This window comes from Fistularia commersonii, chromosome 3 (assembly GCF_037954325.1).
Source record: "Fistularia commersonii isolate RoL2024-O1a breed Wild chromosome 3, RoL_Fcom_v1.0, whole genome shotgun sequence".
Classification (NCBI taxonomy): Eukaryota; Metazoa; Chordata; class Actinopteri; order Syngnathiformes; family Fistulariidae; genus Fistularia; species Fistularia commersonii.
In genome coordinates, this window is record NC_141286.1 from 22,951,786 (window position 1) to 23,023,111 (window position 71,326).

Consider the following 71,326-nt stretch of genomic DNA (forward strand, 5'->3'; position numbering starts at 1 on the left):
TTTTTTTTTTTTTTTTTTTCCCCCTCCCTTCCACAGGTGCACCTGCAGACGATTGGACGAGAGGAGGGTCAGCACGCAATCCTCAGGTGCGTCTGATCACCAGGAAGGAAGAGCGATGGGTCAGGCGGCTGAAGATCATCCCCAGCAGTCTGTAAGTCCTGAAAGATTTTTTTTTCACGCGCCGGTTTACAAAACACACAGATCGCAGATTGTGAAGTGAGAGTCGGTAAAAGTCTGCTGAGCTACATCCCCTGAAAGAAATCGTCTGATGGGACTAAATACTGACTTTCCAGGGGTCGGCAACCTGCGGCTTTCTGACCACTCCGATGTGTCTTCCTGTGGCTTTTGAAATAATTCACAAATGTTTCATTAAAATGTGTTTTTAAATTGTAATTTTAAATGAGAAGATTATGGCGATCTTGTAACAGGTAAATAAAACATGACAAAAAATGTTGTTGCTAGTAAAAGGATGACAGCGCAGAGAGAGAGAGCATTTTTGGTTTTGCTGCCAGTGGATAATTTAAGTTCTGCTTTTTTTTCCCCCCCCCATAAATAAAAGGACTAAAATAGACATTAAGTATTTTGCTTAAAAGTAACCTTCAACCCAGTTGTAAATGTTTTGTTGCATGCAGAAATGTAATTTTGTTTTGTCTGCAGTTCATTGATTTAAAAAAATGCACCACATTTTATTTATACATAGCATAAATGCAAAAAAAAAAAGAAAAATTATAGAATTTAAATTTCGTTAAATTTCTAGGGGGTTGTGTGGCTCCCAGTGTTTTCATTAATGTGGGGAAATGGGTCAAAATGGCTCTTTGAGTGGCTGCCAACCCCTGCTCTGCACCTTTTTATACCCTCAGATTTTATATTATTTTTGCATCGTCTGTTACGCTACTGCTGCAAAATAATAATAAGTAGATCTCACCTCATACCTGTACGTAGACGGACCCGCCTGATGTGGCCGCAGATTCACAGATTCGGTCTAAATGATGAATTTGTGAGAACGACTTTGCCGGAGTTTTGCTTCACAGTTTGTGCTCCGAGCTCTCGGGGCTGCAGGCTAATCTTTGCGGTTGCAAACCGAGGCCGGTGCTGTTTCGCGTCCGTCGAGCGTTTGGAAGACGGCGGCTGCCGGGTTGCTGCGGTGATACTGATAAGGATGCCGTTTGGGATGATTTTATGAAGCGAACTGCGTGGAGTTGCATCAGAAATCCCGAAGCGTTTGGAGCCCGATAACCAAAAAGTATTTCGGGAATTTCGGGAGCTTCGACATCCGGCTTCAGGCTTCAGAAACCGTCTCTCTAGTTGATGTGTGAATGAGTGAGTCGACGTTTGTCTCTCTATGTGACACGAATGGTTGAGTGAATTGTCTGTGGAGCTTCTCAGTCGTCCAGTTGGTGGTGAATTCTTGCCAAAATCTTCTTGTTGCGGCAACTGGACTTGAATTTCTTGACTTGAAGACGTCGCACCCCAGAGGCTTCTTTGCTTCCTCTGAGAAGGTGATCTGTTGTCTCTATATCAGGTTTGCCCAATACGTCGATCGCGATCTACCGGTCGATTGCAAAAAATAGTGTGTGTAGATGGCACGGCATTAAAAGGTAGACGTCAGCCTGATATCCTCACTATGACATTTGTTACTCGACTGACTGTCGGTCCGTCCCATCTGACCTTTTCCCACACAGGCGTCACTACGCATGTGCACATAACGGCGCGTTCGAGCGCGCTAGCAAGTTAGCCGTCAATGTCTTCTAAACTTATGGGTATAAAAATGAGTGGGGGAGCTGGACTAAGTAAAAAGATGAAAATGTATCATTTCCAATGGGAGGTGTTTTTTTTTTTTTTTTTTTACCATGTCATTTTCAAAGTGCGTTTTCCTCATCTGCCGGTCTGCCGTTGCTATACCGAAAAAAGGAAATATGGAGCGGCATTTTCAGACCGTTCATAAAACCCACGACACCGACTTCCCTCCGAAAAGTGAGCTGAGAAGGAGAAAGGAGAAGGAACTAAAATCCCAGCTGTCATTTTTCTGCACAGCTAACTTCAACTATGTTGCTGACTCCATTCAAATCATCAGAATAAGGTATTTACCAAAAAAGCATCCTGTTGTCGTGTGCCATAAGGGTCCATGCAGTTATGCAAGATCCACAAACATTTATTGTGCTAAGTCTACTCAGTAGATATATCAAAGAATATATATTCAGCATTTTTAGTGGAGGTAGATCATTTTCACATGGTCATTTGTAAAGTAGCTCTCAAGGCAAATAAACCCCTGCTCTATATCATGTGTGAATGAAAGTTGTATCACTCCATATGAGCGAGAGGGTGAATTGTTGTATTACTCTATATCGGAGGTGCCCAATACATTGATCATGATCTATCGCTCGATCCTGAAAGTCGTGTGGGTTGATCGTGCGGTATTAAAAAAATAGACATCAGCTCATCATCTGGTCCTTTTTGAAATTTGTCACTTAATTGGCGTGCAGGGCAGCGCCTACGACGGCGCTAAGTGCTGCAAAACTGTACCAAGCTAGCGTGTTATATAGTCGTCCTCCAATTGATTTCTTTTCAACTTGATAAAAGGTATTAAAATGAGCGGGGGAGTCGGACCAAGTAAGAAGCCAAAAACTTACCACCTCCGTCAGGAGTGTAGGAAGACTTTTTTTTTTATTAAGATGTCATTTTCGAAGCGAGTTCTGCCAGTCCACCGTCCCTATATCGAAGAACGGAAACGAGGAACGGCGTTTTCGGACCGTTTGTAAAAAACGACGACGCCAACTTCCCTCCGAAAGGCGAGCTGAGGAGGAGAAGGAACTAAAGTCACGGTTAAAGATCATGAAGTCCAAATGAGTGATGATGATATGTGTGTGTGTGTGTGTGTGTGTGTTTGCGTGTGTGTATGTATGTAGGTGTGTGCGTGTGTGTGTATATATGTGTGTATGTTTGTATGTATGAATGTGTATATGTGTGCATGTATTGTATGTGCATATATGTCTATGTATGTATGTATGTATATGTGTGTATGTATGTATAAATGTGTATGTGTGTATATATACGTGTGTGTGTACATGTATACCCGTGTGCGTATATCTGTGTATGTGTATATATATATATTATACTTAATGCGCTGGGGGGGGTTGGAGCGTAGGAGCGGAGTGATAAAGTGATCGTCCTTGGAAACAAACATTCCTGGTTCATTTCCCGGCTCCTCCTTTGTGGACGTGTTGAGCAAGACACCGAACCCCGAACTGCTCCCCTGATGCTGCAAGAGTCTCCAAGCTGCTCGTGGTTGATCTATGATGGGTTAAATACAGAGAGGAATTTCCAGCAAGGGATTGATAACGTACAATATAACAAAAAAAATGAAAATATGTATCGTTTCCCTTGCATAACAGCATGAACGTGTATGGCGCAATTACAATCGTGTACATTTTTGGCCATCGCCTCACTCCGATGAACGGTCTTCGGATTGAGGTCTCTAATTGGCTGTACCGTATGTCAATCAAGCGCGGGGATGGATGATAGGCTCGTAGCTTTATGTAACGACAAGCGATCTACCCACACGACCTGTACTGTAGTGTATTCCGTGGCTGGCGGTCGAGTCGTGTTTTTTTTTATTTTTTTTTTATGTTGTTTGGTAGTTTATTTTGAAAGACGGGGCTCCGCCATCGACTATGAATGAGTTTTGGAATACGATAACAAATCTGGACTCATCTGGAGTGAAATCTCCCCGATTGGATGGGAAACGGTCGACAGGTTTCCTCGGAAGATTTCAAAAACCATCGCAGGGTTTTCGCGGTCACACCCGGCTGAGGCTGTTACCGAAGCAAAGGGAAAGCGCCGCGTTGCTACGTCTGCAGCCAAGCAGAAAATGCCCTTCAAACTCAGGAGTATCTTGAGTACTTCGGTTTCTTGTAGTATTCCCCCATGTTGCCCTTCCTCGCCTCCCGTCTAAATACTTCAAGCTCCACGTCAGTTTTCTGTCACCTGGTCCTCCAGGTGTGTACTACTCCTCTCTTTTTGCACACCGCTACACACCCCGTTGTTGCAGTTCTCCGCTTTTCCCTTGTAGCCTTCGGAGTAGCTGCTCCCGCCTTGGGGGTTTGGCGCTTTTGTTTTGGCTTAGGTTCAACAGGAAGGGTTTTTCCCCGCTATCTGTGGACTCGGGGAGCGCGGCAGGTGTGCCGTCGCACGCGGGGATCCGCCTTTCTTAGAAAAGGCCAAACTTTTTTTCCCCTCGAAACTTCAATTTTTATTTTTTTTCACATAACATTTTTTCCTAACCCCTGGCCGTGCAACTTGAGAGTCCCTGATGTCGGCTTTCGAGTAAATTAAGAGGCGAGACCGCAAAGGGCGAAGGCGCGCTGCCGGTGGAGACGGGGCGATGAGTTGTGGTTCTTTGTTTTGCGAAAAAAAAAATGAAAAATAAAATTAAAAAATGAAACGCAGGCCTCATATCAATATATATCCATGCACAAAGGCTGCACGGCTTTCAGCTTCATCTGAATTCCCTTCGATTTCTGTCTGGGATACCCATATATATATATATATATATAAATATGTGTGTGTGTGTGTGTGTTTGTGCATTTCCTGTTCTGTAACCGGTGCGGCTCCGAGGCACGTCGCTATTCTTTTCTCTTTCATCTCGAGCAATTTACTTTCATCCTCCTGCATCCGGACCAACGACCTTGCTGTGTTCCACTTAACTAAGAGGTGTGTTTTATTTTTTATTCAATCTTTTTTTTTCTTTTTTTTTTTTTTTAGCATCCACTTTGTATGTCCCCTGAGAAGCAAGGCGAGGGACTGGCGCGTGCAAACACACACACACACACACACACACTACTGCCCGCCTATACGACAGCGGATGCATGGCTTTTTGTGCAGGAACAGCCTGTGCTGGTAATGAGGGCGAGCGCGAGCCGCCCGACGGACAAATGAATGAAAGCGGCGCCGGAGTCGGCGGCCATGTTTGATTTGGCTCCACTAATTCAAAGAGACCATCTGATAAATTGAGAGGATGGGATGTACATCAGAATAGCAAGAGGCGCCTCTTTGTTGTAACCCCCCCCCTCCTCACCATTCCTCACCAAATCACACCCAGCCCCCATTTAGAACACCCTGTGGGAAGTGTGTGTGTGTGTGTGTGTGTGTGTGTGTGAGGGAGCAGAACGAGTGAGTGAGCTCGGTTGCTAGGAGGAGCGAGCTTTCAGGAGGTCCCGCCTGAAAGCAAATGAAGGCGCGGTCGTATCGGCAGTCTGACGGCGTAGCATCCATCGGGCCGCATCCCCTTCCGCTTATCTGAGCTGTTGTCAGGATTTGACCTCTGACCCCGCCGTTTCGACCCGCGGGTCAAAAGTCGGGCGCCCCCGGGATTAGAGACGAGAAAGGTCGTCCCCCCCCCCTTGCGTCTGCGTGACCCTCCCCCATCTCGGCGTCTGCAGGTTGTTCATCTCCTTCTCTTTTGTTGGAATATCCAAAATAGTCGATTCCAAGTTCCCTTCGGTTGCTCTCGGGTTTATCCTCCTTCCGCTCGGCTGTAGCTCAGTTAGCGGTTCGATTCCCGGCGCCTCCTCCGACGGCCCCGTCGGCTTTGCATGTGTGAATCCAGCGACGTTCATCTCATTTGGGTTCCGGGTCACCGCTTTTTCAACTTTTTTTGTTTGTTTTTCTCTGATATTTTGCTTCGTTTTTAATATATCCCCCCTAACACCTTCCCCAGCTCCTCCTCATCACGTCGTCTCCCGCCGCAGCTGACACTTTTCTCCGATGGACTAATTTTTCCCCAGTTGCCCTTCGGGGACAAGTAACGTTTTTCTGATTCTGTTCATGTCGGCCGCCGTCTCTAAAATTGGATGGGAACCCGTACCCTGCTGGATCGCTGAGACAAAACGTCGACAAACCCAAGATTAGTCCTGGGGAAACATGGCGCCTGCTGTATGAATGAATGTTGCGGTTAAATGATCACCCCTTTCAGATTAGCTGGGCAGAAGAACCTGTGGTGGATCATTATCTTCTCACTAGAAACCAGCCGGAATAAAAACTTTGGTTATAACGCGTAGTTTATATCGGAAACGCTGGCAGAAGGCGAAGCGTGGATTAGAAAATTGGGGACTGAAATGGACATGGGGTCATAATCTCATGGCGACGCCACCATAAATGCCGCGACCTCCTTGTAAGAGTCCAGATAATCCTCCAGTTCAGAATTCTAGTCGTCACTGTTTTTGCCCTTGTTTCCGTTAGCTCAAGTTGCTAGCTAGTTATCGTGAACTCGATATTGTAACTGAATCGTGCGTCGGAAAAGAAAAAACTGAAAACTCTTGGCGAACCCGGCCTTTTTTTTTTTTTTTTTTTTTTTAGCGGACAACCCCCGCGGCCAGAGAGGCTGATCGCTTTGGACCGAGGCCAGCCCCGGGACGCCCTCTTGGCCGCTAATTTAGCGAGTTTCCATTCGGCCTAATCTGAAACACATGGGACGGGATTATCTGGCAAACAACCCCCCCATCTGCACGTCTCTCCTCGGCCGCTGACAGCTTATCTTATCACAGCTGTATTTATGTGTAACATTGTTTTCTGGATGTTTGTGCTGCGCGCACCTACACAAATGCATTAGTCTGCGTGCGTGTGTGTGTGTGTGTGTGTGTGTGCGCACACGCTCCTTCAGCTCATTAGCGGCTTCGGTCTTTTCTTGCCCTGAGCAGTAGTTAGTCCAGATGTTTGGTGAAGAAACATACTACTTTGGAAGATTTCCCACAGTCTCTCTCTGGTGTGGTTGACTGTGCCTCCCTCCCCCAAAAAACTTCAAAACAACCCCCCCGGTATAAAAATAGTCCTGGGCGCCGGCTCATTCCGATGACTTGTAACCCCTGGGATCAGGCTGAATCCTGGTTACGATCTCAGGAAACTGCATAAAGATCTGCCGCCGCCGTTTTTTTTTTAGTTTTCTTTTCTGTGCGGTAATGTTTTATTTCAACTATACATTCCGTGTTAAAAAAATCCCAACAGAAAAATATCATGAAACAAAAGACCGTCATATTATTTACACATTCACAGTACAACTTTTACAACTTTTACAACTCCGGAGGCCATATTTACAGCCGGCCCTGGCCACCGCCGTGTTGCTGCACAGTATTTTGAATCGCGCGACAAAACCCGGTTTGTCTGCAAATGAACAGAGCTTGGACTGAAATGTAAATAGAAAGGCTTCAATTCGAATGCAACGGGGAGACAGAGAGAGAGCCCAGTTCATATTGCAATGTACAAGGCATTTGAGCAGTGTGTGTGTGTGTGTGTCCAATGTGTGTCTGGTAGAAAACAAGAGGCCGATCACTGGCTGGATGACAGGCAGAGTCTTTACATACAATCATCACTTGTAAACAAGATGTGGCTTTGGGCTAAAACAAGCAACCGACGCTAAAATAAGATTGCAAATGTCACCCGTGAACAACGTCCCCCCCCCCGCCCGCCCGCCCGCCCCGTGTACCTGGCGTGGGCTAAAACAAGCAACCGACGCTAAAATAAGATTGCGAATGTCACCCGCGAACAAGCGACAAACAAACAAGCGGCCGACGTTGCAAATGTCACCCGCGAACAACGCACCCCTCCCCCCCCCAACACCGTTGGCCAATAGAAAGGGTTTGATCGCTGCAGTCGGGGGGGGAATGATCCGGACGGACCGCTCTGGAGGTGCCGGGTCCGACCGCCCTTCCGAACAGCGTCGGGAGAATACATTCGCTGCACGGCGCCTCCACGAGAACGACTTCCGTTGTCCGACTGCAGCCGGCGGAACGCGCGTCGGTCCGTTTGTTTTGCTAGTAGCTTAGCTCCGACTGATACTTTCTTCCCCGCAAACACGTCTCGCCGAAGTTTAAAACCGCATGTATAAAAACGTATAACAATACCGAGAACCAGTTGACGTTTGACCTATATTCATACGGCGGTAATTACTTTGAGGATAAGGCACACAATGCACAGATTCAGGTTCACTCGCCTAAAAATATTTATACTCCGTATTTATAGTATGTACAGGATATCGTCATTCCCAGCATGACTCATTTGGATATATTGGTAAAATGGGGTGATTGATTGTACACGGGCGGTCGGGGGTTCGCGGTCGTTCGGGAAGGGTTCGCATTTTGGGAGAATTCGTCAGATTTCGTGTACCTGCCGTGAAGCGCGTCGCCGCATCGGTCCGATTTTTCTCGTTTTTTTCCCCCAAGATAAGACAGTAACACGTAACCAAAGGTGAATTGTTTCATTTGAAATTATGGTTATTTTAATGAGATGTAAATTATGAAAACACTGCTACATTAGGAGGGACTTTTTGCGCCACCGGCGTGATGACGATGGTTTCAGTCCGTTTGTCGGTTTTAACAGTGCATTTGGTTGCTTGTGACTGGACTTTTCGGCCTGCGCGCTCGAAACTCGAAAACACCAGAGTTTGACAGAAAACTGCTTTCAGGCCTTTTTTTTTTTTTTTTTATAAATCCATGGAAACAAAAGAGACCAAAAAAAGCGTCCTGGCGTCTTAAATAAAGGGACAGTGATTTCGATCCTAAGGTGCATCTTCTGCTCGTGGCACCGCTCTCAGATACTGGGGGTGAAGGCCCAACGTGTTCTGCCTTGCGCGGCTCTCGAATGAACACGCTCTCTCGCACGCGCGCACACACACACACACACGCACACACACACCTACACGCACACAATCGTTAACACTTTCCGTACGCTCGCTGTGTCTCGCTCTATAATAACGGAGCGTTCTCCCTGCTGCCTCCAAACTCCACTCAATTCACTTCACATTGACGGGAAGACAGTGCTGAACGGCAGTGACACTTTGAGACGCTTTCTTCAAGTATTTCCGCGATCACCGTTTTTTTTTTTTTTTTTTTTTTCTGACCTGGTACCTCATGCACGGACGCTGTCGTGGCTCCTGCTGGTGCGGGCGGGGGGAGGGAGAAGGGGGGCTGCGGATTGACCACCGGTTGTATTCTGTAGCTTCCATGACAAGTGACGGAGATGAAATAAAAATGAAAGACCCAGGGAGTATCTTTGTATCTTTGGCCACGCGTTGATTTTTTTTTTTTTTTTTTCCCTTTTTTTTCAGTGTGAGCGAATGTGCATATCGTTTAAAGGGGGGGGGGGGGGGGAGAGGGGGATCACACCTCACGTCGATACACAAACACCCACCCGCCGGGAAGCCGCTCCGTCCGCGGCCCCGTCCTCGGGGCCCGCGGCTCGACAGCCAATGTCACGAGTTAATTCCAGAGCGTCCGCGCGCTTTCCTATTTATCTATGTTTTTAATAACTGTACTTATTGACAACTCTCATCTGTGGAGTCTGTGGGGGAAACCCATTGGGTTTAGGGGGCACGTCCGGCTTTAGCGATGGGGTCCTTTTGAGGCCTGTGCGAGGCAGCGAGCCGTGCCCGCTGTAGCTGCTCTGTCGGGATACAGAGGGCGGGTGGGCGGAGAGCATTCCCGCCCCCATCACGCCGACGTGGGAGTCGAGTCTGGAGGGGGGCGTCGGAGGCAGGTAGCCCCCTCTGTTCATACTGTGCTGGCGAGACACCGAGACCCCCATGGTCACCCCGCTGGGCGAGGTGGATAAGGAGTGCCTGTGGGAGGCGCTCCGGTGGAGCTGGTATCCCCCTCTCTGCCTCTCCAGGGTGCCCCCCATGCTCAGACTGCCCGTCGGCGTGGTGGGCGTGGTGGGCAGGGGCACGTCCACCCTCTTGGTGGGGCTGTGTCTGGGCAGGGAGGACGAGGGGGAGTACAGGGAGGCCTCGCGGCTGGGTACTTTTGGAGGTATTTCCGTTAGTTCCTCCATGGGCTCCAGCGTGAGGGTGGGCCTCGGGCGAGGCCCCGACCCTTCCTGAAGGATGGCCTTGGGACCGGCCACCGAGTCGTTGAGGTGTTTCAAAAGGTCGTTCAGAGTGTTTCTGGCGTCGACCGATCTCTTCTGGTCCTTTCTGCTCCCTTTGGGATCCGGATTCTTCAGCCTTTTCTCGGCCGCGTGCGGCAGGCCGTCGTCTCCCAGCTCCAGGTTCGGGTGCTCGTGCGTGGCGTTGGGAAGGACGACCGCGCTGGGGATGTGGGAGTGTCCCAGCGCCAGGTGAGGGTGGTGGGAAGCGGCGCTGGGCGGGCCGGGGGCACAGTGGAGGAACTGGGGGCTCTTGGCCAACGAGTTGGACTCCTTCCGGGCGGCGCTCAGCTTCCCGTGAGGCCTCTCCCACTGGTTCTTGATGGGCTGCAGGCCTTTCTGCTGGAGCACGGGCGTGGACTCCGGCGTGGGCAGAGCGGCCAGCTCGGGCGGCTGACAGCCGTCGCGCAGGATCATGGTCTTGGTGTCCCCGTTCGGCCCATTCAAGTCTTTGCCGTTGCTCAGCAGATTGGTGTAGAGCTTGGGTGAGTCCATGTTGGTTTGGTATTCCTGTCGTAAAGTAAATGTTATGGGGGGGGATTCGATTTAATAAATAGTCAAGTTAGAGGCTTCGAAATTCATTAATCAAAGATTCATGGCATTCCGATAGCATTTCATGAAAAGAAACAAATCCATATACACAACCTGAAACTACTAAATCTCTATTTTCTCATCAGCCTACGACACAGACCAATACATTAATGCTGTAAAAACATCTGTCCCTTCATCTTGCTGTCGTACTTCACAGATTTGTTCTGACAGTCTGTCCGGACGGCCGATCATAATTCTCAGCTGATTCGATCTGTCGCTCCTCCTGTAAGCCCTGATCTTCTACCGCCGAGACGAGACGGTCTACGGACCACGGTGATTCCATCTCGCCAGCGGAAGCGGTGGTTTTTTTTTGTCTGAGCTGGACTTGAACCCTGACATGCAGCTGACCGACGACTCTCCTAGTAGCAATGCTGTCGGCTTCCACGCCAGTTAACATTAGTGACCTGCGTGCTAGTTCCAGACTGCTGTATGTTGAGCTGCTAACTGAGGGTTGAGGTGCTCCAGTGGTACACTACGTCCTGCCTGCATAAAGTGCAAAGATTAACATTTGTGTTTATACTTCCATGTACAAGCTCCTCATATTTAGACAACCAGCGTCGTCTCATCTGCCTCGCTAATTACACTGTGTGTCCGTGTCATTCATCCCCCTGGAACTCCCTGCGCTGACAATGCTCTGTGGCGCAAATTGAGGCGTGATTTAAAATGCTGTAATTAATCGAAATTTACAATCCCGGCCCGAGTAAACAAGGTTAGAATATCGATCACGGCGGTTCCGCGTACCTTCACGGGGCTGTCCAGAAAGAGGCCGTTGAGTTTAACGAAGCTGCCGGTGGAGTCCGAGCAGGACGGCGCGGGCTCCACATCCTTGGGGTCGAGCCGCGGCTTGCGGAGGACGGAGTCGCGGTAGCAGAATACAATCAGGCCGGCCAGTAAAGCGCCCATGAGGAAAGCGGCAAACACGCAGGTGATGAGGATGTTCACGTGGACCATCTTGTTGGATTCGCCGGCCCGGTTATCCGATTCACCTTCAACACATTCAGGCGTCTGTTAGCGACTGGCCGAGACACTCGCATAGTTGTTTTAAAGTGAAGCTTTTCTTTCAAATCAACGGCAGAGTATGTATGTTTGCGACCGAACACAGCCGTGCATGAGTGTCTTCTCTCGGACCTCCCCCTCAAACAACGCTCCCCGCGGACCCCGGCTAACTCCCACAAATATCGACGAGGTTTCATTTGAATCCAAATAGAGAAGAGAAGCCGTGAGACCTGACAGAAGCAGGAAGATACCTAGATCCATGCCACCGTCGATTGAAAAAACACAATAACAAAAATAAAACTCGATGCTTTGTTAGTTCTTGAGCCCGCGCTCGTCGCTGGGCTTTTTGTCGCGGGGTTAGAAGTGCATTCAGATTGTAGCCAAATCAGTCTTTTCACACAGGAGGCCGACCGGCAGGAAGCGGGTCGGAGGAAACGGCCGTGTTTGTGTTTCGGCTGTTGGAAGCATGACTCTGCTCCAGGAGGTTTGTTAAGTTACCACAGACATTGAAAGAGTTAGTCATTTACCATGCGACCAGGACAGGAGGGCCAGCCAATGATCTACCAGAAAGGGTAAACTATTGCTAGGAGGAAGAGTTCAGGGGGTTAAAAGTTTTACGCGCTCAGAAGAGTGAGCTGAGTCTATGGAAAAGGTGTTGGAAGGAAGAATTGAAAGTTGAGCTGTTGACAGTTTGTTTTTTTTTCTTCAAAAAAAAAAAAAAAGATCAAACTGTTGGGGAAAAAAAATTAGAAAAGAAAAGGTCACTATTAGGAAAGAGATAACATTTTGAGAAAAATTACAGAAATCCTAAACGGCTACATGCGTGTATCTGTGAGCCTGCGTGGATCGTCGCTGTCGGACAAGGGCTATTGCTGGCTGGCAGCCTTCCCTGCGGGCCTTACCCTTTATGCCCCCTGTGATAGAGTCTAAAGAATGGGAGGTGGTTGGGTCATCCTGCTGCACAAAGCCAGTGCCGTAGAGCTCTGGGCCGGGCTCGGGGCTGGGGGCCTGAGAGGGAATGGGTTCTGGGGGGGGTTTGGGCTCACTGGGCCTGGCAGTGACTGGCGCTGGTGAAAACTCCATGTCTGTGGCAATAAACAAATTGTTAACAAATGGTGCAGATGTCGGCAAAGCATACTGTCCGTTAGTAGGCGCGGGGCGGTCGGCAGTTTTTAAGGGTTAGTGCCTTGAATCAAAAAAATAGTTCGACACATCATTTTCCTTGAAGGGGGGAAAAAAGTCGATTATAATCCGTACAAATACAGTTTGGTTATGACAAATTGAATATGGGACAAGAGAGGATTCTGAGGTTCAAAGAGGAGGTGGTTGAAAACAGTAAAGACACCAATTCATGGGTGGTTGGGCATGCAGGATGTAAGGGTGATCCAAACAGGAAGTGGAGTGAAACAGGTGATGTGAGTCTGGTGGCGGACGTATCACTCGTGATGACGTAAATTAGGTGGGCGGCGTGAGCATTCGGGAGATTGTGCTAAGAGACGTGGTGGGATGGTGAATGTTATGGCGGTGGAGTGACAGGGTTGGAGATGTTGAACTCGGGGGGGTGGAGGGGAGGAGAAACCATTGGAGTAAAAGATCAAACTAACCAGAGGTAGGGTCGCCAAATGATTTGTAATCTGGCGCTGATGTAGTGCCCAAAAAAGCTAAGAGAATTAAAAAGAACAAGAAATCATTATAAAGGGGGTTTCATAAATACTAAAAAAAAAATAAGATAAAACTAAAAATAAAACGCCTGAGACACAAAAACGTACGCTTTGGTTGAAAGCCGCTCTCTGGCACTGTACTTTTTCTCGCTAGAGTAACTGGAGGCCCTCTGGTTCTGATCAATACTGCGGTTCAGCTGGAGTCATGTTTAGCTGGCACACGTGGAGGGACAATTCCTTTCAAAGTAAAATTCCTCGCCACCGAGGGAACCGCCGGGCCTCTTGCCATTTGTACCAGCTAAATATGAGCCTCGGATGTACACGTCCATGTTTTCCGCCTGGCGGGCAGCGTCCGTAACAGCTGGCCATGGACTGCATGTCGATGTGTGTGTTAATACTTCACATAGACTTATGTGGGTGGCAAATTACCGGAGTGGTTACTGGTGTGAATGTGCAGGCTCATGGTGTGTGTGGAGATGACTTTGTATTTCTTTTCAAATTTTCGTCCGTGTGTGTGTGTGTTTGTGAACGCGGGTTATGTTTGGACAGATGGGATGGCGTGAGCACTCTTACCCTTACAGTCTCCCATGTGGCCAGTTTTCCCTTCCTCGACGTCCTGCTCGTAGTTGTTCCTGAAAGCAGGAGAAAAAGAGAGAGAGTGAGACTGAGACAAACATCCCGTTTTGATGTTTTCAATTCGTGGTATTTTACGGCGTTTCAGCCCCGGGATCCAAACCCGCACTCACAAAGCATCCGACTTCATTCTCTCACAGGCGCCGTTGGGGTTCCACCCGCAATAGGGGTCTCTGGATGCAATGCAAGACCTGGTTGTGCACAAACATCTACTTAGCAAACTGCGCTCGTGAGAGAGGAGAAAAACAGCCCTCGATGACGGTTGCCGTCAAATCGACTAAGAGGCGTCCGGTCCCCTCCCCCTCGCTCCTCGGCGCTCTACTTACTTCTGGCAGAAGGAGTGCCTTTCACAGCGACTCATGGGAACGCGGATAATGCAGCTTGAAAAGGCCACGTAGAGGGTGTGCGTGTCTTTGTCCATGAAAAGCGAGCGGACCCGTCTGTCGTCCTCGCGACTGGACAAACACCTGGGGACGGGAGGAGAAACCCCATCAGACGTCCGCCAGATAACTCCCTCTTCGGTTTCAGTCTCCGGGTTTAAATACCCAAGATGTGCATGAGGCCCAAAATAGCCGCATTAGCGCAAAACACAGATTTCACAAAAGCGCGGGAAGCAGACGGTCGCCCTCCACGCCAGGAAGGTTTAAGTTAAGAGCTGCTGACTCTGCGCTCGTTGTTCCGCGACATGACAGAAGAGGAAGAGAAAAAGAGAAGCCGAGCGGACGGCCGGGGTGAGAAGTGCACGTCGACCTACTTGATTTTGTTGAAGCAGTCGATTTCCTCCAGGAGCAGGCTGTCGTTGAACACCGTGGACCAGGTCTTGACCAAAACCTTGAGCACCACCCCGGACTCGGAGCCGATGAACAGCATGGTGTGGTTCTTGTGGGGTCCGGCTTCATTGTCCACGATTAGGGCAGTCAGCCTGTACCTTATCAAAGTCAGACTGCGGTTAGCCTTGGCGGCGAAACCTGACCGGGTAGGTCGTAAAAGAACATTGTCACAGCACCGTCTTAGACTTCATCACACACCTGACGTGTGTTTTGGTGAACCACGGCGCTTGGCCGATGGAGGGCACCGCTCCGTCCATGAGAGGGTAGGACTTGATGAACGAGAGGGTGGTGTCAGGGAAGTTGTTGGAGGTCTTGTAGGACTTGGCCTCGCCGTGTCCCGCACACACTCCGGGTCTGGAATGGAAGGGGGACATGTGATCTCGTGTCGTAACGGCGACAATAAATGTATTGACACGGATGGAAAAGTGCAGCGGGAGGGTGATGGGGAGGACCAGGTGCTTATAATGGTCTCAAAAAGGCCTCAGATGGGAACATTAAATATACATGCACGCTTATCCTCCATCAATGATTTACCAGGTGGGGGGGGATTTTTTTTTTTTTGGAGGGGGTTTCCGACACAGGGCGAGCCTGGAAATATACGTGCTACGTGACCGCCATCAACGGGTTAAATATGCATTATGTCTAATTTTGCCAAATGAATAATTGACTCATGGGCAGATGGCGAGTGTGGGTACTGGGTCATGGCTAATAACTGGTTCCTCGAGGAGGGGAAAAGATTTGATTTCACCGGGCTTAACCATGACAAAGACGGATTAAGAAGAGAGGTGGGGACAGGAGGGGGGGACAGGTGGTCAATGCCTGTCCAGGTGAGTCCGTCTGCAATGATAGCCACATCTGGACCAACGGTTTGAGCGTGTTGATCCATTATCCTGTACTTTGTATATTCTGAATTAAATTAAACTTTTGGGGGCCCTGGAAACCTCGTGTGTTGATAAAACCAAGATCGGAGTGACTAGAGTGATTGGTCGGAGTGACTTTCACCTTTGACCCCTACTGGCCGGATAGGTTTTTTTTTCTGAGGAATCGTCTTTTTAGGAAAAAAGGGCCGACGTGGAATCAATGTGAAAGGGAATTCCTTACCGAGGTTTCGGCACTCTGGCCTCTGGAATGGAAGACCACACGGCGTCGGGGGACTTCTGCTCTTTGAAGCGCCCGTCGAACACGGAATCTATGTCTGCCATGGTGAAGGCGCACACCGCCGACCCCGGGATGCTGCGGAGAGAGATGCGCAGGGGCGTGGCGCCCGTGTTTAGCTGGTCGCCGCGATCCTCGACACCGTGATGCACGTCGGCAGGAGCTCACCTGTTGGTCTGCGTAGTGAACACGCCAACTACCGAGGGACGGCCGTTGATCATGATAATGTCCGTGACGGACTGGAGCATGTCGAAGTAGAAGAAGGACTCCCCCGGCACGGAGCAGTTCAATCGGGCCTTTAAAAACGAGGTCCAGAACGTATCGAGCACTCGCGCTGACCCGCCGACGTCATTCTTACAGATCCGGGCCACTCGGGAATATATGACCTGAAGCGAGCGAGAGGAGGAGGCGGGCGGAAGGGTGAAGAAGCAGAGCGAACGTCACTGAAAACACTTTCAGCCCGCTAAATAATGCATCCTTCCATCCGGTAGCAGCTTAGCTCAACACACACTTCCATTTTACTGCGTGTGGAAATTTGTCCGTTGACGATAAATCACAGAACGAAGACCTCGTCCATCCCGATTCGACCGCATGTAAACGCGTTCGTCCGTCGCCCCTCCACTTAAATACACTTTAGATATTTTGAGGCATTGAGCTCGGGCAGATTTAACGAATCTCTCGGCAAACGTCCGTCGGAGGGCCGGGGGTCACCGCGGCATTAGTAAGGATAAAATATATTCTGACCGGTGACTGGTCTGTGGCAGGGGATGTAAGTGTGTGTCCTACCGCTCAGGCCAGCCCAGCTTAGAGAGGGGCAAAATCTGAAGTTGGCTCTGAGTGTGAGGCATTCTAATGCCCTCTGCGTGGGCATGTGTGTGTGTGTGTGGACAAATCCCCTTGCTGTGTAACGGTTTCACATTAGCCGAAAGTTCGCTGCAAACCTCGGCCGTTTGAAATTCCCCGTGTATTCTAATGTGATGTACTGTAATCGCCTGAATGGGCCCCATTACCAGCGGGGCCATTTGTGTCAGAGCTGCACGCAACGAAGGGGGACCGGTAAAGCTTTTTCTTTTTTGGGACGGGAAGTCTGCACACTGCGTTTGAATATGTAATGCACCATAAACAGCCGGCGGGGCGTCTTACCTTGCCCTGATTGGTGTTCTCCATAGCGATCTCTCGGAAAAAAAAATACACGTAATTCCCATACTCGGCTGCGTGCAGGAAACTGGGTTCTGCGGGAGAGAGAGAGAGCGAGAGAGGCGGAGGGTTGAAGTGTATTTCTGCACAGTCACCATCGCCGTGCACGTTGAATATTTCAGGGATTTGTACAAGGCTGTTGATGACTGGGGGTGACCTAGATTGCCTGTGGAGAGAACGGGCCGTATCCCGATGGAGCTCAGCAAGACAGGGGAGCTCTTTATCACTCTGAAAACATCTCTGACAGCCACTTACACACGTACGGCGCGCACTGTTTAGCTTGCGAGCAGGTAGACACGCGTTATCTCCGGGCGGGGTGGAGAACAGAGGTCGGAAATGCAAAGAGCTGAGAGAAATGTCTTTACCTTTCAGACACTTTGAGTCGTATTTGATTGTCCTCAAGGCCGTGCCGTCACCCATGCTGCGATAGATGACGGCGTCGCTGCCCTGAAAGTCGGCCTCGGTGGCGGAATACAACTTCCCCTCTGATGGGAAAAAAACAGACAAACCGTTAGAGGAAAAAAAAAAAAGGCGCTATTACCGGGGTATAGGTTCTTCGATGTTTTGCTGTTTCTGGCTTAAAAGCCTTAATTGGCTGAGTTGTTATCGCTGCGGGCACAGTTTTACCACAGCGAGGATGCAGAGGTGATAATGAGAGCATAAGTCAGGAACGTTAGTTCTTCACCGAGACTCGCTGCGTGTGTGTAGGTGGCTGCGCGCTCGACCCTCACCGACGAAAAGGGCGGCGTTGGTTTGCTTCGGGTCAAACGGGCACCGTGCCAGTCCATTGATCTCCTCCCCGTCGAACTCGAGGTTATCCAGCTGCAGGGAAGACAGCCGTCACCCACACATCATCGCGGTGCTGCCGAGTGCTCGGAGGCACTGGGAGCGTAAGCAGATACGCGCCAGCGTAAAAATCCATTTAAGACATTTGCAGGGGTGTGCGGCTAAGCCACTCGAAGGTTTTTGTGATTTTTTTTTTTTGCCGTTCATGACAGCTTTGCTCGTGCTCGGAGAAACTCACCCTGTAGTACCTGCACATCGGGTTGAAGCCGTTTGTACCACAGATGAAGACCAGGTCCTCGTTTCTGGGCATCAGCACCTTGATGAAGTTGTGGCACTCATCCTGGAGTAAGACGTGGACAAATGTTTCTAGCTAACCGGAGAATTGTATTCATTCTTTCATTCATTCATTCAGGAGCTATACCGCTTATCTTGGGAGGCTGGAACCTGTGCCAGTGATCATTGGGTGAGAGGAGGGGTTCACCCTGGACCAATCACAGGGCCACAAATCGAGACATTCACTCCCTCATTCACCAGCATTTGAGATATACAGCCATTGGGTCACTCATGAGCACATCATGTAGAGTCAGAACCTCTCACCCTCTCATTCACACATCTGGGCAATGTACGGTGTCCAATGTACCTCCAGCACGTTTTTGGACTGTGGGAGGAAACTGGAGAACGCGGTCGAACCCCACGCAAACGGGGAGAACATGGAGACTCCACACAGAGAGGCCCCCTATGGGAATCCAACAGGGGACCTACTTGCTGTGAGGCAGACTCACTAACCACTGCGCTGCCGTGCCGCTCTCATATTTTTACTCCCTTTTTGTTTTTAAAGAAAATATATTCTCTAATGGCACGGGAAGTGAAGTTGTGAGGTTTATCTTTATACGTACTCTGTGTTTTCCCCTGACGGTGCACTTCTGTCTGTCAGCCTGGCCCGATCTCCATGTTAGCTTCTGTGAAAAGAAAGAAATCGGAACACGGCGCATTAGGAGCCGTGCATAGCACTTAACGCTGAATGTACACACACACACACACACACACACACACACACACGTGTGCACAGTCCACTCAACCTTTTCCACTCTCTCATTTTACAACCTGTCTCAGATTTGATGAATGGCTCTGTGTTTTCTACGAAGACTTTTTGTGTGTGTGTGTGTGTGTGTGTGTGTGCACGCATGTGTGTTTGTGGACTGCGGTGAGAATCTCACCCGGTAAGGGATGATCTCATTCCTGTAGGATTCTCTCAGACTCACAAGGTACACTTGGTCTCTGTGGGGAAACACACAGGTACGGGGTTGCACATTTCTAAATCCATCGAAAACATAAATGTAAATCTAAATGACAGTAAGCGGTGTTGAAAAGATAATAAGTAGATGTGAATCATTCAAAAACGTGACAGTTATATTCAAGCAGGCTGTTGCATCACGAGCTTCTCTTTTCTGTTGTTCGGGATTCTTTTTTCTTTTTACAAATCAAATATTCCTGCTTGATCCGGGAGCTGTATGCTCCTCTGAAGAAAACCTGATCTCTTGTTCAGTCGCCCACCTCTCGCATCATTAAACGGCTGCTTTTTCTTACTTTTGCGGGAACAGAGGGGTCGCAACTACACGGGGTTCTTGCTGATACTCGTGTTATGCAGAGGAGGAGCAGGGTGTCGTATAAAAAAAGATTGTACGATCACCCGCCTGCTATAGAGAAAACTGAAAATACGGTTTACTGTTTTTATTTTTATTTTGTAGGCCTCAAAGATATTAACAGCATCGTCGGCTCAAAATAATTTTTTGATAGACCATAGCAGGAAGTGTTTTGCAACGGAAGAGCGAACGCTATGCTAGTTTGGAGCCCCTGTGCGTTCTTTGTTAGCGTGCATTCCTAACCCCGATAGAGAACGTTAATTTTACTTTTTATGAGACGGGTGGAAAACCAGGGGTGTTGACGGGAGGGCCCGGAGGCCGTACGCCGAGGACAAGTTGATTTCTCGGGACCATATGAGTGCTGTTGGTGGGATTTATCCCGGTGCCCATAAATAGCAAAAAGACATGTAAAGATGCCAAGAAAGCCCTGACGGAGCATCAGGCCGGGATGATAGACGCCGCTCCTCGATCAATACCGGCCATATACATCAGCTGCAGGCTGTGGATCCAATATCACTAAGAGCTTTCTTTCCCCCCCTGACCCTTATGTTAGTGTTTACACGCCAAGGAGTGAGTTAGTAAATTGGTGTGTGTGTGTGTGGGGGGGGGATATGAAGAAACAGAGTGGTATTGCGTGTGTCGTCTTGCGTGCTTGTGTGTGTGTGTGTGTGTGGGGGTTACCTGCCGCCGATGAAGAGGGTGTCCTGTATCTTGGTCATGATCTGAAAGTCAAGGCGGTGCTGCGACTCGTTGCCAGAGGGCCTGCCTCTGAACACAGGGTACCGCCGAGAATCTGCGAAAAAGAACACGGGTAACGTGAGAAGGGCACAGACTTTTCACGCAGAGGCATGGGACACCGTCAAACCTGTCTCAGACGGCCTGCGTGTTTGATAAAAACGCCACCTAGATAATGCCAAGCACGGATATATTTCTTCAGCATAATTAGATCTGGGTCGGACGCATTAGCGCGAAGATCTCTTTTGCCCTGCTACATCACCGAGATCCAAATGAAATGCATTTAATGCTGACCGAGTATCGGATTGATTTTCCTTTATTATTACAAATAAAGTGTGCTAGCAACAGAAGTGCTGACTCAGATAGAAGAAGGACGCCTGAATTTGTCCTTCATTTTTCAGCATTACAGTGAATCGTGGCCGGAGGGAGGGGGAGGATAAAAGTAGGCATTGTAGGGCGCATACATAAGCTGCCGGGTCTTTACCGTAATCTCTACCCATCTCTGTTGGGGTTCACGTGGCCGGTTACTCACACTGCGCGTCCACCACGTTGAGGGGCACGATGTCCTCCGGGAAGCCGCCTGCGAGGAGAGTGCGTGAGGCTGTCAGCAGCAACAGCAGCAGCAGCTCGCTGAGCAGAAGCGCAGCTCCCTGGCCCATGGCTGCTCGCAGACGACACTTCCTATTTTTAGCAGAGATGTTACCTGAAAACACACACACCAACACAGCTGTTTGTTTAAACTTGCAATCGGCACTCCAGATTTTGTTTACCGCCGCTAAACACTTTTAAGTATCAAATCCTTAGAACACGGGGGCGCCGCATTTCGCGGTGACGTGTGACTTCCTGGTGAATTCCTCTTCTATCCCGGTACAATACGTGCATAACGTGCACATAAGGTCGGGCCGGTCTATTGATAATTGAGCATTAAGTGGCGCTTCCATTCTGCCTCTCCCCTCATCTGCTGTCTAAGGGAAGGTCAGCCATGTGACCGGCGGGGCGTCTCAGTGTGGGTCCGATGCAGCGGAAGTCCACTCTGCTAGAGGCGTTGCGAGCCTGCTGTCCCCGTGCATCTGTGCCCCGATTGGTGTGCCGGGGCCGGGATCAACACTCATCAGCACACTGCAACATCAACACCATCGCTAAGGCAACCCCCCCCTGCTGACCTTAGCGGACATCTTTTAGAGCTCTATCAGCTGACGCTGCACACGCTTTTCCTTCGGGCCTGCGCGCTTCATTGCTGCACAGTGATTTGTTCACCTTTGTGTAGCCACTGTTTGGACAAAGTGGTAGGTTTGTGCATAATATTGCTACGGGTTGTGATTGTTGACATGACTAGCCAGCAACTACACTGGTAATAATTCATCGTGGGAGTGGCAGAGCTTTAGTGCGCGCGTGTGTGTGTGTGAATGCATTGGGGAGGGCCTTGGAGACAGACTGTGTCTCTAAATGATCAGTGTACATTCAAATATTTATAAAGCAAACAAATTATTCATGCAGGCCAAGCCTGAACGGATATAAACAATTTACTGAGAGACGTCACACAGGCAAAGGCGTGGATTAGCTGGGGGGCACACAGGGAGACACATACACACACTCTCACGCGGTTGCACATACATAATCGCTTATCCACGTTGTGCGATGCGCAGACTAACGCGTGTGCACGCGCACACACGCACGCAGTAATGACAGTTTTCAATTAGCTCCACAGCACACCTGCTCCGGGGCTGTCAGGGAGCCCTGCCTGCCAGGCCATTAGGGCTTTGATTGATCCACACAGGAAGCTCGGCAGCCGGCTGAAGCAATCCATGGACTTTACGACAACCGGGGCAGCCATGTGGCAACTGCGTGGACGAAACCGACGAGGAGTGGGTGGGTGGGAGGGGGCTGGCTACGGGCGGACGTCCACTCCTCGCATCGGGGGGGGGGATTTAATATGAATTCAAATTCAGATTGTTCCCCTAAAAAAGACGTTTCCTTTTCGAGGCGAATAAATCGGTTCCCTCCGTTCTTTGTGACGTAATCCACAGCAGGACCTACGACAGCCGCCGCCCCGTTACTCAATTTCAAATTAGCTGCGAAATTAAATTTAATTAGTATCATTTAAACACGTTCCGTTTTGAACACATAATGCGCTTTCCAGCGGACGAGCCGTGCGGCTCAAACCAAATCCGGGTGTCTCACAGGCGCTAAATGACCTTCGACCTGCGAGCTCAAGTTCACGTGACAAACGGTGTTTACCCGACTTGTGATTTATATACATGCCAGAATGTTGTGTGTGTGTGTGTGCAGCTGCGCCATGGAAAATATGCTCAAAAGCGTTCGGCATGATGAAGAGGCGTCAACACGTGTGTTTGGCGCACTAATAATCCAATTTTGGTCACTTAGAGGAACTGAAGTATCGCCAGGGCGTTTCAGTCGTCAGCAGTGTGTAATTACGGCCATCCAGTCCCCCGCTGGATACTAAAGCGAGCGATGTCATTATGACTGAGTAATGCTGAGCCTGGATGAGATGGTGCTCCATCTCAATTAGTCCACTTAATAGTTAAAATGAGGGGTTTGGCTGTTTTGACAAAATAGGATGATTGCGCAGGGGGTCAAACGCAGAGCTTTTCCCTCTTGCTCTCCTGCTGCGACAGAAAATATCGCCGCTGTCGGAGCAATCGCCGTACTATTGTCCCGGTGCGTGCAAATTACCGGACACAAACGATCCGCGGATCTATGCGGGAGGCGTCTGAATGAACGGAGTGATGATACGACCCCGAGAAAACAAAGAAAGAGAGAGAGAGCTGTGATCCTCAAAAGCCTGCGAGGTGCTTTTCCTTCCTTGTCCAGACGCCAAACACTGAGAAATGTGTTAAATCCCAAGCAGTACCTCGCCGAGTTCAGACAGACCCGGGACAGGAATAGATACCGCAAGTACATGTAAAAAGTCCAGAATTAAAGGGGGAATGAAGTATTTTCAGTCCTACGTGTGGGACTGTTCTGGGTCACCGAGGTAATAATTTGGTTAAGAGACTCGATTCGCTGCTCTTCTACCTGTAATTCTCTCCTAAAAACACCCACCAAAGGCAGTGGCTTTTCCCAAATCTCCCATGATTCCTTGCATTATAATCGCTATACTGCAGGGGCGAAGGCTTCCCTCTGACACTCTAATGTAAAACAGAAGACACCCAGAGGTCAGCGATCTAAAATTACTTATAAATCTCTAGTGAGCCCAGTGTGTTTTCTATTGACTATTTCTTTTCGCTCTTTGGTTCCTGCCCTCCAGTGAGAGTGTGTGTGTGTGTGTGCGCGCGTGTGTGCGCGCATGTACATATAGGCCTCGAACAAGCCAAGAGACACTGGGGCTTGTCACGCAACTCGCTGCCATTCAGCCTTGCCTCGCTCTGCCTCTGTTATTACAGGCTTTTTGACGTCCCACAACCACGCACTTCCCCGCTGATGTTGTTGGCGCGGGCCCACCGTGTTAAACGCGGGGGATGGGAGAGGCGGGGGGCGGGGGTGGGGGGGGGGATGTAGGAGGTCTGGCGATTTGCTATTTCGGACGGCGGTGGGTGCAGGGGGGTGGGGGATGGGGGGTCTGTAGCCCAATTCTGGTAGTTAAAGCTGAAGTTTTAATGCCTGAAGCTTAAAGATTAACACATATCCGCCGCCTTAGCTTCGCTTTCGCCGGCGTGTGTCAGCCACGGCATCCTGTCGACGAGGACGCCGGACGGGTCCGAACAGGAGCGTCCTATTTAGCATTGACATGAGAACAAAACAACCGGTTTGAGGCGTCGGGTCGGGTGGATATCGCCCTGGCAGAAAGGTATCCGCCCGCCGCTCCGGGGCTGCCAGACTCGGAAATCAGATGCCGGCGGAGTTCGATTTCAAGCGCGTCGCCCCTCACAAACGTGTAAACACGGACTGTTCTGGTGCCGGGCCCTTAAATACCGATGGCTCTCTTCACACAGCCTTTCGCCTTGGATACAGACGGCACCTCTGGCGACTGACGTGGGCGTTCACCAAGCTCCGCCGTAAATGTATCCCCCTGGTGCCGAGAACTCGGTTTGAACCCAAACCCAGATCTCTCCATCACATCGGTTGCAATTAAACCCGCGTCCAAACGGTTTGGACTCGTGGGTGGGGGAAAAAAAAAACACACACCCAGAGCCGTGGCCTCAAAAGACCCCCATCTACACGCCATTGCGCCGAAACGCCGCCGCACCGGAACGCCATGTCACCTCTGTGCACGCCGAAGCCTGTGAATTTAAACAGAACTCACTGTTTAAAAAAAACAAAACTAACAAACTGCTTCACCTCTCTGTCGCTCTCCTTTTACCCAGACATAAAAACCCCATTGCTGCATCAGTTGGAGAGATCTGCCCCACCATTTTGCCTCCGCTTGCTTTAACACAGACGGAAAGGCGTAACCGGAGTGCGATATTCCAGGCTAGAAAATGCTTTGTAAGAGGGTCCGTCCACTCAGAGCCCCTTCCCCTGCAGACTTTCTAGATGCAAGCCGACGTCATCACACTGGCCGCTTCTCGAGACAAAAGCCTGTCGCTTCTTGGGTTGCGTCGGCTGCGGGGGCGGTGGTGTTGGCGGTGGGTGGCGGGGACTGGACTCGACTAAAAGCCCGACTCGTCTCTGGAGTGCACCTTAATGCCCGGTATCAAGTGTGCCGGAGACGCCTGGAAAGCGGCTCGGCCGGACGACCGGGAATCGATGCGCGAGAGGCGAGCGCGGCGGTCCGGACCCCGGACCCGTCCTTTGTCTCCCTCTCCATGATGGATTGAGGAACAACAGCGAGTCGGAGGGTTTACGGCCGAGACGCCGGCCACACAGCGATTTCTATCATTTTCCTACTTCAATAACAACCGCGAACCGCCGTCTCCGAGACTCCATTCTGAGGCGGCCGGGCCGGACTTGTTGCTGAAGGGCGGGGGGCTGACAGAAGGAGAGGCCTGTGCCACCCTAGAGCGAGCGTCTCTCCCTTTCTGCCGCGCCGTGGCCCCGAGAGGAGGAGTGAAACAAGAGAAAGGTTGTTCTCAGCAGTAGTTCTGCTGCGGAGGAGCACAAAGGGGCCGAGCTGCAGGTGTGACCGTGAAACAAAGGGGGCTTTGGCCAAGTCAACACAATGGGAACCCACCCCCGGTTATTGGGCCCTTTTTTTTTTCCAGAAACGCAGTTCGGGGGGCTCCTAAAAGAGGAGCGGGGGCTGGGGGTGAAGGAACAAAGCAAATTATATAACATGTTGACTCTGGATGCTTCGTAAAGTTCATAAACTTCTACCGCTCGGTCTTTTGGTCACGGAATAAAGAGGTTTCCGAGCAGGGCTTTATGTCCATCGCGGGGCCGCGAGGGGTTAACGCACAACACTAAGTTTTAATGGCGGTTGTTCCGGGTTAGAGCCCACTGTGGTTGGGCGGCGGGGGGTCAACTGTGGTCGTTCTGGCCACTGAGTCGTGACCCCGAGGGACGCCACGGACCTGGCCGGGCTGTCGCGACATCCGCGCCGGTAAGCGGCCTCGCACGTGAAAAGCAGCCGGTCGATTCAAACTCGGAGCCCCGGGGTCTTTTTTGGAGAGCGAGACCAGAACGTAAGCCCGCTTGAATAAAACAAAACACCTGCATTTTGGAGGGGGGCTTTTTTTTCTATCCACTATATGAACTACAATTGTAATTCCGGCGGCGCAGAAGGGCTCCTTTCTCTCGGAGAAAAGAAGCAACGCCGTCCTCACAGGGGAAGCGTGAGCGCCAAGGCCTCTCGGTTTTGGATTTTGCTAGCCGCGTCCCATCCGCTCCGAGCCACACCGGACAGATGAACCACAGACAAAAGGCAAAAAAGATGCCACGGACAAGTGGCAACCGAGATGTGGGCTCCCTCCGTCTGGCAGAAGAAGCCTAACACAGGGAAAACTGTGCTGCATAAAAATAGAGTAAATGGGAGAGAGAGAAGAAGAGGAAGGAAGGAAGGAGGGAAGGAAGGACTCCACCTGAGCCGCTTCACCTCCACTATCCCTGAAGCTGCCACGGGTTTTGCTACATAGTGAGCCACCTCCCATTTTTATTAATTTCATCACCAAAACTGTACATTTTTAAGCTAAAAACGAAGTAACATCGACGGTATCTTGTCGAAGCCTGGTCCGACAAACACTTTCACCGCCAGGTCGAGGAGCAGGTGAGGGCAGGCGCACTATTTAGCTCGCCGTGTTTTTTTTTTTTTTTTTTTAAATAGCGTTTACCCGCGGTCGACTGGCGTGAAAATAGTCGAAATAAAAAAATAATAGTGACGGTTAAGAGAGCGGAGAGGGTGCTGGAAGATATTTAAAAACAGAAAAAGACGAATATAACCGTTGTCACTTACGTCCGCCGCCGGCCGTTGGGACACGTATCCCTCCGCCGCTCGGGCTCGCGCGGACCCCCCGGCGTCACACAGGACGAGCCCCTCGCGCGTTTGAGCGCCGTGTCCGTGCGCGTGCACGCCCCCTTCAGCGCCACTACGATCAACTTTGATAGAGGGTGCGTGTGCGCGTGAGCGCTCCTTAACATAGACACGAACGGACATGGACGCGTCCGCGCGCGCCGGCTTCACGTGCGGTCACTGGTTGGTCCGCTGACCTCCGTGCGCGTGCACCGCGGAGAAGCGAGAGCTTCGCTGTCAGTCGGAGCGGAAAAAAAACAATTCTTAAAATTAAAATTAAAACCAACGAGCAAGACAACAGATAAAAAAATATCCAAATTGTTATTTTTTTTTATATTATTTTGAAATAAAACTTTAAATGCGCTTTTCGGGGGGGTTGAAATAAAACACCCCGCACCCCGCAACTTCTCACCGACGCGATGCGGGAGTGCGATTGACCCGCAAGAGCGCTCGGGATTTGTTTTCGCTTTTCGCTCTCGAACGCATCGGTTTTTTTTTTCCTTTCCCTCTCCGAGCGCCCGCAAAAACACGGTTCCGACCGGGGAGACCGAACCGCCGGCGCTGCGTGGGTCATTTCCCTCCTCTCATAACAAGAATCGATTTCTGCACAGCGGTGAAAAAGAAAATACATCTGCACGCTGACTTTCACTGCGTAAAGTATAAATCCACGATATCTGCACAGAACTCACCTCATTGGGATCGGTGAATAGTGTATCCCCACACACACACACTCACACACACACACACACACACCGTGCGTCGCTGTAATCCAAAGCCGAAATGTGCAAAAAAACAAAAAAAAAACACCCAAACAAAAAAAAAAAAAAATACAAAAATATAAACAATCACCCGCGTCTGGGTGGATCAACTTCTCCCCGACTGGGAAAACAAACTAATGCAAAATGTGTAATTCGATCCGAGCAGCGTCCATCCATCCAGGGCGAGCGGCTCCGCAGCCTACCAATGAGCAGCGCTCTTGTTCCAGTCCCTCCCCCCACCATCCATCTCTCTTCGGCGGATCTCTGCTCCTCTATGCCGCGCTCTAGCTTCCTTCCTTTCTTTCCTAGAGCCCGAAGAGAAAGAACCCCCTCCCTCTCTCTCCCTCTCTCTCTCTCTCTCTCTCTCTCTATCTTTCCCCACCCCTGCTCTCCTCCTGTGTGACCCCACATTGCCCCCCCTCCTCTGTTAAACCCCCATCCCCCAACTCACAGCCTAGTTAAAATCTTTTCAGCTGAGTTACGGTGAAGCCGCTGCTTAGTAAAAAAAAAAAAAAGCATCTTCAAATCTAAATATGAATGCATTGTTTTTTTTATTATTAGTTTTTATCGCCCGCTCTCGTGCTGAAAAATTCGCACCCATCTCAAGCAGTCGTGCGGAACGTCACGCACGTGTTGAAACTGCGAGCGCTCGAGAAATGATAAATAAAATGTTTTTTAGACGGAGGTGGGGGTGAGGGGGTTCCCGTGCACCGTGCATGTTAAACGTCGGCGATGGGTGAGAGGGACGCGTCCCGTTCCGGCCCCGGGTCCGCGAGGCCTGCCGCGCAGGTCCGTTTGCACCCCATTAGCGATGCAGGTTAGCAGATGTGTGAGATTCTCCCCCGCATGAAAATCCCCCACCGCTCTCCACACACACACCCTCCCTCCTGACAGCCTCCATTATAAGCTGTGAAAGTGGGATCTGCATCTCAATACCGCTCAGGAAACACAAGTTTGCACTGCTGATCTGCTTGATTCTGCTCTGGCACCCCTTGCATGTCTTTGTCCCCTCACTTGTACCACCCGCTTCCTCTTCTTTAATTACTTTTCAATATCAGCTTATTTGACAGATTGTGTGCCTTTCCTCAGCCGCCCCACCCTCCCCCAATGTTACAGTCCTTGTGTTTTTATTAAATCTCCCCAGGATTCTCTCCACTGATGCAGTTAAGTCTTTCCTTAATGTGACTTTCACCCCCCCCCACCCCCGCGCTTCGATCACGCATCCCGACGTCCCTGTCACTCCCGGGTTTGCTCCTGCGCCCCCACCTCGCCGTCCCGCGGGGGCTGACTCAGCATTAGCATCCCCCCGCCCCCCGTGCCGCGGCGGTGAGAATGAATCAATATGTCGAATGTTTGCACAGACACAGGTACTGAGCGTCAGGATGACTGATAGATTTATGGATCTTCTAGATGCCTCCTGATTTATGGCCGTCATCGATTAGCTCGTCTTTTCTCTCCGAGTGTTTTTTTATGACGCCGTAATGAGAACGTGACGCAATCGCGGCGGCTCGTAATGACCCTCCGTAGAGGGACGCTTCTTTCGACGCGACTTTATCAGATCGTCGGCTCGTTCATCCCTGCTTAGCGTGGATCGGTGACCCGCTGGCGCGCCGGGGTTGTTAATATAACTCGCCGCCATATTTCAACGGTGCAGACACACACAATTGGATATTTTCTCGTAGATTACCGTGTTCAGGCCTCACCACGGGGATCCATTCAACGTAGCGCGCCCGGCGCACAAAATTTATAGTGAAAATCTATCGAAAAGTATTTAATGCTCCAGGTGGTCTGTTGAGGTTTTTATTCTATAAAGGAAGTCTTAACGCTGATTTTAAGATACCGTAAATTAGGGACTATGAGCTGCTACTTATTTAAACACGCTTGCGGCTAATTTATGGATCTTTTTTTTTATTTGAGCTAATGAGCTTCATGCTACCGAAACATTAACCGCGTCACATCGGACCAATGAAATTACCGTGAAATTCTGAGGCCGTCGAATTCCGAAGACAGCGATCAGCTCGCCCGTGCGGCTTATATTCAGGTGCGCCCAATAGTCCGGAAATTATGGTATTTTGTTTTGATGAAAAGACGTTTCTTGAGGTGTCAGGACAGTTTTTGCAAAAACAGTGGACCCGACGATGAAAGTTGTTCTGTAGCCCAATAGCGGTGACAGGTCAGAATAAATCAATTTGGGGGTGAATGATGGAAACGGCGTGAGATGGGACGCGCCAGTCGTGGACGGGGCGAGGCGGGATTGTTGCGTTTCCCCTCGGGAGACCCAGCAGTGTGTTAGGTCAACCGCGGTGGGTGTGAAAGGGTGGGCCTCGGGGCGCAGAGAATGCGAGCGCCGGCCCCCGAGGCTCGGCCTTGCAGAATGGGCTGGAGGGGGGCGACACCCTCCACTCCCCTTATTTACTGCCTGAAATACCACTACAGATGGCCATGTGTCAAGGATCGGAATTACAGAGCGAAGGTTGGGTCTGGAGGCCGGGGTACAAAAGGGTCACATGTTTTATTGCGTCCATTTCCCAGCGGCTAATCGGGGGGTATCTTAAAGGGACAGTCTCTTCAGAAAGGGGAAACGCTAACCATTTCATTGCTGCGTGCAAAGCGCCCCTCCCAGGATGAAACCCGGCTGTTTTCGTATTAAGCTTGGCTCCCGCGTTGTTTAAATAACAAATGCCCGTCCGTGTCACGTCCCACGCCGAGGCGCGGCCCGGCGCATTCTGAGCGGGCCCGCCGCCGCTACGCGAGCAGCAACAGCCGTGTTCTCTGGGGCCGAGATGAGGACCTGAAAGGGTCACATGGAGCGCTTTCCACGGACGCCGCGGTAAATACCTGCCGCTGCCGGGGGATGATCTGTAACTTGTCGCCAGTCGCTCGGAACCCGCAACTCATGATCCGCTTTTTCCGGCGTTTTTCAGACGAGATGATCTCCCAACCTGACTGTACGCCCGAATCGGACCTGCAGGGTTACAAATACAACTGCAGTTGGCGGTGACCTCTCAGATCCCGCAGATTAAAACCAAAGCGCTGTGACATCACAAAGTTCCCTTATGATGTCACCTGTGACATCACACAGTTCCTATATGATGTCACCTGTGACACCGCAGCTTCCTCCCTGCAGCTTGGACCTCGTGAGATACTGGACTTGCTATCGGTCGAGCATAGCATCTTGCGCTCATGCTAACATGTATGTGTAATACGTGATTATAACTGAACAGTAACAACTTTCATCTCGGTCAACTGTGACGCCGAATTGAAACATAAAGTCACCCTCTTAAAATAATCGCCTAAGTCATTTTTTTACAAAAATGTTTTTTTTGGCCTAAATCATCTCCTCATGAAGCTGACCACCTCTGGCAAAATTGCCTACATCCTCAGTTAAACGGATTGTGCCATTCTACCCCTTTAGTAGAAATTGCCTATGTCAAGTTTGTCAAATGGTTCAGTTTTTTGTGTTTTCTGAAAAATCGGAAAAAAATGACCTAGGCGATCATTTGAAGAGGGTGACGATAGATAAATAAATAAAATGAATTTAAAGACAACCACCACACTTTAAACTTCCTCTTTTGCTTTGGGCTTTTGCCCTCAGGGGTCACCACAGTGATTCAACCTCCTCCATCTAACTGTTCTCAGGATCCTCCTCTCACACCGACTAACGTCATATCCTCTCTCATTACGTCCATAAATCCTCTCTTTGGTCGTCCTCTAGACCTCCACTTTCAGCATCCATGTTTTGCCCGTCTGACGAACTCATTCCTGATCCTATCCATCGTGGTCACTCCCAAAGACAACCTCAACATCTTCATCTCTGCGACCTCCAGCTCTGCTTCCTTGTCTTTTTGTCACCGTCACTCTTTCAAGAGCACTCAGCATGGCTGGTCTCCTTTTATTCTGACTTCTATTCAAGATTCAAAGTGTTTATTGTCACACGTACAGTGTAGAAACGTGTTTCCCTGTTGGTGTGCAAGTGCTGCTGCAAGAATTCGTGCAATTTAAGTGGGCAGTGGACTTAACATGTGCAAGAAGAATGAGTGTCAGCTGTTTGAGAGTTCTAGAGTACAACCACCACACCTTATACTGTGCACTTTTAATATCTATTAAATGACGATTGCACTGACATCTACTCAGTATGATGGGAATCAGTGGGAGTCCTGAGCCCATCTGGGAGTGATGGAAGATGGTGGCGCTGGAATTGCGTTCCTCACATCCGGTCTACTCCGTAATCGTGCTATAGCCCTCAATAATTGCTTTTGTTCCTCATGTTCATGTTTTTTTCCTTCCTTTAAAAATATTTCCAAGGGCTTGACTTTGCTTGGCCTCGAGGGGTTCCATGGCTTCATTAGCTAGCCGAACGTGGGAATCACCTGCGAACCCGCCGTTTAAGAAGGACTCTTGGTATTTACTTTAAAAGCGGCACTCAATTTTCAAATAAGCTCTCAGATGACTTTTGTTTGCGGGCCATTTTAGCGAGGGTTTAGCTCGCCGACTAATGCTGGGCTCACACCTAACGATTTTCACGCTTGCAGACCGAAAACTGCAAATCGGAAGGAAATTTTAGGAGTTTTACTGGCATCTCGATTGTTCACATCAAGCATGTTTGATATTATCACAGGTCTTTCTGTTTTTACGGTGACATAACACAATAGACAGCCAATGGATGAGCTCCAACAAAACCGAAAACAGGAAACCCGGCGGACAAACAATCCCCAGAGCGGTATTTGCGACAAAGACGATATTTGTCGGCGGTACGGATGGGCAGAACAGCCCGGATTGGACCATGTCAACTCTCCGACGTATCCCGACCGAGCGGAGAAGAAAAGCGGTGGGCTGAAATGGCAGAGGCTCTGCAAATAGAAAGAATTGCTCAACGAATTTAGTTGTCTTCTAAAAAGCGAACCCAGTAAGATTCACAGTCTGTAAAATCTCAGTCTGAGACAAGGCTGTAATTAAAAACTTGTCTTTAAATGTGAGCAGGGTTGAGATGATAGTTTTCTGAGTCTTTTCTGAATCTTTTCAAAGTCTTCTAATGTATGGGTAGCTTTACTTTCTGACGAAAAAAATAAACAAAAACAAACTTGGACCGAGTCGATAGCAGGAGAGAGGAGCAGGCAGAAGTGTTTTCTTTTTTTTTTTTTTTTTCAAAATAAAAAACGCAGCAAAAGAATGAAAATAAAATACAATTTTTCTATCAAAGGGTCCTTTGAATGTCAAAAATGCCAGGCGGCTTAATCATGTAATTCCTGTCAAACGTTAACTCAGCTTTCGCCGCTACGTCAGTAAAAAAAAAAAAAAACACCGAAAGCTTCCTGTTAGGAGAACAAAAACAAAGCGGAGTAGAATTTAACAATGCAATGATCTTTGGAAAAATGAATCCACAGTCGGCGTCCGCTAACGCAAACATTTGCTCTCATGCAGAAACAAATGTACTCCGTGTGATAATGTGACACTGATCGGGCGGCGGCACGCCGACCCCGTAACATCCCCGCTTCCTATATGATTTAATAGCTGATGTATGGCTGCACGCTCTTAACACACACACACCATTTTTTCCCTGATCGGATGAGAGGATGGGTGTCACGGTGACCGGAGGGAGACGTTTGTGTTCTCTCAGATGGCGGCTCCTCGGGGTGCTAGCGGTCCGTGCCGGGTCGCCGCCGTGACCGCTTGATTGATTAAGAGGCCGTTCCTGCCGTCCGGGTCGGCACGGGGCGCCATTTGTCACCTGACTGCGCGGTCTGGTGGAAAAGCGTCGGCGTCCCTCCGAGGATCTCTAAAACCCTCCCTAGCCGGGGGGCCACCCGTGTCAAAATCTGCTCGCTCACTCTGGAGCCTTTTGGATTAGCGCAAACAACAAATGGCGTGTTCCGACGACTCCTATCACAATGTGCTACCCGCTTGAGAAACCCTCTGCGAATTATACATTATCACTCTTGAGTAATGATTAAGAACCCAAACCAGTCAATCATAATAAGTGGTCCTTTGTTTCGGCTTGTCTGAAGTCGTCTTCTCCCAGGGTTCGCCGACGGGGGCTGCCGTCGTCGGGGAAATCCAGGAAGTACGAGCAGGTTTTCTGGCAAGAATGACGGAATGCAGATAAGCGTCGATCAAACAGGGCTTTGAGTTTCAGCTGCAAAATGAAAAAGTGTTTTATTTATTTATATTCTTTGTTTATTGATGCGTGTTTTTCATTCGAATTTCTGCTTCTTCACCCGGTCTGACCTGCTGACTCTCCGTGTGATTCCAGATATCTGTTAATACTAAATGTCTTGTTTTCTGTTTTCGGGGGAGGTTGCGTATGCGTAGCCAAACAAATGTCCACCAAAAGTCTGGAGTCCTTGAACCTTTTTCAGGATATAGGCCGTTTCTTGGTGCGTTTGGACAGCATAGGAGCCAGGGACTATCGGACCGGAGCATCTAGAAACCGTTTTAGCTCCCATTCCGAGGGTCTTTTTACGGTTCCATAGGAACTTGTGTAACTTGGGCGATTGGTGGAAGTCGTTAGCCACACCCAATACAAGATACTTCCAGCTTTTGCGATTGTTGGTCAGCTGTTTTGCTCCAAAATCGACAGAAGCGGTGAGAAATGAACCCATGAGGAGGCCCGAGCTCTTCTGCATCCACGTCTCCAAAATAAGTGAGCTAATGGCCGGGTTCTTCACCTGGTGAGGCAGCACAAGGAGAAAATAAAGGCACTTCAACCCGTTTGAGAGTCATGGACTATATTCTCCATGTCGTCCGTGTTGCCTTGCTGTTTTTCGCTGGGGTTTGTTTTCAAGTGTTCCAAGCTTCAGGTGCACATTGCAGACGCTTCCCCTGGAGGAGGCTAATTCTTGGAAGAAAATTTGTACCGGACGGTTACTTTTCTGTCCGAAGGCTGTCGTCGGCATCTTCACGTCCCCCGATGGACTCCAGAACTGAGAACACGCCTAGCTGCTAGCCGCTAGTTGCTAGCGACTAGCTGGCTGCACACGTGGCACAGCAAAACCCCTTGCACTTTGAAACCAATAATGATAATAATCAGTGAATCTGCAGCGCCTGCTCGTCTTTATCCTTTTGTTTTCAAGGAGTAGGTAAAAGCATAGATGCGCTTAATCCTGTCACCGCTAATCGTGTGTGGACTCGTGGAGGAAAGTGGAGGGAGGGCGGAGGGGTGAGATGGGGGAGGTGGGGGGGACAAAGCCAGGACGAAAACGCCGCCCCATCAGCGTCCTGAAGCCTCACGGTGTTCCAACACGTCGAGAAGTCATTGTCTGGAAAATGATGAATATCGGTAAACAGCCTCCACCACCGGGACGCTTTAGCATCTTTTATATAAAACGACCCCCCCCCCCCCCTTCCATTATATTTATGTATTTCAATGCATAAAATAATCAGAGCCCTACTTTTCCCCCCCTAATATTTCCAAATGGTTTTTCCGAAACCCGCAATTGAATCACAGGCCTCACCTATATTTATAAACGTTATAAAAACACCCTCCGCTCCGGGGGTCAGCGACAGGTGACAAGCCGAACCCCCCCCCCCCCTCCGCCCCTTTTCCAGGTTTAATAAACTCTCCAGCGGCGCTCCTCTGCCGCCCCGTGTTTGCTCACCGCGCCCCGTTAGCCGCCTTTTTTATGGCGCCATTCGGTAAATAACGCTCCATCCGGCCGTTACATCTTTTCTATTCCGAATTCAAGGAAATGAGAGAATCTTTTCCTCGGAGCAATCCTGCCGACTGTCACATTTGCCGGAGGAAATGCATGGAAAAGTGTGTGTGTGCGGGGTGGGGGGAGAATAAGGGAGGGATGGGGAGGACCCCGATATAATGTAATAGTGTTTATTAGGGTTTCTTGGGGGAAAATGAGAATGCTAATCGTATTCATAGCCGGCACCGCGGGTAATTTGCCGCCCGCGATAAGCCGCCATATCGGCGCGAACCGCCGATGACTGAGTGACACGCGTGGCATTTCCGACTCATTATTCATCGATCCCGTTTTCCGGGTCCCGTTCGGATGTTCGAGTCGCCGGCGTGTTTGCGCAGGAGAGCCGGGTGAAACGCAGGCGATAGAGGGCGATTTTTGTCTTCGGGTCGGAAACGGATGATAATGTGCCATTACGGCGCCGCCACCTTGACACCATTAGTGCGATGTTTCTACAAATTAAGGACGCCGCTCCTGACCTGGGTTTCGATGCGGTCTTCCGCTAGGCATGGGGCGGGTGGGGGGGGTTGACTACCCCCTATGATGATAATAAATGCCTCCTCCCGTTCGCGGTGCCCTTCATTATAACATTGATATGCTAATAGCTCCTCTGTAATCCATCGCCGACCACGCAGGTGACACCGGACCTTGTCAGGTTCGCGTTAATGAAGCTAATGAGCTAACAGGAGATGTCGAGGCTTGTCCGGGAAAAGGAGAGATGCGGCACGTTTCGAGAATGCTGACCGCGATCGGGATTTAGAGAAGCTGGGGGTTGAATCGTAACCCCCCCTCCTCCAAAGCCCAGACTTTGGGTCTATCCCTGCACGTTGTATAATTAGAAAGCATGCATATGCAGGCGCGTACATGCAAACAAGTGCTGTGCGTGTGTGTGTGTGTGTGGCACCGACTGGACGGCGAGCAGCTGCCCAGCCGGAGCCTGCCGCGCCGGGAGGTGGCTGTCACATTCTCAGACTGCACTGCCGGACGCGGCATTTGACACAAGCCCCCCCCCCCCCCCCCTCTTCCCACAAGTCTCGGGGGCAGCTGCAAGTTGCCATTCAAGTGGCCCCTCGGAGCCAACTGCTCAGACCCACCCAGATCCCCATGTCTCCGGCGTGATATTTAATCTAGGAGATCACGGCGGCAGGGGCCCCCGCATGTGCCGCGCATCCGCGACCCGGAGGAAACTGTAATTGCTTGGCCCCTTCGGCTCACAGCTAACGGGGGGTTGGGCGTTCATACCTGAACCGCCGCTCCAAATATTTACTTCTGCCCTCCGCCGACCCTGGTCCTAGTCACCAAATCCCCGTCCTGCCTTCCCATCCCGGCCCCTCCGTCACCGGCTAAGTCTTCCACGGAGCTCGGAGGCTATCAGGGATTTAAGGAGGAAAAGCCCTTTATCCGGGGGGGGACTTTCTTTATAGGCCGGGGTGAGCAAACGTCATGTCAGCAAAACGTCCAGAAAAGCTCAGAAACTGCATCTTTTTCTGCTTCGGGGGGGAGGAGCCAAACAAAGTTTCCACCGGAAAGCATCGGAATGACTTGCAAGCGAAGTCCATTATTATTCTTTTTTAAATGTGAAAAACTACAACGCTTGAACATCGGTCTACGAATCTCGTAAGAGAGGTTTCGATCCACGTCGCAGCGTAGCGGCAGTCGCGCTTGCAACTCTACGTTGTTTACATCGTTGTGCTCTCCTGTTATAATGCTCTTTTCAGTAAGCTAGCCCTCATTATGGCTCACAAAAAGCTAAGAGTGCTAGGGCTAGTGCTAGCAGCTTTAAGAAGCAGTTAAGAATCATAATCAATCTGAAGCAGGAACTAAAAGCTAATTGTGAGCGCGGTGGACACGGCTAAATTGACTTTCTGTACAATCCAGAAGAACAAAGAGGCACCAAAGACGGCTGATGTGGCTAAAGGGGCGGCTACGTTAACGTAGCAAAGGTCTCAAGTCTTAGAAAGAATAGAAAAGTTGTTGTTAGTTTGGATGAATAAGACAGCTAACTGGTGTCGGCGTTAGCAAGGGTCTCATTTCCGAGAAGGCTTTACTTTTGAGTTTACTCCGATCGCAAGTGCTGGCAAGAAGATAAAACACCAGAAACACAGCAATAAATAAGATTATCTTTAATTCCTTTCTGTGATTTTGCCGCACATAAATCCACAAAAAGTTTCAATAGAGCGCAGCATGTTTTTGGGGTCTGGACAACGAATCAATGGGTTAACATCGATTTCAATGGGACACATTTATTCGGTTCTTTAATGAAGTAAAAGAACAAACTTTGTTTTCAAATCAGTTATTGGGCATTTTAAAGAGTTTACTCCTTCCTTTTTTGGTGGATGCATTGAGGAGATGCATCTCGCCCCCCCATCACCATTTCCACCACCTTTAGTTGGTCTGTTTTGGCTAATCTGAACAGTTGCTCTCCGAGCCGCCGGGGATTCTGGCCTGCATCTGAACACCAGGTGTTGGCCTGAGGCCTGAGGCCTGGGGGCCAAAGACAAACGCTGGACAAGGCACAAGAATGCGCCGTTTCGAATCGGTCATCTGTCCGTGCGCTATGCGACACCGCAAATGTGCGTGTTGGGTAGGTCCGTGTGCACCGTGCCCGCTCAGATGCCAACCCTGCCGCGGACTCTGCCCGCTGTGTCACGCCGTTTACGGCCTTATCAGACGTTACTCATTACCCGGTCCGGCGTGCACTGACATGGAGAGCGACCCATTTGTGAAATCCGGGAAGTGTGTCGTATTCTCGCCCAGGAGCGGCGCATACCAACCCCACCTTTTTTTTTTTTTTGAATTTTATTTTACTTGACGTCTCAAGCGCGATTCTCCGTTGATAAAAACGTGACTCTCCGATGAGGCGGTCTGTAGCTGCGGCGCGAGCCGGAGCCCGTGTCACCTGTGGATTTAAGAAAGGCGGCAGCTGGGGAAGGTAATCCCGCTTCTCCAGGTCAGGCTTCAGACAAGCTCCAGCAGGCCTCGCTCACTGCAGCTCCAATTAACACACACACACCGGCGGGGAAATCTCCTCCTCCTCCTTCGCAGACCCGTATTGTAGCGCGCTCCCAGTTTGCACAGGGTTAATCTTTATTTATTTTAACTCCCTCACCTTCCCTCCCACCACCCTCCGTCTTCGAACCTTTTTTGACCGGCCGCAACACGCTCAGGAGATTTCCAGTTGCGCCTCTGCGGGATGGGCGGGGGTCAGGAGATGCACCAGCAGCGCGGGATTAAATTGCGTGCGACACGCGTAATGTTTTCGTGTGAAATTTCGCCTGGATATGAGGGCGTTGGTTTTGCCTCGCCGGTTACTGCCCGATAAGAGGATCGATAAGAACGCCAGGCGCTTCCAACCCATGTTTCCCCCACAAATCTCGCCGGATTCTCAGGTTAAGTGCATGTAAAAGTCACGCTTGGCTTCCAGCGTTGTTTAACCTTCATGACGGATGCAAAATGTAGATGGATTGATAGATAGATGGATGGATAGATGGACATTATTCAGACCTTTATCCCAAAATTCATTTTGTCATAGCAGCCACAGTATATATGTAGCAATAGCATACCTAAACTATAACACAAGCGCATCAGCACAAAAATAAAACATATATACTGTACATATATACACAATGCATAAATGTGTGCGTGTGTATTTGTTTGTGTATATGTACACATATATATCATCCTGCCTATCTTTTATTTATTTTATTCATTGCTATTTACTTTTGTCACTCTATATTGTTTTTTAGTTCTAGTTGTGTATTTTTCACCCTCACTGTATCTTGATGTTGCCCATTGCCATCCCTGATCTTGTTGTTTGTTGTCCACTTATCTGCCGTCTATTTATTCTTGGATTTTTTTTTTGTCTTGCTATATCCTGTCTGCTCCCTTTCTATTGATATTCATACCCACATTTAAATTCATATTTATTTCCTTTTTTTTTGACATTACAACTGTCACACTGTTTTGACAAAGGAATTTCCCCTATGGGGATCAATAAAGTTTATCTTATCTTATATGTATACACACAGCTATGTATATATGAATAATCTATGTATGTATGTGTGTGTATATATATATATATATATATATATATATATATGAATGTGTGTGTGTGTGTATATATATATGTATATATATGTGTGTATATATGAATGTGTGTGTGTGTGTGTGTGTATTTATATAGGGATGGTGATCGCACCCTGCCTCAGGCCCAATGACAGCTTGGATAGGCTGCAGCCCCCCTGTGACCCTCCTGCTGCAGAATAAGCATAATAGATTGAGTGAATGAATGAATGCATGAATGAATGTTACACACACACACACACACACATATATATTTATACTGATATCTATGTATATATATTTTTACAGAGACAGTGATTGAATATATGCACCGAATGAAATGAGACGAATAATCCTCCAGGATATTTGATATGCTACGTCCTTTCTGTTTAAGTGGGAGACGGGCGGGGGTGGAGATGGGGAGGGTGGAGTGGGGGTGGGTGTGGTGGTGGGGGGGGGCAACATAACCAGCCAAATCAGCCCCAGCGACCAATGGGGTGACAGATGTCTCTCCGCGCGAGACTGATCTCACGTCCAAGCGGGGCCCGGCCGGCCCCTAATGAAATTTCCACTGTGCCTTAAAGGGACGGGGCTGGAATGGCAGAGGATGAATTGAGGAGACGCCCCATCTTGGGTTTATATGAGATAAATTAGATTTTTTTTTAATGCAGAAATGGGCTGAGATCATCTGCCGGAGATGTCTTAAAAAAAAAAAATCTGAATATGTGGCCGCCAGTCAAATAGTATTTCTAGAATCATCCTAGTGACCAAGACATTTCTTCATCTGTTTTCAATGCAGACAGGTTGAGCGATCAGATCATCTCTGGCACCTAATTCGAGGTTAAACTGTCCTGTCCGACCTCCTATCCCGACTCATGATGCTTTGGGAGACTCCCGTGCACGACAGCCGGGCTTGTGCACCGGCCACGCTAGCAGTGCTGAACTCACTGCTGCGAGCATACATGTCTAGGATACCTTTTGTGGGTTCCATCGCGCTTAGAGTTCTGAAAAGTTATTTTCGACACCATCTTAACGTTGTAATTATCATGTAATATTACTAAGACGAAGAAGATCGTGAGATGGGAGGGAATCTGCTAAATAAAGGGCTCGGTGTGGATTCTCCCACCATGCTTGCCTGGCTGCCGGTGCACAAGAAGGAAAATGCGCAAGACCTTTTCCGAGCTAGCACCGAGCGCCTCGCACATGAAACACACACCACTACTCTGTTTGGAGACAGCCCCTGTGAGTGTATGTGTGTGTGTGTGGTTGCAATGCTGAGATGTGTGGCCCTGCTGCATGACCCCCCCCCTCACACACACACACACTCCTCCGAGGAAAAAAAAAAACACTTCATTTCTCATCTTCCCTCCTACGCATGTCTCTCTTCGAGTGTGTCTCCAGCTAAATGGTGTGTGTGTGTGTGTGTGTGTGGGGGGGGTCATGTGTGTATGGGTGGGGGTGGGTGTGGGGGGTGGGGGTGTCAGGGTATCAGGTGTCATTTAAAAAAGCAGCTGTCAGGATCGGCTGAAAATGGAGCATGACTTTATTCTGCCTAAACTGTAGCCTGGTGAAAACAGCGTGGCCTCTTGTTGCCCCTCCGCCACAACGCGGGCATTTCTTTTATTTATTTTATTTTTTTCGTGTTTTTCCACCGGATTGATTTCTCTCTTTCCCGTCGCGTAAATGAATATTTCAGCGGAGCTCCTGGCTCCCGCCGGATGTCGGTTGTCGATGAATAAAAATACGGTCTTACGTCAGCCGTGGGCTTGATAATATTCAAATGAAGTAATCCGGCTCATTTCTATGCTAAGTCGCCGGGCCTCGGCGGTCCGGCGGCGCCCCGGTCCTTCCTGTCCTACCTCCGCGTTCGCCTCACACACCGGAGTGCATGTTCGCACACACACTCGCAGCTGCCGGGGATTAGGGAAGGAAGTAGAGTCCAACACACGATGTTTCAAAGTCAACACAATGGAGCCGGACTTGACCTCTGACCCGCGTGGCCGTCCGGCGGCTGATAACATCAGGCGACTCAAAGACAAATCTCTGCAACCCCAGCGCCGCCGCCGCCGCCGCCGCCGACACACAGTCGGACCTATTTCGGAGTGGAAAAAACTGATGACAATATCCCACTTTTCCGAAAAGGATTTAACTTTACATAGTGATGACTCCATAGCGCGGGAGTGGGTGATAATTAATAGCTTCCATTACGGCGAAAAAACCTCTTTCTCTGCACTTTCCCTGCTGGACGGAGCTGAAAGCGCTTAGCTCCGTGTTTCTGCCCTACCTGGGGCTATAGACAAGCGGCATCCTGCATGTTAAATACAGGCCTTCCCCCCCCATGACCCTCCCCATCCTCAGCTCAAATCAAACCCCCCTCTCATCTTCTTTCAACCCTTTGAAACGTCTGAGAAAGTGTGATTCATGCGGGGAAACTCCCCCGCCTCTCCGCGGCCCCGTCTGACAATCACGGATGCTGCCGATGTGTGTTTATGCGCACGAGTCACGCCGATGTTGCTCGACGGAGACGCCAATTATCGTAATTATTATTGCCGTAATTGTAATAACTATTATTATTCATCATCATTATTATTTCTTTGTTACTATTATTATCGAAATTGCAACCATTATAAAATCTAACCACTATAATACACATAGCAGCAGCAACAATTAATTAATATATCAATTATTATCATTATTACCGTGATCAGTGTTAAATAATGATGTAAATAATAACAATAATTAGATTGTTATTATTTTTACTAGCTATTGTTATAATTATCATCACAAGTATTGTTGTCATTATATCACCATGTTTTCATAAATAATAATAAAATAAATTACAATAAGAGACAGCAATAATCATTATTATTTTTACTGTCATTACTAGAAAGCATTGTCATCATCAGAAATGATCATTACTGCCAAAATTATAATAACAATAACTGTTATTATTGATCATTGCTATTATTTCATTATTGTCAAAATTATAAAAACTAACCGCTATCGTGCAAATAACTGTAGCGATGTTATTATATTACTGTAATTGTAATAGTTATTAATGTTATCACTATATAATTATAATATAATAAAAGTGTCACTAATAATAATCATATTATTATAATTTTTTTTACTAGATATAATTATTAGAAATGATTATGATCACTCTAATAATTATATATTACAATGATATATCATCCATCCATGATCTGCCCCTCATCCTGCACTCTTATTACTATTATTATCATTGTTGTTGTTGCAGCAATTATTGTCATTATGCATTTGCTCATTTTGATGGAACCGTCCCCACGACTGGTTGTACATCACACCCCTCCACTGCGGGGATATGGAAATGAACCAGCCGCCCTCCACAGGGACTCTCGAAACAATTATCTGCACTTCAAGGAAACCCGCCCCCACCGAGCATTAGCATCATTTCTCTAAGTGGCTAATGTTGACCGTCTACGCCTCCCCGGCCGTCGGGTCGGGCTGTTGTGGCTGAAGAGAAGCAGAACGAGGATGACGAAGAAGCGCGCGAGATAGCTTACCGGAACAGGAAGTAAAATAAACCAAAATACGCCCGTCTCCTCTTGTGACTCAGCCAAGAACTGGCAGGATGTTCATGAATCCCGCCCCCACTCCTTGTAGCGTAGTGGTGACTCAGTGTGTGTGGGGGTAAGGATGTGTGTGTGTGTGTGTGTGTGGGGGGTGTTTGACGGCCCACCGAGGTCCGAGGAACATCCCCTCGGAGCCCCCTGGGTCCCGACGGGCTCCCGTGATTCCGTAATTAGCCCTCTCTGGTTTGTCTTCTGTTTTTTTGCTGCCGGTCTGAGCCTGTGTGTGCACGCATGGGCCGCCACTGAAGCCCGGCCAACACACACACCCCTCCCTCATCCCGCTAGACCCGGGGAAAACACGCATGAAGATGAAAACCCAGTTGGGTAATGAGCACGTATGTGAGAAAACCTCTGACTGTGCGCTTATGAATCAGCCGGGGGGGTCTGGACTGCGGTTTGGAGCTCTCCAACACAAGAGGTGATTAGACGGGAGAGTCAGACCGGGTTGTGTGTGTGTGTTTTTTTTTTTTTTTTTTTTTTTTTTTGTGTAGCATGACTTAGCTGTATATGTGCGCGGATGTTCCGCGGCGGCTTTCTGCGAGCAACAGCTGTCGGCCTGCATCGCAGCGGCGGTGAGGAAAGCGCTGATGTTGCTGCCCCGGCACGCCGGGGGCTTCGGGTCGTGACACACGTCGACGCACCTGCCTGACTCAGCTGCGTCTCGACCTTCTGCGTCTTTTATTTTTCCTCCCCGCTCGGCTACGTGTCGGCGCTAATCCGGCACCGGCGAGAGCTTTGGAGCTAGCGGCGGCACCGGTAACGTCGGGGTTCGCCGGGGTTATCCGGACCTCTCCCCGTCCCCGCCTCTGCTCCGGAGGAAAAAAACAAAAATTCCGACCCCCTGAAACGCATCGGCCTTCCCGCGCGGAGTCCTGGAAAGCCGCCGCTTTTGCATTCGGCGCCACCTCGCCTCATCTAAAGTCATTTAGAGGGTTTTGTTTCCTCTCCTTCTCCCGCGCTGCGTGTGATGTAGGAAATGTAGGAGATGTTTGTCTTTTCAGCCGGGTTCCGTTGCCTTTTGTGTGTCTTGCCTGAAACAGCATGTCAGCCAGGCGGGGCGGCACTGGGAGGATGTGTGTGTGTGAGAGAAAAATAGAGTGTGTGTTGAATGAAATGTAAAAAGCAGTACGCCTGCCTGCACACACACACAACAGCCTTTGGCCTAATGGGAGCTGACACTCTGACAGGCTCTCTGAGCTCTTTATCTGGGCCTCTTGCCTCAGAGTGTGTGTGCGTACGTGTGTGTGTGTGCACGCCGAGGCTTTCTGTTGGCGTGCACGTTTCCCCGTGCGCGCGTGACCCCAGTGGCGGTAGTCGCCGAGCCCCCGGAGAGTTCCTTAACCCTCGAACAGAGTCAGACTCATTTACATTGAAATGGGAGAGTGGAAGGGCCTCTTTATGGACTGTTTGCTTTTGCTCCATAGAAAACCCTCAACTCCACCTCTCTCACGCACAAGTGCATGCATTCTACACACACACACACGCACACTGGATACATGGGAATGTCGTGCAGCAACTCACACAGTTGGTTTCCCAAACTGTTTAGGGGTTACGCTCCGCCAAAGACGAATAATTGTGTGTGTGCAAATTGGATGGAGTCCCGCGAAGACACTTGGTCGCTAGCTAGCTAAGCGCTTTCCACGGCAGGTCCCGCGTCCGGTGGGAACGCCGTCTCCCCTTGATCATTTTCATAACCCGGCGGAGAAGGAGCTCCGAATCCGAGCGAAGGCCGGTATCTGGGGGTGGGTGGGTGGGGGGGGGGCACAGGTCTAATTATAGCAGGCTGAAAGGGGAGTGGGAAGAAAACCCACAAGTTTCCGCAGACGGAGAGGGCGAGAGTCTCCCCTCCTCTCTTCTTTGGCCTATTTTAGCGGCGCGGGGGAAGAGGACCAAAACAAACCCGAACATCTGATCTCGTTTAGATCTTGAACGTCTCGTTTTCCCCCTTATCTTATCTGTCCGGCGAGGGCGCCCCATAAAGGCCGGCCAGAGTGCAGCTACGAAGTCAAGCGTCGGATTAAAGTGCGAAGTACGCAGAGAGAGCTGCGAACACACGATAAAATACAATGTGGCTTTGGGTTAGCGCTAAGCTAGCCGCTAGCTATGCTGCCATAGACTTTCCCTGCTGGGGGATGATGCGCCGCTTTCATTCCTTTCACTCGTATCCCTTTCTCATTACACGATAATAACCTTTTCTCCTCCTTGGGCAACTCCCGATGTGCACGTTCCCACGGGACTCCATCTAACCAGGCGTCGGATGAATCATTTGGCTATTAGCACGTAACTGTTAGCGTTACTGTTATTACCAGCATTAGAGATGGTTTGCGGTTGTCCCTCTCAACCCATCACACCTCCTCCGCCTCCATCAATCTCCAACCAACTGGTCAAGGCAGAAGGCCGTCCACATTAAAATAAGATAAACTTTATTGATCTTTATTTAAGTGAAATAAACATGTATAGAGTGACAGAAGATAGCTGCAACAACATCAGGGATACTAATGGACAACATAAAGGAACAGTAAGGGTGACAAATACAAAAAAAAAAAAAAAAAACAGAACTTAATGACATTATACATAGAGCGAGAAAAGCGATGGATAAAATAAATAAACAAAAACAGGCATGACATGTGAATGAGTGGAAGGTTTGGTTCTGCACCGGGTTGGGATGAACCGTTGTGCTGAAGGAGCTCGTTATCCACAGCTCGTTGCGCAGGATGGGAGGATTCTCCCAGATGCCTCCTGGTTGGTCCTTCACCCTCCCCACCGCCACCGGTCCAAGGAGGTCCAGGTTCAGTCCCACCACCGAGCGGGCCGTTGACGTCACCACTATAGTGAAGACGAGCCAGGACCCGTCCAAAGTCTCTAAGAGGTGGTTATTTCCTTACTGCTGCTCATTGGGGAATGTTGACCTCTGAATGTTCTGTGGAGATCCAGACCTGCTCCAAGTGGAAGGTATCATCAGAAGACTGGGTTGTGATTTGGCGGCGTAGAAATAAAATCTGACCTGACTTGATGACAGAGCTCAGGTTTAACAAACCAGAAGGAGGCGGCGGATGGGAGGGCAAAGGGTTCGATCAGAATCGGGAAGGTTTTGGGGGGGGCTGCTCAGAGGTAAACCCGGGTTCTCCGCAGGTTCTAAGCCAGAACTCGGCAGGAGGCCACGCTGTGATTGACAGGTGATTGACAGGAGACCAGTCCATTACATTACATTACATTGCATTACATAACAGTCATTTGGCAGCACTTTTCTCTAAAGCCACTTACAAAAAGTACAATTTAGTTACCAAATGTCCGAAGTACCAGTAGTCGGAAGTGGAAGTGACCACTCAACCATATAACCATCTCAGAACCATATACCGTAATTTCCAGACTATTGAGCGCACCTCAATATAAGTCGCTCCGGTTAGCCGATCGCTATCTCGTGCTTCCTCCTGCGCATTAAAACCGTCAAAGTCGTCTTCTTCGGTGTCGGAGTTGAACGGACTCAGAATTTCCCGGTCATTTCATCGGTCCGATGTGACGAGGATAAGTGTTTTAGCGGCGTGAAGCTCGTTAGCGTCCCCCACCCAAAAAAGTCGATATATTAGCCGCAATCGTTGTTAACGTGAAAAAAGTTGCGGCTTATTGTCCGGAAATTACGGTACATACATACATTCATTTCATCGTTTATTTATTTATTTGCAGTTTAAACCCCGCCTCTTTTTTTTCCCCAGGAAGAGTAGATTTTGAAGCTCTTTTTCCTTAAAGCACAAGTTTCCCTTTCCCGGGTTGTAAAAGCACTCGCCTATCGGTTACGTCGCAGCCAATCAGAGCCGGGCTTTCATCCGGCGGGCCCAGCCTGACGGAGGAATGTGCCAATGTGGCCGGGTCGACTCGGAGGACTATGATTTTTTTTGGGATTCGGCAATTAATTCTAGCTATAGTTATACATGTTTTAGCTGCACACCACTTCCTCTTCCTGTCGTGGATGAGTCATAGCGCCAGTGTGTGCAACTGTGTGTGTGTGTGTGTGTGTGTGTGTGTGTGTGTGCTTGTTTGAATCACCGCAGCAAGAGCCACTCTCTGCCCGACTTTTGATGAGATCCAGATGGAAATGTTCAGTGGAATTGTTCACCCTGCAAACCATTACGCTTCCTAAAATGTTCCCCAAATCTCGCTCTCTTTTCTTTTTTCCCCTCCTCTCCTTCCCAAACTGTCTTGCTTTCTGAGTTTATTTTTGCGTCGCCGCCGAAGCTACCGTCGCTGCCGGAGCGTGCATCGGTCGCATCCGGCGTTGCCAGTGCTGGCCCGCGTAAAAACACGCCGCCTTTCAAAATAAAACACGCCGAACTCTGTCATTTTAAGGCTAATAGAAGGTCAGTAAGACGTCGCTCCGTAACTCCCTCTCGCTTTGACTCCTTGGACAAATCCCGCATTTGTGGAGCCCCAGCCGCATCTCTGACAGGAAAAAGAAGTTCAAAGTGTCAGCCACGTCACCGCTAAGGCGTGTTTGGAGCTAAGGCCGTATTTTGGTTTTAGCTCCAGAGCTTACCGGATTCTTGGGGCGGCCGCGGCTCAGCTGGTAGAGGAGAACATTAGCGGTCGGATACCCGAAGTGTCCTCGTGTAAACCCACGTTGCTCCTGGTTAGCGCCTTGCGTGGCAGCTCCGCCTCCTGACGGAGTTAAGACCATTTACCGTTGTGTCCCACCCCCGTAAAATGATAAATGGTATCTTCCCCCGCTGGGTGAGACGGCGGAGGCCTGTTGTGATCGGAGGGTTGGTGTGGAAGGATCTCTGAGACGGACGCTGACCGCGCTGCATGGGTGCACGGATGTGTGTGAATGTGTTAGCGGGCTGGCAAGTTGTACGCCACCCTCTGCCAACTGTGCATGCGTGCATGCGTGCGTGTGTGTGTGTGTGTGTGTGTTGACAGCAGGCTAGAAAAGCGCCGTTTGAACACAACCCTCAGGTTTACCAGCGATAGATGCCGTTATTAAATTGGGATTATTATGACTCGGTATCGCATCTCAGAGAGAGAGCGATCCAGACCACCAGGGGAATCTCTCCCTCCGACACACACACACACACACACACACAGTGTTCTCAGCCTCGACCAACAAACCCAGTGTTGTCCGAGTCCAAGCGAGGGGCTTTCAAGTTTGGCCAAGTGGTTTATGGCTCATCCCTTCCAGCAGCCCCCCCCCCCCCCCCCCCCCCCCCGGTGCAGGAGGCAACCAGGTCAGATTACGGCTCGTGAGGTGTGTGTGTGTGTTCGTGTGAGTGTGTGTGTGTGTCGCCATTTTGTGTCCCGTCCAGCTGAGTAGAAACAACACTTCTGCATGTGTGTGGGATCAGACGTAACAACCTTGTAAGTTCTGTTTCCCTTTAAGAGTTAAAGAGCATATATTACAATATAGTTTCCCGTGTGTGTGTGTGTGTGTGTGTGTCAGGCGTTGCATTGCGTGGCGGGTGCAGCTTCGGTGCCCGCAGGCGTGACGTGCCAGCAGCTGAGGAATTCTTCAACAGCACATCAAGGTCAAGTAGTTACTTTGAAAACAGAGCCTCCGACCCCCCCGACCTCCCCGACCACCTGACCTCGGGGATCCAATCACCTCGCCAGGATCGGGAGAAGCCGTTCGGGCGCTTCTCGTTAGACCCGTCGCTGTTTTCCGTGAATAATTTCCCGATCGTAGGGTCGTGATTCGATCTGTTCCTGCCCGCGTGGCGAAGTGTCCTCGGGCAACACGCCCAGCCTCCAAGTTGCTTCTTGCACGGACACGCGAGGCGGCGCAGGCCTAAAAACAGCAAGGTGTGGAAGCTTCTGGAGGTGGAGTCTCCAGAAGAAGGTAAACACAGTGGTCCCTTTAAATATGGATTTTATTTGTTCCAGAAATGAGTTTGTATATTGATTTTTTTTTTTTTTTTAATTTTCATTTTTTTCATATGTTAAATGAATTTTCCCCATTTCAAAAAACAGGAAACAAATTTATTTTTCCACCCCCCCCCAAGCTCACAAAATAAGGATATTAATACAGAAAAACCCTAAAAAAAAGAAGGATAGTATAAATATTAGGGATATCAAAAAGAAAAATCATGGTTTTTGGAAAGTTATAGTGTTGTAATATGAATCCTGACCGCTGCAGATGGCGGCGAGGATTTGGATTTTCTCGCTCTCGTGTTTGTATCATGAAATTTTTTCTGCATTTCAAGGATAAATTGCGCTTTGTGAGGGGCCACTGTAAATATATCACGTGGGGTCCGAATTCTGGGTTCTGAATTTGACACCAGGACAAGTCAAAGCACTGCTCCGGTTCATATCTGTTTTTTAAAGGAAGGTTTTGGTTCAATTAAAACCGTCCGCACGATCCTTTTCCGCGGATCGTCCTCCCACATTGTAATAATAAAGAGATTACAGTGGGTCAAAATCACCAAAAATGAATAATAATGCTAATGATAATAACAAAAACTAACAGATGCTCATTCTAAGATTTAACCAACCACGTCAGGCAATAATAGAAATGTTTAAAAGTCTTTCTTAAATGAAAATTAGAGTGAACGGATTAGGATACCTTTAGGTCGTTGTTGTTTTGATTAAAAAGAAGACACTTATTGTGTCTGAATGGCGGCGTGGGTCGATGATTGATGACGCCGGTTGACGATAGAAAGCCCCACCAGGCCAAACACCCGGTTCATCATTTACAGGTCATTAATTTTGCCAGAGCTAAACAGCATCCGGTGGTGAGTTCAAAGACCGGGGGAAAAGTCATGGAAACCCCGGCGTCGAAATCACCATCCGAAACCACCGCCCGCACCCCATACTTGTATGCTCCGTGGTCATTTCATGGATGCTATCGGCGCCGCGGGAGAACTCATGGAGCGTGTGCAGTTCGGAGTCGCGTGCGGATCGGTTTCTGTCATTTCAAGCCTCATTTCCCCGCGCTTTTTGCAAACGGCGAGGGTCGGCTAGCCCGGAGCTAGCCCGAAACTAGCCTAGCACGTCTCTGTGTGACCCACCCCATCTTGTGCCGTCCTGCCTGATCGCGGCTGTTTCCGCGGCGTCCGGATGAGAAACCGCCGGATGCCGGTTCACACTCTTGAGTTCCTTCTCACGGCGGCACACGGCGAAAGATAAATGTGTTTACTAATAACTCCTTTGCAGCCTCCATCCAGGCCGTTCAACGCCCGCCGGCTGGTGACTCATTCTCATTTGCGCGGGACAGACGGAGGTGTGATATTGCAGCGGCGTGCCCGGCTGTGAGGCGGCGTTCAGTTTTAAAAAAAGGACGGCGATTGAGGGGTCCGGGAGCATTTTTAATGACGACCAATTTTTTTCCTTTTTTTTTTTTTTTTTTTGCACGCAGCCTTGGAAAGACGCTGTGACGCTCCTGCGCTTATTATAGCTCCAGTCACACTTCTATCAATGTGCACTTAAGAGGGACAGCCTGCATTTGTGTGTGTGTGTGTGTGTGTGTGAGCAGAGCAATGGATGACCCTTTATCTTCTCATCACGAACTTGGCGCAAACAAAATGTACAACTGAACATTATGATTATATAAAGAGGCTTACGTAAAGTCAGAAGTAAGCGAAAAAAATCCAGAGTCCACCCGCCAAACTTATATATATATCTGTGTATGTATATGTATATATAAATATATATGCGCAATATTTCATTTCACTGTGCAGTATTCAGAACTGTGCAATATTTCATTTCATAACAGCTACACTACACTTTTTCCTTTTATCATACTATTGTGCACTCCTTACCTCACCTGTTACAAAGACACTTATAGTTTTATCACTTGTTTACTAAGACACTTAATAGTTTCACTGAGACACTTTATAGTTTGTAGTTTATTTTTATTTCTAATTCTGCCTTTTTCTTTTTATTATTTATTACTGTTATATTTTCTGTAACTCTGGCACAACAATTTCCTTCGGGATTAATAAAGTTGTTCTTATCTTATCTTATCTTATCTTATCTCATATGTATATATAACAGTCCAGAGACACGGAGGATTCATTGGAGACCCTAAATTGCCCAGATAGAGCGTAAATGTGTGAATGACAGGGTGACTAGTCATATGCTTGGACATGACGTTTGAATGGCTCTTTGTGTCCCTGTGATGGACCGGCCTGGGGTGAACCCTGCCTCTTGCCCAATGGCCCCCAGGTGAGGCTCCTGCCTTTATGGATGGTTTAATGATATATATCTCAAGTGAAAGCTGATCATTTGTGCATTCAGATTTCCTCCCGGTTTCCCTTCCAAGGTTGGTTTCATGACGTAATTTCAACCGACAACCCCCTTTGTAACCCGCACACATCTATATCTCCGAGGCGGAACAAGAAGAGGGAGAAGGCCCCTTCGGTGACGACCGGCCGGCCAAACGCTTTCAGACTTGAGAGGGGATTAAAAACTCTCCTTTGAAAACTTGAAACAAAAAAACTTCTGCACGGCGGCCTGGAATGGAAGCGTGGGCAGAGTTCTATGAGTAACCCTTTGGCTGGGGGAAGCGAAGGGAAACCCAGCCAGAGAGGCCAGAGGGGTGGTGGGGGTGGAGTTGTTGGGGAGGTGATGGTGGGGTGCCATCCATTTCCCTGCGTTGATTTATGCAGGATATGACAGGTCCAGAATGGATTTGTCTTCCACTGCAAAATGTAAGGATACAAAGCAGGCTGTCTTGTTGTACTTCTGACGCTGGCACTCTCTGAAAAATGGACTCTGGTTTATAGGAGCAGCTTTTAGTGGGTGTGTGTGAGTGTGTGTGTGAGTGGGAGAGTATGGTATGGATGCTTGTCGTCCATGCTTGCACTTATACCACAGCTTAAGTGGAAACGTTGGTTGGATCCAAGTTGTAGCCTAATCACAAACTCGGCTCGGATGCTGAAGTCCACTGGCCGGCTGATGTCACTGTGTTTCGTACAAACAGGAAACTATGCTTTCCTTCTATCTTTAAGTTATGGGTTCAATTATGATAACCGTACTGTTAATAACAAGTAATAATATTGTAATAACACAACACCGTGTTAATTATCCATAGCACTGTACTGGCATTCCTACCCGTCGTGTTGCATCCTGTCGTCAGGCACCTCGGATCTCCTGCGGCGGAATATGAAGGAAACCGGAGATCGTTTCTGACAAACATCATCCATCTTGAGGCCCTTCTGTGGCATGGTACCAGGCCACTGAGGGGGGAGAGTCAAAGTCTGCGCTGCTCTGGCAGAGTTTGCGTCGACCATCATTTGTTCATGATGCTGCTTGAATGTTGGAGTTGTCTGTCAAAGTTCATTCAGCCTGGGCGGAGTTTTTTTCATTGTCCATCATTTGTTCAAAGCGATACCGCCTGAATTCTGGACCCGTCCCTTCGATGGAAGCGCTGGAACACCAGGGACGGTCAGGTTTGCTTAGCTTGGGCCGGGTCTATACAGGTCATTTGTTCGTATGCGATACCGCTTGAATTCTCAAATCGTCACTTCGATGGAAATGCTCATACATCAAGGAAGGTCAAGGCCACTCAGCTTGGGACGAGTCTTTATTGCTCATTGCCCGTTCACAGGCCATACCTTCTGAACTCTGGAACCATCCGTCTCTGTGAAAGGACTCGAACTCCAAGGACGATTAAGTTTGCTCAGCCTTGGTCTGTTACTCGTTCATAAGTGATACCGCCTGAATTCCGGACCCGTCCCTTAAGATGGAAGCGCTGGAACACCAGGGATGATCAGGTTTGGTTAGCTTGGGCCGAGGAAGGTCATGGCCACTCAGCTTGGGCAGAGCCTTTTTTGCTCATTGCCTGTTCACAGGCCATACCCTCTGAACTCTGGAACCATCCGTCTCTGTGAAAGTGCTCGAACTCAATGGACGATCCAGTTTGCTCAGCCTTGGTCTGTTACCGCCTGAATTTTGGCCCCGTCCCTTCGATGGAAGGGCTCAAACATCAGGGAAGGTCAAGCTCGCTCAGCTTGGGCCGAGTCTTTTTTGCTCATCGTCCGTTCACAGGCCGCACTACCTGAACTCTGGAACCATCCATCTCTGTGAAAGTGCTCGAACACCAAGAACGATCCTGCTTGATACTGCTTGAATTTTGGAGTTGTCTGTCAAAGTTCATTCAGCCTGGGCCTAGTTTTCATTGTCCGTCTTTCGTTCAAAGCGATACCGCCTGAATTTTGGCACCGTCCCTTCGATGGGAGGGCTCAAACATCAGGGAAGGTCAAGCTCGCTCAGCTTGGGCCGAGTCTTTTTTGCTCATCGTCCGTTCACAGGCCATACCTCCTGAACTCTGGTACACCCATCTCTGTGAAAGTGCTCAAACTCCAAGGACGATCCAGTTTGCTCAGCCTTGGTCTGTTACTCGTTCATAAGTGATACCGCCTGAATTTTGGCCCCGTCCTTTCGATGGAAGGGCTGAAACATCGGGGAAGGTCAAGCTCGCTCAGCTTGGGCCGAGTCTTGGTGGTCCATTATTCGCTCAGAGGCGACGTACCCCGAACTCCCATCTCAGGGGAAGAGCTCGAACAGCAAGGATGGTCAAGCTTGGGCAGAGTCTTTGCTGTCCGTCACCCGTTCATAAGTGATACCGCCTGAACTCTGGAACCGTCTCTCTCTGTGCGAGTCCTCGACCGCCAGCCGCGATGGAGCTCGGTTTCTCACGAAGCTCGTTACGCCGCTCACTCAAAAGCCGTCTCAACTTTAAACTTCTGAACCCGACATTCAGAGATGTCTTATTAATGATCCGTTAACTGTATCAGAAATTGGTTGGTATCTTTGGTTACACAGCGGAGCGAATATAAAAGAATGAATGGTAAGGGGGTGGCGGGGATGCAGTTGAATTCTTAATCTCATTACGGCTCCAGGCCTCCAGAATGAATCCTTTAATTGAGCCCCAACAATACCGCATATCCACCGCATTGTCGCATATCAGAAGTCAAACGCTCGCTTTATGCGAGGAGACAATGGGGCGGCGGATTGAAAGCGCTCATTCTACGCTGGTGAAGGAGGCCCTGTGTTGGCACGTCCAGTTTTCTGAGACCTGTCTGGAGCTCAATTCACCGAGTCTAAGGGTCTTTCATCTCCCAGGGCCTATCACTCAAAGCTGGGAAACAGGAGCTAAGGGACCATCGCCTCGCAGTGTCCCGGCCCCGGCTTCCCCCTCCCCGCCGCCCCCCCACGCACCCTGCCCGCCACCCTAGCCCTCTCAAAGGGTTCTTTCAGTATTGTGTGAAGGCACAGTTCCAGGTCAATGGGAACCCAGAGATTTAGAGCTGCGGTCTGAGCGGGAACAAATGATTTGTTTGGCGAGGGCTTCTGAAGTGGCTTTTCTTGGGAGTCGGAGTATCGCTGACGTAAAGGGGGGTTCGTCGCCGCCGCAGGTGCGGACCTGACCCGGTTGAATCCTATCGCTCGGTCGCGGGTCAGAGTCCGGGATAGCGGGTCCGATCCTATCCGGCTTCCGGCGATATCGGCGAAGTTATTCGACGCCTTTTCAAAGAAATGCCACAGAATGTCCGTGATAAATTAAAATCGGTGACACATGCCGTGGCATTTTCCGAAACACAATTACGCCGACCTGCGAGGGGCTGACATTTAAAAGAAACAAATTTACACCCGTCAGTGGAATTACTGCTCTAAATCCCATTTAAGAGACATATGAATACATCCAGCGTCGATGGAGGAAGCCCATTTAATCACCGCGGGCGACATCATTCAGGCCCAATCGGTGCGTCGCTGTCAGTCGCCCGCTTTGATCGGCGCCGCCGAGGGAGCTCTTTTGCACGAGGAAGGTCGCGTCCTCGCGCATCTCGGCGTCTCTTGTCTCGGGCCCCGCCTGCCCCGAGCGGAGGCGGGGCTTCCTTCCGGAGGCCGGACTCCGTCTCTGCGCCCGGGCCTTTCGCGCCGGCCCTGTATAATGTGACCGATGTCCTCCGGGCGATCTGCCGCCGGGGCAAGGACGCGCTCGGGTGATCCGGAGGCGGATCGGCGCCCGACTGACGGCGAGGACGTCACGACCTCCGCGGCCGTCGGAGCCGACGCCGGCTCCGTTAATTATGCGTCCAGGCGCTCGGGCGCAGCTGGAACGGGCCACCCATGGGCATACCCACGGGTACGAGTTCATTCTGGCCCATCTGGACTCGGGCTGAACGTTTCGTGGACGAGTCCACCTCCCTCCCCTCTGCGGAGGAGTTCGCCAATATTGATGTTTTCACGGTTTTATCAGACCTCCTCCTCCTCTTCCATCACCCGACACTTTCACAATGATACTATCTCATCTCCTTTGATTGGCCTTCAGCACGCCGTCCCATGCCTCCCTGTTTGTTTGTGCCTCAGATGGTCTGACAGATAGGCTAATTTCACTCCTTTATCACTTACTGTATTCAGACAGGCTTAAATGGGTAGTGTTGTAATAAATGAAGTAGTGTATGTGTGTGTGTGTGCGTGTGTGTGTGGCCCATTTGGTTTTGCATTGTTGGAGGCATTGCCTGCCAACAGCGTTTCTTTTAGACAGACAAAAGCCTTGTTTTGGATGAGCCACGTTTATTGTTCATGCTGACATTGCTTTTATGACAGAATGACAAATGAGTACGCTCCAGTGTTTGTGTACGTGCGTGTGTGTGTGTGTGTGTGTGTGTGTGTGTGTGACGTGAGGGGGTGGCTATCAAGACCACAGGAATTGCCAGAAAAACCTGGCAAAGTGGAAGGTATGATATGAAATGATTGATATGGCAGGGAATGAAGAGGAAGTGATGGGCTTTGGCTCATCGCATCCAACACAGGTATAGTGTTTTTTTTTTTTTTTTTGTTGTTGTTGTTCTATTTTACGAGGGAAAACGACACGCCGCTCCGCCGCGGGGCTCTTAATGAAGCGAGAACGGGTGGATTATTTACATTTGAAGTATCAGGAAAAGCTCCGGGCTTCTACCTTTGAAGACGCCGAGATGCGTCACCGTCGCGCGGGAGGGCGTTTATCGTGCGAGCGGAGCCGAGGAGCCTCTGGAAGTCGACCGGCGGGGAAGACGTCGCGGCGAAGGGGGTCTTCACAAGGGACCGGCAGCCGTGTTCTTTTCACCGAATCTGAATTCTGTACATCTGCGTTCCCATAAAAGCCTTTGTCGGAGGTTTTGAGATGCCACCTGCTGATGCCTCTGTCACATCGGGCTCGGGGAGGAAATTCGAACCCGGAGAAGGAGGGCGCCGTCTGTCACGTGCCGGGTATTATGTTATCTTCGGCTGCCACACCTGTAGGTGTCTAAAATTAACCCAAAGAAGTGGCAGGAGAGGCGTTAAGATGCAGAGTGTTTAACCCGTAGAGAAGAAGCAGAAAAAATGTTATTTATCCCAGAGGGACAATTGGGGGGGCACATGGGGGTATCAACATTATGAACATCAATAAATAAATAAATGGGTGAAAATATACATATACAAAGTAAAGGTACCATAAATACTGTACAGAATTGTGCAAATTGTACCATTGGTAAGCTACTGTGATGTAAGCTGTGCTCTACATTTATATAATATGAATATCATGCGCAGCTTTACGCTGGGCGGGGCTGTTATGGCGATGAGGGTTTTGCAGGGTTGCTGGGAATTGAGGACGATTCTGGAGAGAAAGGTTGCTCTTCACCTCTGGGGTTTGCAGGCGGGGCAGCGGAGCCTGAAACCTGAGGGGAGCCACTCCAAGGCCGGGAGTAAGATGTAGGACTGGTTTGCGAGGATCTTTTTGGCCCTTTATAGGATTTGCCTGTCACGGAAGCAGGAGAGAGGTCTGGAACCAGTGAAGGCGTACCAGAACGTGGTTAGGATTGTGCCTCTGACCTCAAATGACCTCGACTTCCTGAGCAGGTACTGCCACTGGCGACTGTTCCTGATGATCTCCTCAATGTCGGAGGAGAACTTCAGGAGGTTGTCAAAGACAGTGCTCGGGTATCTGCACCCCTTCACCGTTCCTACCGGCTCCCCTTGTATGGTGGCGGCGATTGGCTCCGCCTCCCGGACAACGTGACGACCGTGTCCTTAGTCTTGCTCGGATTCAGCTTCAGGCAGGAGGCAGCAGGGCGCCACATCCTGGAGAGCTGAACCGTGGTGGAGTGAAGAACATCAGCCCATCAAAATGTATCTTCACGGAGCAGCTCTGTTGTTTCTAAACCGGCAAATTTACAGTGGACAGGGGGAGCGACTTCAGCGCTAATGCTAAAAGAGCACCACCCCTCACCCCTCCGCCACCGGGGGATTTAGGAGTCGTTTTTTGCGCGGCACGGCGGATGTACAGTATGCTAACAAGCTGGCGCCGGGTGAAGTCACCCGCGGCGATCCCGGAAATCTCTTCCCCGCCGATGAAGCGGTGCGTGAAAACCCCGGATCTGAGCGGAATCGTGTTTCATTAGCGGCTACCTTCTTCCCCCTAAAGCCTCAGGGACGGCAGGACAATGTCCGTATCGATCGCACCCGGAATTTCTACAGCCGACTGATTCTTATGTAACCCCCGATTCAGAAGATTATTCAGCGATGTGCGCCGCCCCTCCCCGGGTTCTCGGGTTATTGATCCGACAACCCGAGGCTCGACGGCGAATATGTTTAAAAACTTCCATCCTTCCATGCGTTTCTTAATAGTTCTTTCTCTTTTTCTTCCCCCAGTGGACGTCCATCTGGACGAGCAGCTCCGCGGTGATGATGAAGACGCATCTACTTTCCGTAGGTATGCGATCTTTTCACTTTTTGAGCTTTCCTGCCGCTAAGTCTCTATTTTGTTTGGGTTTCCAATGGCGACGGTATCCGGTACACTGCTACCAGGCCTAGCCGGTGCTAAAAGCCGATGTCAGCAGATTCAAGGCCACCGATTGGCCGTATCGGCACAGAGCCGGACACTCCGCATGCTATTTTCAAAGAAACCCCAGCAGAAGCGCTACATGTAGCCTTCTCCGGCGAGTCCGTTACCGCCTCTGCGTCCCCCCTGTTGTCGACAGGGCAGCAAACGTACCGGTATCCAGTACACCGCTACCAAGCCTAGCCGGTGCTATAAGCTGACGTCAGCAGATTCAAGGCCACCGATTGGCCGTATCGGCACCGAGCCGGACACTCCGCACGCTAATCCCTACATGTAGCCTTCTCCGGCGAGTCCGTTACCGCCTCCTTCCCCCCCTGTTGTCGACAGGGCGGCAAACGACTTAGCGGCATTTTTGGCGTTACGATGACTCCGCCCACTATGAAGTAACGGGAAAGGCGCCCAAACCCAATCGTGGAAACACACCACTTGCGGGTTTTGACTTGACGCCCGGTAATCACGGAGAGGGCTCGGAATAAGCCCCGGTCGTAATAGCTGCTTCTTGGGCTCTTGATTTCACACACTCAGGTAGTTGACGAACGTACAGCTGATGGAAATAATAAACCGAGAGTGTTTTCATTTGTTTTTCATCACCGGCAGATTAAGCGTATGCTTCCATCCATCAGCTCTGCAGTAAGCAAACCCAGACATGATCGATGCCTCACAACGTCGCTGTGTTTTTAATTAGTTTATTTTAACGAATCCAGGATATGGCTGAAATGCAAGATCTCAGCACGAGTCCGCTTAGCAGTCATGTGACCCGCATCGCCGCTCCAAGTCCCAATCAAGTCGTGTGTTGCTTTTTCGTGGTCAAGCCGTTTTTTTTTTTTTTTTTTTTTTTTTAATTTAAAAGTCAGGGCTCGGTCTCGAGGAACCCGATCCGGTTATTGTTATTATTGTCGTAAGGATTGCCTTTCGGATCGACACGCACGGCCATGTTTTGTCTCCGCGAGCACGACGGGGGAAGATGCATGGTTTTCATTAGCCACTGTTTTCTGGCACAGACGGAGAAGAGAAGAAGCCCGAGTGCACGAGACGTTTCTTTTGTCCTTGAGTCTGGCTTCTTCTTCAAGTCTGAAGTTTTCATTTTACTCCTACCGGGGAAAAATATCCCATCTTGCTCACACGTTGCCCAAAATCACGCTCGGCCGCATCTGGTCCGTGCCGGAGAGACTCATTGCGGCATTCCCGAACGATACCGGCATCGCGTCTACTTGTTGTTTACGTTCTCTCCCGTCCGCCGAGCACGATCGCGTTTCGCCCGCGTGATTTGGCACTTTGAAGATTTCGAGGTCGTTCTGGTGTACGTTCTAAGCCGTCACGCATCGGGTAATGGAACCGCGCAGAGATCCGTCGATCGGCCGATCCGCCGATAACTTTGCACGCTGAAGGAACTTGTTTTGAGATAGTACTTCAACCTCGGATCTCTGTCGTAGAAAAAGTTGTTTTGAGTTCTGAACTGCATCACGGTCCCCGTGTCGAAGTGTTTCTGGTGCTCGTCCGAAGCTGGACAAATTTGGTATCACAGTACTCCAGGCATACTGGTTACACTGGTGCTTAAGGGTCACCGCACGTGACGTCCTATTTCCCGTCCCATTCAAATGGACACCATGCACTCTAGGAACTGTTTGCCGTTCCTAGCTACTTTGCAGGAACCGTTCCCTCATGCATCAGGACATCAACCACGGACCATGGACATCACTTCCTAGAACCACAGGAACCAACTGAGGAAGGGTCTCTTTACGGTTTCATAGGAACTCATAGGTACTTGGTGACTGGTGGAACTCATAAGCCATACCCATTGCCCGATACTTCTTGCGAACCGTGGAGCACCATTTCTGAAAAAAAAAGAAAAAAAAAAAAATCTTGGTAGCAGGTTAGCTGTTTTCTTGGGACAAAATGGACAGAGCCAACAAGGGATGCTACTCTGGCCTGCCACGCCACTTCAACCCATCCGATTATTCCCGCCATTTTGGACTTGTATGCTGTTGCCAGTTTGCTCCCCATGTTGTCCGTGTACTTCTTCCTCTCCTTTTGGGTGGTTTGTTTTTGAGCCTGGCACTCAAGGTGCACGTCACAGAAGTTTGCTACCGTGGTAACTTACTAAAACTAAAAAGGCGCTTCAAGACCGACCAGTCCGAGCACCCCCCCCCCCCCCCCCCCCCCCCCCGGGGGATGCGGTGCCTGCCTGGGGACGGTATTCATAGATACCTGCCACGGTCGTCTCGTGGGAAACGGTGCTCTCTTTGAAACCTGTGGGGACTCAGCCTGGTTCAGGGAGATGATAAAAATGTCTTTTGAGGACAGGTGGGAGCTAGCGTGCTAGGGTGTGTGCTATCGGGTACCCCGGGAAAAAGAGGGTGCGGAAGGGGTTTGGCTCTCGGTTTATTTATCGGCGTCACGAAAAGAAGAAATACCTTTACTGTCACGTTCAGCACAACATCAGCGAAATTCCACAACTGCGTTCAAGCCATCATGGATGAACCAGAAGGCAGCTAATGGGCGCCGGTATTGAACCCGTAATGTTCGCTTCCAAGGACAATCATTGATAAAGACCTTTAGCTAAGCCACCGCCCCAAAGAGGGGGAGCACGTCCGTCCCTTCTGACATCTAAACATGTCCAACGGGGACGAGTCACGTTTTGAAAATCTCCCGCCGCTGTCCTCCCGCTCGCTGACACGGATGTCTTTTGAGTCCAGGGGTGGATCGAGTCCCCGGATTAGTTCGAATAACCAGTTGATTGACACGCCAGCTGATAAAATGCCTGGATGCTCCTCTTCTCCGCGCACACCGGGGGACGCCGAGCGCCGTCGTCGGGGTGGGGGCGGCGCTGGCCCGTCGTGGATCGGCTGACAGCTCCTGGTTGTCATGTGGGATGACAGCCGTCGGACAGAGAAACATGCGGTGGCCACGGGTAGACGCTTCCCTGAAGGTTTCTCCGCCCGCGGCGCGGAAGCAAGAACAAACATGTCGTGGAGTGAAGGTACACAAGCGGCGGTACTTCAGATGAAGCTATGGGGGAAAAATCCAGTTGAGTCATCCAGGTCGGGGGCGTTTTAATGAAAAATTAATTCTATTTTTCTTTCTATAGCGCACTTATAATACATGTGTTTTTACAATCTCAGAAGATGTAACTCCCGCGCAGCCCCGTGTTCGGTGACGCGGCTCGGCCGGGAATGTTTGACGCGTGTCGAGGATCCATGCATTATGCATCCGCAAGAGCAGCCGGACCGTCTGTGCGTTTTTTTTTTTTTTTTTTCGCCGCTCCCAATTGTCTGAAAGCATTTCCTCGGACGCCGGGAGCCGACGTCAGCGGTAGGTACGGAAATAAAGCGGCTAATCTGATTCAAATATTTATCCTCCCGACTTGCCGGGGGGGGGGGAAGATGCACTCCGCGCCTCGGCTCCGTCGGACCCCCGACGCCAGCGCTCCCCCATCACCCTCCTCAAAGTCACCAAGGTAAATCTACCTTGTCTTGCCCTCACTTTATATGTATATCATCCTCTCCGGGTAGATAGAGGCGGAAATATCCTGTCTCGGGTTCAAAATCAAAACAAAGCTTTGCTCCAAAATTGTTCTGAAATGAAAAAAAAAAACAAGGAAAATAGAAACGTATAAGGAATACACGAAGAGCCAGAGGAGTCGCCGCGGGGTTGCATTCAAGGACAAGTCGACAACGGGGATGTCGCAGGTGTTCGCGAGGTGTAGCTTTGTTTTTTTTTTCTCCCCGTCTTTCTCTTCCAGTCACACACACGTCGCGTTTCATCCAAAACCAGGACAATCTGCTCCTCTTGGTGGAGCCTGAGCCGCTCATAAGAGCCCGTTAATTACATCGTTCTCTAAAGGGATGACAAGTTAAGCCTCTCTTTTCCTGGTTGGGTCCGAGGCGTGGAGGTGGGTCCGACTGCTAATCTTAATAATCCGAAGACGGATGGGCGGGCGGCGTAACTCATTCATCGGCGTTCCGGACGATGCTTTTGAAAGACGTCCGTCCCCCGAAACCCGACTTTGCTGCGACACGAGGCTTCACCTCCGGGGTTTCGGAGCCTCTCCCCGTTTTCGCTCCTTTGCCTCGGTCCGCTTCGATCCGAGGACAGGAATAGCAATTTACCGCCGTCGAGCCAAAAGGGACATGTGAGAGTCTGTCGGGGCTTGATGTCTGCGGTTTCATGGAGGTGGTCATTAGAAACTCTGCCAGAGCCTGCGTGCGAGAGACGATCTCGCTACTTCTTTGCCGCGACCGTGTTTATCACACGTCCGCCGTCGGACGGATTCTCGTCGGAGGGTTCCGGTTGGTCGTCGGCGCCCGACCCCCTCCCGTGTTAGCATCACGTGCTAATCCCCCTGCTTGCAGACGATGTGCAGATGTTTTGGTTCGAGGATGCGTGGCGCTCCTGCCATTCCGTGCAAAAGCACGCCCCAAAAAAAAAAAAGATTTGTGCAAATTTGCTTAACGGCTGGCCAGCCTCGTTTGTTTGTTTGTTTGTTTGTTTGTTTAGAAGTTAATTAGGACAGTGTACAAATACATTAAGCACAGAGGCAGAGATGTTTGTACCAGATTATAGCTCATAGCTAATTTCCATCTGTAGTCCTGGACAATGCAAATATAAAACTGTATAAAATAGACAGTATAAATAAAATATACAGATAGGCAATAAAATAACTATACAATATATAAACAGGCAATAAAATATGTATTTTGCAAGTTGCAAGTGCTATTGTTGCGATATTGTTACTTTGGTCATCTGGGGGCCATCAGATGGCAAACTACCCGTCTGCAGATAGAGCGGCGGTTAGTTTAGCACAGGTAGGTTATTTTAATTGGTTTGATAAGAACAACAGCAAAGACTCCCTGAGCAAACAGTCCCAAACTGGGTCAACGGGCGCATACCTTTTCGGATAATATCGCTGTTTTCGTCCCATCGAATCGGCACGCAGACGCGGCTTCCGACCCGCGGCGTCCAAATGACAAAATCTGTCATTTTCTCAGCGGCCTGGTAAATATCAACACCGTGCGGCTGATATTTACCGGTGTGGAGAAGATGAATACTCCGCTCTAAATGATTCACCCTCATCGCCGCTCGGAGTATCAGTCATGTAAACAATGTCTGCTTATTAATGGTAAGAGCTTTCGCTAATGACCCGCACCTCGCATGAGTCTGAAATATCAAGTCAGGGCACAGAAAGCTGACATAGATCATCTTAATGAATGATGGGAGGCCCCGCGGAGGGCCGGGAGGAGGAGATCTGCCCCGATTCTGATTCGCTCTCCTTTCTCCTCGTCTGATTCATACGCTGTTTGGTTATAATCCATCAGGGCCGTATGATTCTTCCATTAAAAGATGGTAGCTCTGGCTTCACTTCACCCCCCCGGTACCCATCTGTCAGCGCCGTAGAGGCTCTTTTATGCTCGCGTCACGTACGTAAACTGGTACATCCCATTCAAACGCTGCCGAACGTCAGCGCCCGCACACGACCGGTCGACAAATAGTCGACGACTTATTTCGTCGGTCCAAATGTTTGTGAACTTTTGGACCGGAGGGCTGAGAAATGTTTATTTTAGCGTTGATTTCAACTCTCGGGGTATCTGGTTGTTTGTGTCAGAAATTTTTTCAGTCACTTGAGGTGAACTTTTGTTCGAGGGAAACAAAAGCCTTTTATTGGCGCCTGCCATTTTTGTTGAATATTGAATTGGATATTTGTTTTACAAATTTTGCAATGAAAAGTTATGAAAAGAAAAAGGTACTTCAGTGCTGCAACAAAAACATTTAAGAGCCAATTTTGGACAGCTCATAAGCTGACGAGTCCTCTTGACATTACGGTCGTCGATTACTCGTCGAGTGGTGAACTGGTAGTTCCGTTTTAGCCGAAATCGAAGCCGGTGACAGCGGAGAAGCCAACGCTAATGTACAGGCAACTAAAGAGACCCAAACAGAGGCAGCGCCGGTCCGGGTATGTGAACGGAGAAGCCGTCTCTCTGGTCATACCGACGACGAGTCTTATCATTTCTTCTTCTGTGTTCCCTTTGTTGGTCGAACTCAAGCACACCGAGCGACTCCGTTTGGGTACGTACCATTTTACGCAGAGCACGAATGAGCCCTACGATGGTACTCTGATTCCCGAAAAGTCACGAATCCACACGGTGCGAAAAATCAGGATCTGACTTCCGTCCCGCGGCCTGATTACGACGCTGCCGAAAATGCATTCGCGAAGCGAGTTGAAACATCGCTGAATGTGTCTCTTAATGAGTGTTCTGTTATCTCCCTGACATGATCAGCCCCCTCGAGAGCATCCATCAAAACCCCGCTGTCTTTATCACGCCGGATGGCTCCCCCAAGAAAATTGCCACGACTGTGAATTTGTTCCTGTCACACGTTGAGTAATCAAAAGCCAGCCGGGCGTAAATAAACAAATCCACTCCACTAGGCTCCGGCATGCAAACTAGCCTCGGCACAATATCGCGCATAATGAGGTGCGATTATTTTTATGGCGCCCGCTGAACGGTCAATGACAATTATAATTCCTCGGTGAATCAGAATTATACCTGCGAATTTGCTCTAATTGCTGTCACTTATGCGCCGCGGCTACAAGCGTGCCGACTTTAATGGGTCCAATCAGCGTAAAAAAGCAACCTGTTCGCGTCACATGGAGAACATTGGCCGCGGAGAGGGCCTCAGGGAACGACGCTTAGGGACCGGCGAGCGCTAACGACGATGGAAATCTCACCCGTAAACCAAGTGGGAGTGTCTTTCGCGCCCGGCCGTTCCGGTTATCGGATTCCCCGATTCAGTCCGAAGGGTTTGGACGGACGGAGGCGTGAGGACCATCTGCCGGTTTGCGTCACGTCTCGCGTGATATCGATGCGAGGGAGCCGGTGGCGTCGCGACGTTCTGGCGTCGTTCGATAGAGGTGCGGTTGCACACCTTACCTTCCCTTTTCTGCGCCGCCCACGCTTGGCGCGGCGCGGCGCAGGCGGCTCTACGCTAACTTTGTTGTGAAAACTCGGGGGCATCTTCGTGACAACACCTGAAACGGAGGCGCCGGAGATTTTGACAGATTGCCGGCTGGAATATTGGGTGGCATAAATCAAAACATTATCAGGAGTGTGGCGGCAACCCGGGAGTCTCGCCGGCTTATTTAAATAGAAGATAGCGGCTCGCGGTATTTTAAAGCTCTCGACTTCCGCCGGATCCTCCAGCGCTTCATTTAAAAACTTGACGCCGGCCCATCTTGATTGGCTCGCGACCGATAATGAGACCTCCGGGTCTCCGAATAGAAGTGGGCCCGTTTCAGCGCCCTAGAATCCCAGAAATCCGTCCAAGGAGGCGACGCCGACCGAACACGGCAGTCCCTTCGCGTAATGAATCGCTAATGACCCCAGATCCCGATGCCAGACGAGCGGTTGAGATTATTGCCCGAGCGGCGGCGGGAGGATGCCCCCTTTTGAGCTGCGGAACAAGGAGCCAAGCTTTAAACTCCTCTCGGGTTTCCAGTAGCGAAAGTGCTATCAGATCTAACCGGCTGCAGCGGCGCGCGTCTCCGCCGGCCCCCGCTGGCAGGAAGTTGGAGCCGGGCCGGCCGCTCAGCCGACCGCACATAAAAACACGGCCATCCCGAGTGGAAACCTAATCCCTTCGCTCCTTCCACCATCCCAACCCCCTCCGTCTGCCTCGCGGGGCCGGGAGCCTGGATCTTCTCCACCGAGAAAAGTGTGTTCGGGAACGAACGTATAAGTGCTGGTGTACATATATATGATTTTTTTATGCTGCGCGTGTGACGCATATTATGGTCTGTGTGCGAGTTCACGTTGGGGAAAAGAAAGGAATTCTGGAGCCTCTGTGTCTTTTCAAACTCCTGGGAGTTTCTTCTCTTTAATGATTCCACACTGTCATTGTTTCCAACAGGGAATTCATGTGGCTCCTTTGTCCTTGTCTTCATACAAACAGGCATAAACCAGTCGAGTGTGTGTGTGTGTGTGTGTGTTTAGTACTCTGACTCTCTGGAAAACATCATCCCGGGTTGATTCTGGCCCTGTATCCTTTTTTTCGACGTCTGAAAATCGTCCTGAAAAAGACGAGGCATCCGCGTTGGCTTCCTGGTCGGGTCTGATCAATCCTGACGGGTTCCTCCCTGATTCGCTAATTGAACGACATCCGCCTGTTTGTGACCATCAAAACCCCTTTTAATGTGTTTTATTATGTATTTATTGATTTGAGTATTCTTGGAAGCCGACCATATGGCACGCCGCTCGCCCGCAAAGCTTCAGACTCTTTATGCTAACGCCACATCCACGAATAGCTGCGCCCATTTCAAATGTTGTTCAACGCCGCTGCCCACGCACCGTATTTCCAATGCCGACTTTCACGTCACCGTGGTTGCTCAGCAATACATCCACTAGGAGGCAGCGCAGAGTTCACTTCCTAGACGGCACCATTGCGCGGGCCGTCGAATCCATGGTGGCGTGCAGACGGAGGACTCCTCACCCTGGTTATACTGATGCTACGTTGTCTTCTTCTTCCCTGTTTCATTTGCCGGAGCCACTTGAGCATACCGCGCAACTCCGCAACCCTACGACTGGCAGTGGTACTGCTCCGTTTGAGTCTGCGGGCCTCCCGAGACTGGCGGCATTGAGCGGAAAGCCACCGCAGAGGACGGAGAGAAGGCTTAACGTCGAGCATTAACAGTTGGGCGATATTGTGTCTTGTAGGTTAGCACTTCTTGCCTCACAGTAACAAGGTTGCCTGGTTGGAAAGAGGCCTTTCCGTGCCGAGTCTCGACGTTCTCCTGGCATCTGCCTGGTTTTACTCCGGTTTCCTCCAAAAACATGCAGGAGGTTCATTGGAAACCCTTAATTACGCTAACGAGCCTGAATAGTGAATGAGAGGGTGAAGACTTGTATGTCTCTATTTGTGGCGATCGGTCCAAGGTGAATCCCGCCTCTCGCCCAATGACGGCTTGGATCGGCTCCGGCACGCCGTGTGCAGAATAAGCGGTATGGATAATGAATGAATATAAATATACAACGCTACAACTCAGAGAAAGGTGTCTGCGGAGGTTCTCAGTCATCCAGGTCACGGTGAATTGAGAGAATCCATCATTTGTGTGCTGACTGGCTCAGACACACTGTGCCTTTTTCTCGCTAACTGTAGCCTAGCGATGGCAGTGAGGGCCCTCCTGGTCAGGCTGAAGAAATGCGAACGCAGCATAACATTTAGCGTACAATATCCAAAGTCCTCCAGACAGCACATGAATACTGCGTTCGAACCTGCCCGTTTTGTGAGACTTTGAACGCATCACACCAGAAAGGAAATGGTTTCGCTCTGTCGTAGATGCCAAGCTAGCGAGCTGCGTTGTTTTTGTTTCCTTTCCTTTTCAAATGATTGTCTTCCTTTGCAGCGACTGCCATGATGTAGCTTCTCTTTTTCCTTTTTGTTTTCTCTCGGAGCTCGAGCCTCACGCGGGGCGGGGAGGAGGTCGTGTCACAATAATAGCCCCCGTGTGACAGCCATGTTGCTCCCCTCAGCGCAAACACTAGCTGACAGTCGATCCCGCGTGAACACCGCCGCGGCTGCTCCCGGCGGCCTCTCTCCAACGCCATTGTGCCGCCGTTCGCGGCGCTGAATGGAGGTCGCGATGTCGCGTCGCGGGCTGTCGTCGTTCGAGACAGCAGCGGGAAACGACGCGACGGTGGAACGCCAAAGCGTCACGCGATTTTGCGCTTATTTCCCGACGTTTCGGTGCGGTCCCGCCACGTCGGAGAACCCGTGTCGAATCACCCGTCCGGCCAGGTGCGCGGATGCGCCGCTAATCTCATACTCACACATCCTCCCCCGGATAGCGGGAATCCCCGAGCTTCAAAAGAGCAATCCGGCTCGCCGCGGGCCGTCCAGGTCTGCCGGCTCTGACAGGATCATTGTTTGTAATGGCTACTTTGGCGGTTGCAGGGAGTCGGGAGGGTAGAGTATCAGTCCGCCTGGCCAAACAGCCGCCCCACTGTTCTCCGCCGGAGAACACACAGAGTAGCCTCAATTAGTTTCTCCGGTAATCCCCCCCCCGCGTCACATGATCCGGGCCGTGTAATAACACACAGGGGGTGCAGGGGCTGGTCCAGTCAGGAAATTAGATGATCCATGGCTGACAGCTTAGACACACAGCAGCCACTTATCTGTTATTACTATGCTGCAACAACAATCCCACTCTCTCGTGTGTGTTTATATGTGTGTGTGTGTGCGCGCGCTAGTATGTCAAGTGTGTTTTTGCTATTAACGGACGATGCAGACCGGACTTTGTCTTGCGAGGCGAACTCGTTCCGTGACCGAACTCTCGCTCGATTTGCTGGAATTAAGTCAAATTACGTTGCCGTATTTTCACGACCATAAGGCGCACCGCACTTAAAGGTTCAGTCTCAGTTATGTGTGCCGTTATTGTATGTAACACACACATAAGGCGCACCTGATTATAGGGCGCGAGTTTTATATACAATCCACGCCCACACTTCCCCCTTTAACGTTCTCATGGTGTCCTCTACTACGTCCGCCTTACAACAACAACACACACACACAAGCATACAAGTGTGCGTATTTAAAAATAGAGCGGGAGCAAAACTGAATTTGGAATTCACATTTTTTCACTGGTAATCGTCATCAATCGAACCCATCGAAGTCCTCATCCTCTGTTTCTGATTTGAACAGCTGGGCTAAATCTCCGTCAAACACGCCAGGTTCACTTTCTTCACTGTCAGAGTCACTTTCCGGAAATGATGCCGGTTTTTGCGAAAGCTCGAACAAAAGTGCCGGCGGACACGTTAGCCCGAGCGTCTGCAATCCATTCGCAAATTGTGGTGTAACTTGCCTGGCGCCGCCTTCCTCTCTCAGCGAAACTGTGGTCTCCAAGAAGACTTTTGGTACCCCGTTGTGCGTATCGCTACCGTGCCGGTCCCCTTCTTCTCCACGGCGTGACTCACCGGGATGTCGAAAGAGAGCGGCACCTCGTCCATGTCAGCGACCTGGCCGGGCTGGATGTGTTTGTCGGTGATGTTTTCAGGGTTGTTAAAACAACGATGTTCTGCATACCGCACATACCCGTTCTTTTATATACAATCAGTGCCCACACTTCCCCCTTTAACGTTCTCATGGTGTTCCCTAGGACGCACACAGGGCGCACTGCACTATAGGGCGCGACGCACATTTTGAAGAAAATCTAAGACTTTTATGTGCGCCTTATAGTCGTGAAAATTCGGTACCCCATTGAAGTGTATCAAAATGCTGTAAATCTGTTCCAGACCCCCAGTTTTGTTTTTAAATAAGAATCATGTACTTGATATTTAACAAGTTATGTAGAAAAAAAATCTTGCAGAATATACACTTTATTAAGTGTATTCACCGTGAAGAGCAGATGAAGATAGTGGAGGAGGTTGGGGGAGATTTTCATTGTCTAACTTACTCATGACACACTTAATGCTACAATGTGTTGCTAAATGTAACTGACACGCTTTGCTACAGTTAATCTGCCAACTTTATTTAGCCACGGAGTCGGTGCCGTCCGTCTTTTTAAAACGATCAAACCGTCCTGGCTTTGAACGACTCTCCCGATGCCTCCTGCAATAGACGCCGTCCACTGCACTGAATCCCCGTAAATTTCCCCTGCCTTCTCACAGATGACGCTCCTCATCACGGCATCTCACCCACAACAACAACTTGTCCATTTCTACACGAGTCCGGACCTCGCTCACGTTTTACCACGACTTTCACTGGGCTAGCGAGTGGCTAGTGACTGTTTTAAATGCCAATTCAAGAACAGGCTAATCTATGTTCCCTAAATTCTCTTGCATGGGTTGCAAGTCCGCGGCCGTGTTAGCGTCAAACGCTCATGTTAGCATCAAACGCTCATCCCGCTCGCTGGCGCAGGAGGTCGAGCAATCGTCTTTGGACCTGAAAATTCTCGGTTCGATTCCTGGCTCCTCCTAGCGTGTCAAACTAGCATGGGGTAAGTTAACCCTAACCCGACGGGGATTAATAAAAGATAAACTATTAGTATTAACTCAGATCTTGGCTCGGTTCTCAAAGCGAAAAAAATCAACCGAGCCACGACTGGTATCCCGTAAGTTGACGCGCTCGTAAGTCAAAGCTCCGCCGTACATCGTTCGCTACGTGCTCGCAGCGGCGTTGAACCTCAAACAACCCGTCCGCCATGATAACCTTCTCTCTCCCCCGCCGGAGCCCCTGAACTAATTAGCTAACCGGTTCGCTGTCAGCGATGCGGATGCCTCGCTCCACCCTGCAACCGCAAACCGTCCTCTCCAGGTGTTAGCGCTCACGTAGCCCGCTCGGCGAGCGATTTCTATGGAAATGCGCGCAGGGATCTCTGGAAGCGGCGAAGCGAAAGCGAGAGCGACCCCCTCCTCGGCGCCCCAGTTCAAAGGCTGAAGCCCCGCCTCTCTCGGCGGCTCCTGGCAGAGTCAGAGATCAAAGCTAAACGCTGAGCAACAAATGTGTGTTTCTGTCACTGGCGATTTGTCTGCGCGTTTGATCAGCGCCCTCCCTTATCTCCCTGCCTCACTCTGCTGCTAATATGCAGTAATGGACTGACTTTCATGAGACAAGAGGAGGCGGAGGAGAAGGCTCGCTTGATGTGAAGAGTGTGAGCGAGGTGACTGGAGCGGATGGGAATCGATTCCTGGAAATCGTGTAGCGCGTGAATGGGGCCGCAGCTGTACGCGCAGATTATCGACAGGGTATGTTCGTACAATAATACCTTGCCGGGCCGATGGCCGAGATGGCGACACCTCTGCAGCGGCGGTACCAAACCCCACGGACCGATACCGGCCCGTGGATCATTTGGTAGCCCGAGAAATCATCAGTTAGTTCTGTTGGATTTATTATCTGAGTCTTTATTTTGAAAATTTTCTCTCTCGAGCGCCAAAAATGTTGCCCACAAGCTAGCAAAATGAGTCAAAAACAGACGTCGGATGGAAAGTTTCTTTTTGAGGGGGAAAAGGCCAAGTGAAGAGACAGAATGAGAGTCTATAACTTCCAAGAAACATAAAGATTTTAACGGACCATACCAGGAGTTCTACTCGGAATATGGATTTATCGTAACATGTGATTCCCGCTACGCATAATATGCGGCAATGAGGCAATGAAGCCTTCATTACACTCATGTTATGTTGTTGGAGCAATGTCATGCTAATAAATTTGCATCCGAGCACACAGTGGATTCACGTTTATTATTATAGTCGCAATGTAAACAATCAATGTAAACAGAGCCAGAAAAGCTCGTTCGTACTCTGGTTATGTACGAAAATAGAAACGTCCATTTAGAATGTCGTCGATTTCGGACCGAAAGGTTCTCAGAAGACAGTTCTGACAACTGTACAGCTTGAATTTCCATTTCATATATTGGGCGGCGCAGGTTAGGTTAGAGCAGGTGTGGAATATCAAGGTGACTGGCTGGAGATGAATGCAGGTGGGTGTGGTTCTCAATGTTCTCACACGGTTAAAGTCTACGCCTGATCTTGGGGCGTGAAGGATTCGAAGAGCAAAATAGGGAAAGTGAAATTCTAAAAAGGGTGGCACAGCGGTTAGCGCTTTGGCCTCACAGCACAAAGGAGCCTGGTTCGATTCCACCAATGGGACCTTCCTGTGTAGAGTTGGCATGTTCTCCCCGTGTCTGCGTGAGGTTCCCCCGAGTTCTCCGGTTTCCTCCCACAGTCCAAAAACAAAAACACGCAGGTTAAATGGAAAAAAGTTGGGACTGGGATTGCTCAAGAAACTGGCGACCAGTCCAGGGTGTCCCCTGCCCTGATGACAGCTGGGATGGGCCCCAGAATCCCCCGCTGGGGCCCATCCCAGGGATAAACAGCCTGCGATGG

General features: G+C 49.9%; 1 protein-coding gene across 8 annotated transcripts; it reads right to left on the reverse strand.

Moving 5' to 3' along the window:
* Positions 1-8,095: 8,095 nt before the first annotated feature.
* On the reverse strand, positions 8,096-27,411 carry sema6d (semaphorin 6D). 8 transcript variants are annotated; one of them, XM_086144232.1, is made up of 20 exons: positions 27,235-27,391; positions 20,672-20,842; positions 20,086-20,197; positions 18,979-19,039; positions 18,658-18,720; positions 18,000-18,101; positions 17,707-17,797; positions 17,341-17,460; positions 16,922-17,010; positions 15,947-16,164; positions 15,725-15,856; positions 14,822-14,977; positions 14,548-14,715; positions 14,120-14,260; positions 13,907-13,984; positions 13,734-13,792; positions 13,104-13,160; positions 12,402-12,584; positions 11,245-11,489; positions 8,459-10,422 (listed from the first exon to the last, which is right to left on the reverse strand). In XM_086144232.1, exons 2-20 carry the CDS (start codon positions 20,796-20,798, stop codon positions 9,292-9,294), a joined length of 3,333 nt encoding a protein of 1,110 aa, XP_086000358.1. In that variant the 5' UTR covers positions 20,799-20,842; positions 27,235-27,391; the 3' UTR covers positions 8,459-9,291. The 8 variants fall into 8 exon arrangements, with proteins under 8 accessions (XP_086000363.1, XP_086000362.1, XP_086000358.1 ...); XM_086144230.1 differs by having other exon boundaries at positions 14,548-14,721; positions 27,235-27,387; XM_086144231.1 differs by lacking the exon at positions 27,235-27,391 and adding an exon at positions 26,489-26,544 and having other exon boundaries at positions 14,548-14,721.
* Between the last annotated feature and the right edge of the window lie 43,915 nt (positions 27,412-71,326).

What these genes read in the sequence shown, in the direction of transcription:
- sema6d (XM_086144230.1), bottom strand. Translation starts at nt 20,798, where the DNA reads ATGGGCCAGGGAGCTGCGCTTCTGCTCAGCGAGCTGCTGCTGCTGTTG. An exon ending in ATGAGATCATCCCTTACCGG is followed by an intron (nt 18,721 to 18,978) that starts GTGAGATTCTCA and finishes TTCTTTTCACAG; the next exon opens with AAGCTAACATGGAGATCGGG. An exon ending in CCACATGGGAGACTGTAAGG is followed by an intron (nt 13,161 to 13,733) that starts GTAAGAGTGCTC and finishes TAATTCTCTTAG; the next exon opens with CTTTTTTGGGCACTACATCA.